Here is a 72089-nt window from a genome sequence, read left to right as displayed (position 1 = left end):
ACAAATTCCCCAAGTCAATGAGAATCATGGTAGTGGGACCACTCTTATTTCTACTCCTTGGATCTTGGACTCAGGTATTCTATGCATTGAATGTATCATTTCCAAGCTGGTCCCTCAACTACACTCTTCCATCATCCTATCAGGCCAGCTAGGTGGTGTGTCATGAGACATGCCCAGTGGATCCCATTGTCTTGTGCCCAGCGCTGCACTTCTTTTGCTGTAGAGGATCCCTTGGTCTTATGCAGTGTTGTGTAGGATCCTGTGCTAGTAGTGAAACTCTGCACACCCTCAGCTAATGGTGCTAGTTGAGGGCCTCAAGCAAAAAAGGCAAATCTATACTTAGAATATATGTTGACTATAGGTAGAAGTGGTCCAATACTATCATCAACTCCTCCAAAATTGTTCTCCTTGAAATATGGTACCATATAGAGCAGAGGTCCCCAACCTTCTTGGCACCAGGGACCAGTTTCGTGGAAGACGAAATAAATAAATAAGTTCTATGGACTGGGGTTGGGGGATGGTTCAGGTGGTAATGCTGAGTGATGGGGAGCGATGGGGAGAAGTTTTGCTCACTCGCCCACCACTCACCTCCTGCTGTGCGGCCTGGTTCCTAACAGGCCATGGACCAGTAAGTGTCCGTGGCCCGGGAGTTGGGGACCCCTGATATAGAGGACTCAATATTATTCTCCAATGATGACTGTTTGGACATTTGGCAGCAGGTGTAGCTAGATCAGCTTCAGTGAGGGAGAGCTTGTGCTTTTGGTCCTGTGCAGAATCTCCATTCCTCCCATTCTTGCATGTACTGTGCAAGAATGGAGGCTGCCAGTGACAGGAAAGGTGATGTCAACTAACTGAGTCATTTTTTCTATTTTGTTGTTTAAGGCCTCTTCTCTGGCAGCTGCTGTCTTGTGAGAGACATTATGTGATACAAAGATCTTCATACTTCATGACCACTCACATTAATCTATCCATATTCCTTTTTCCTAAACTTCCCTGCCCCTCACCTGCCAATCTTTCTCCATCAGGGTCCAGAATAACCAGTCAAATTAGTTACAAGGCTGTATACATTCTAACCTGAACTACTTATTTTTTTATACAAAGTGGGCGACCTGGTGAACAGGATAACTGAGTTTACGCCCAGTTCTCATTAAGAGAATTTCCTATCACCACTGCTTTTGAGTACTACCTATTAGTGAGGCAGTAGAACAGTTGTCATTTATTTTTGGCCTGCATAAACCGTCTGAGTTAACCCATCCATGAATCCACCTGATGGGAAGTTCTGATGTGTCCCAGATCACTGCATCTCAAAGATCTTCACTGACTGGCCAATCTCCTAATTTTCATTGGGTTAATTTCTAACCTGGAATGCGTGTGTCTTATCAAGATCTCCAATATACTTGCCACTTCTTGACCATTCTGTCTAATTAACATGACATCATCAATAAGTTTTACCAATGTGATTTTCTGCAGAATATCTATATGGTGAAGGTTTTTGGATGATCCTCTGACAGGGGGTAAGAGTTAACCCCGAGGACAAAATAACACATATACACTGTTGTCTGTCTCAAGTGAATATGAACTGTTCCTGATCTTCCATTCTGATACAATTAGAAAAGAATGCACTTCACCAGATCAGTGGCCATATTCAATGTACCTGGGGCTTTATTAATCTGCTTTAGCAAAGATACCATATCAGGCATAGCAGCTACAAGTAAGGCTACTACTTGGTTGAGTTTTTAATTGTCCATCATCATCCTCCAGGATCCATGCTTTGCCCAGTTTCTAGACCTGAGCTTCCAGCATTCACTTGCAAAAGGTCAAAAGAAAGCATTTCAATAACTATTAGATGCCCTCTCACCTGCCTCACCAAACTTGGTGCTCATTATGATAATTGTTCCCAACTTGCTTATGTTATTATTTTGGTTTCTATCACTGACACTGTTATCAGGAAGCACAGTGCCAAGATCACTACCAATGAACATTTTAACAATTGCACCAGGACTACAAGTCAAGTATCACTGGTGCTCTCTTTATCATCCTTGATGGGGTTTTCAGTGCTGACTGGTGATCTAGCACCAAGATTCTATTTGTGAGCCTGAGTAGATGATAGATAGATAGATAGATGATAGATAGATAGATAGGTAGATGATGGATAGATAGTGTCACCTCTCCCTCTCCCTCTCCTCTCCCTCTCTCTCTTTCTCCAGAATCTGACTACTTTCACCACCTCCTATTACTCTTCTCCAAGCCACCACTATATCCTGTCATGGTCCATAGTGCCCTCATTATCTGGACCCCAGCTCCCTCTCCACACTCCCCTCTGGACAGGCTTCTCCCGGCTCACTCCTCTCTAGCACAAATGTCACCTTAACAGACAAGTCATATCTTCCCATCTTATCCTAAAGACCCTTCCCAGTATTCTCTATCTCCTTACATTGTTACATTTTCTTTCATAGCACTGTCACTATCTGACACTATACTAGACACGAATTTATTTGCTCTATGTTTATCTTCCACACTAGATTGTACTCTGTGTAAGGGCAGAATTTGTTTTATTCCATTCTTTATCCTCAGTGTCTAAAACTGTACCTGATATACAGTAGGCATCAATACATATTTGTCGGACTTCCCTGGTGGCGCAGTGGTTAAGAATCTGCCTGCCAATGCAGGGCACATGGGTTTGAGCCCTGGTCTGGGAAGATCCCACGTGTCGCAGAGCAACTAAGCCCGTGCGCCAAAACTACTGACCCTGTGCTCTGGAGCCCACGAGTCACAACTACTGAGTCCACATACCACAACTACTGAAGCCCACGTGCCTAGAGCCCGTGCTTCACAACAAGAGAAACCACCGCAATGAGAAGCCCGCGCACCACAACGAAGAGTAGCCCCTGCTTGCCGCAACTAGAGAAAGCCCTCGCACAGCAGCAAAGACGCAATGCAGCTAAAAATAAATAAATAAATAAATTTATTAAAAAAATACATATTTGTCAAATGAATGAATGAATGATTGACTTCTTAGTGTTATCAGATATTGCACTGATGACCTCTGTTGGACACATTTGTGGGTTCTGAGTAAACCAATGACAGAAGCCACAGACCTCTATTAAATTCAGAATTGTCTTCTCTGAATTAAGTTTGGCTTGGATTTTAAGACGAAAGGCAACATTCTGTTTTCTAAGTGCCCCAATTTCCTTTTGCATTGACATCCATTTTGGAGCACCTATTGTACTGTGAACTCTGCTCTTACAGAGTCTATTGTTTGCCTTGCAACCAACATAGAATCCCTTGGAATTAAAACAAAAGGGATTAAAAGAGATATCGTATCAACTCTTTTTCCAAGGTTTCTTTTCAACTCTTGGCATCTAGATTCTCACGTATCCCCATGACCAATCTGATCTGGAGACTGTTAGGCATCTTGTTCTCGCCATAATCTCTCTGCTACCCAGCTGGGTGTTAGAGGAAATGAAGAAGGGCAGCATCACTAAAATTAACTTATTCTTTGTAAACCTTTGGATAGAATTATTTAGTGTGTGATGCATGAGGATCTTAGCATTTTTGTTGCTTTGAAATGTTTGTTATCCAAATTCAAATAATATTTACATAATTTATTTAGACATAAATCTCTGAATTGGCAAATCTACAAAGAAGTTACATCTACCTGTGTTTCAACATTTATTTAAAGTCTTTTCCTTGTGTCTCTATGCAATAACTAGAAGATTCCCTAGGAGATTAATGGATAGGAAAGAAAACATTAATGTTTCATAGGTCAACTTTAGAAATATTTAAGTTTTAAAATTTTGATCAAGTCTGGGTGAACACCTCATTGTTTTCATTTTTTTCCTATTTTTGTATATTTGATTAACAATGTTATTCTACCAGAATATAAACTCCCGGAGGGCAAGAATTATTTTCTATTTTTTTCACCCTGTATCTAAAATATCTAGAATAGTTCCTGGCATATATTAGGTACTTGATATACAAATTTCCTGAAAGAATTAAAATCTGTTATTTTTCCTGCTTGTCTGACATGTCTTTATACCAATGTTTAGTTATACCAAACGTAACCTACATAAAATTTTTATTGCTTTTCATCCTTGGAGAAATAACCTAACACTTTTTAAAGTATACTTTTGATTTTAGAAGTTTTCATAAAGGGTCTTGCTTTCTCTAATTACGTTTTGGGTTTTTAAGACATGTGAAGTTTTCATTCTCTGAAAATGTAAGGAAATTACAATTTCACATCTTCAGAATGCCTGGTATTAGATCTAAATCTTTCCAACAATTCATTTTCTCCACAATATATACTGAGTTATATTTTATGTCAAGCACTGTCCTCATTTGACATTAGCAGGTGTCCTCATTGATTTTATACTCTGGTGGGAAAGACAGACATTGAACTAATGAATTCAACTGAGTTGAAAGTTGCAAGAGTGGTAACTGTGTGCCATGGGAGCAAACATTCACAGGGGTGACCTCCCTGAAAACATAATACTTAATTTGAAATGTAAAGGCTAAGTTGAAGTTATCTAGCCTGAGGGTGGTAGAACAAAAGTGTTCCTGGTACAGGAAGTAGCAAGTACGTAGGTCCTGAGGGGATAGAAAACTTGGTAAATTTCCATTTTTGAAGGTAAACTCTATGGTTGGAGCACTGAGAGCAAGGAGCAAAGTGGTATATGATGAGGCCGGAGAGGTTGCCAAGACCCAGACTGTGTGGATAAGTCTTGATAAGTCTTGTTTTAAACATGGTGACATGATCAGAACTGGTTGGAAAAATTGCTCTAGCTGCAATGTGGAAAATGGGGTTAGAATGACCTTGGAATGAAATTTAGGAGACATTTGAAATATTTCAGGTGAGAGACAATGGTGACTTGGACTAAGGTGACATTAAGCATTAAGTTGTCACCAGCTACTCCAACCTCAGCTTACATTCTTTCCAGTGGGTCAGCTGATATTTCTGTCTCAAAATGAATTGTAAAACCTACATTTTGAGAGAGGGAAGGGGAGTCCTGAGCCAGAATCCAAGCAGCACTTCATGGAAGTTGGGTGGGGACTAAACTTCTAAGTCAATGAGAACACTGGGTGGATTGGGTGCATTTGAAAGAGGGATCAACATAAGTAAGGGCAATAAATGAGAGGTGGAAAGATTTAAAAAACAATTCATTTCTAGGTAGCAGTTCTCTGCTAACAAGGCACTCTCCAAGATTACTTTGACATGGCTGCCTTCCTAAGAACCTGGGGAGAGGAAAGTGTATACCATTTCTGTACTCGCGGTCATAGGGGATTGCCCATAACCAATGAGAATGATAAAAACGTAACAAAAATCTTTACAATGCCAGTGACTGGATGTAGATCTATTAGTCTCTACAGCCAGGCCTCACGAACTGGTATACCACCCTCAATGTATTAGACTAGGTGATACGTTAATATCTGATCCTTATAGAGGAAGGTGAGTGATCGATTGTTAAATTTCATTTTCTTTGTGTGTGTGTGGGAAACAGGCAAGTGTGAGAAGACTTTTTCCACAGTTACAGACGACTCCAGGGGCAGAGCCAGGAATAGACACCTGTTTTTCATACATATTTCAATTTCCAGCCCTGCCGAGCCCTGCCAAGTGGAAACGGAGCTGGTGTGTGCTGGCGATCTGTCCGTGCTCACAAAGTGAGCATGAACCACACTTTCTGCAGCAAGGCACTGTCATCCGCGTCTGACAAGGTTGCCTGTGTGGGTAGAAGGGCTGCTAGACTGTGGCTGAAGTGAAAGAAGACATAGGGTTTCTCACTATCCTTCTGGGTATGCTTAGGGAGAGAAGTGCTTTGTCAAAACAAGAGATGAAAGTAAGACTTCTTATACCTTCTCATGTCTGTCTTGGAGACACTCCGTAGCTGAAGGTTTCATTTAGCTTTCATAAGGTTACAATGCTTAATCTCAGTAGGGTTATCAGTTCTGTCATGTATTATAAACCCTCCAATCAAGGCAGTGGGAAACAGTGTTTCTATTTAATACCCGGAGAAATGGTGGAAGTCAGCGATTGATACCAACACAATGATGGGAAAAAGTGTCCAGAGGTGCTACTCACATAATCTCATTTTACAACATCTTGAAAATTCAATAGAAAGGACTTCACTAACAATACCATTACACACCACTGATTATTGTTCTCAAATGTTCCTAAAGCTCTAAAAGCATAACCTAACAATAAAAATGCGCTATAAATACATCCCAACAATGTACTTAACTCTATTTTTTCTTTTAAAAACAAAAGCACACAGTGTTAGTCACAAGTCATATAATTTCACTTAAGTAATTTCTTAACTAAAATTACATTATCGTTTCTTAAACGTTATATAAATATAAATAACTGAGCTATTCCTTGACCCTGGAAAGTATTTCCAAATAATTAGGAAAGGTGGGGAATATTGCACCTTGGGTTAACTACCTACTTAATATGTGATCTTTTTTGCAAGATACATCTTGTTTATCATGAGCTCTATGTTATTTGAAAAGGCATTTGGGGGAAAAAAAAATTCCTTGCAAAAAAACCCGTAAGAATATAAGTTTTCAAATTTCCTGCTATAAATGTGTCAGTGATTCTTGGTTTTATCTTTTGCCGTTAAGACTTTTTGAATAAGTATATTTTTCAAATGGGTTAAAATTGTAGGAAGTTACTGCTATATCCTGTCTAAAAAACAAACAAACAGCTGAGAGCCATACATGCAAAGTACACTCCAGTTCTTAAAAAAAAGATTTCAAACTAGTTTAGAAAAATATATTTTGTGCTTCCCGTTTGTGTTCACACCATGGAACGAGGAGAGAGTACATACCAGTCTACATTATTGAGAGAAAAACGTCAATATTATTTCCCTAAGAATATTATATTATTTCATTCTGTAATGGAAAGAACTAAGAAATAAATATTTTTTTACAAATAAATATTTTTGACTTAATAACTTATTAAAATATATAACAATGTTAATTTTTTAGTTTAACAAATTTCAATTTAAATTATTTTAATACTATTGACAATACCGAACACTAAAAACTATTCTTAAGATGATTTTCAAAACCATTGGAGAAGTCTGTGTCCTCTAAAAAAATTCATATTTATATCAACACTCATTTTCAAAGTGTCTTATGGAACTTCTTAAAACTAGTTGACTTAAAAATGTAATGCAAATTAAAATTTAATGGTAATTTTAAAATGAAATCTACATATATTATTTTTAATAATGTCCTGAAATATTTTATATTATTACATTGTATTAATTTCTGCTGTCGAAGAATCTGGTGTATTATTAAAATATGTATCTAGAATATCTTTTCCATAGTTTGACTATCAAGACAAATTTCCAAAACCTGTTTTCTACTAAGGATCTGCAATATTACCACCTTAAAATTCTTTTGAAAATGATTACTTTAGGCTATATTCTTAGATGGTAATTTTATGTATTCAGTCAGATTTGTTTACAGTTTTTATAAACAACATTTACTGGAGAATGCAAGAAGCACCAGAAGAGAAAGTTTTCACTCCCTCAAACATAGTAAAATGATCAAACGTTTGGAATAGAAGGAAATTGTAAAAACGTGTCTTAAGTGAGCAGTTTTGCCCTAAGGAACCAAGCCGTTGTGTTTGATGATTCTTCCGTAAACCTGAGTTTATTTTTTAAAATTGATCCTTTTAATGTAAGAAAGTTGATGGAGAAAGAATTCCACTTATGAGTTTTTCCACTAGACACTATAAAACACCATCATAGCACCTTGCATTTTTGCCCTCTGCAGTTGAACCCCACAGTCTAATGTTGCCAGATCTTATTTTGAAAAATGGTTTTGTGTTTATAGGATGCAAATCATTTGGATGAAAATTCAGGTCAAATAGAAAAACCTGCTTGGTCCTAGGTGCTCCATTTGAGTTGAGCAGTGAGAAGGCCAAAACTTCAATGGAACATAAAGAAAAAAGAGGGGAAAAGGGAAAAGGTAAGAGTAAAAAGAGAAAGCAAAGAAAGCTAGGTTTGATTTGGAAAGACAGATTCCACTACAGACTTTAGTACCGTTCCAGCCAAATGATGTTGCCTTCCCCCCAATTACAAGGATGGCTGGTCTGCAAGGTACCCTGTATGTGATCGCCCTGTTGCAAGTATCTGACAGTTAGTTGAGCAATTTTAAAATTTTTCCTTTAGATAGTAAGTGTTTATGCCTTTTTCTTTGCTGAAGAAATTAAGACTGCCACATATCAATAAAGAATACTCTTCTGAACTAAGTGTTTGGATATTTTTTAAAAGGATACTAGAATAAAACTTTTATTAACTTGAAAAATATGGGCAGGAAAACTTTTTAGAGAGCTCAGTCATCCTTGCTGGCTCATAATTTGATAAAAGCTGGAGACTTTTCTGTTTCCAGATACAATTCTCATAATGCAAAATTATTCTTTACTGTTTTCCATTATATTTGCAGATTCTGTGCCTACCTAAACTCTCATTTTACATTGGTTTATATTAAAACTCTAATGAACGATATATTCACTTTGCTGAACAACAAAGTCAATCCGGAAAGTAAAAGCACTTACGGAGAACTCTTTTTACATAAATAGGGGGCTCGTGTGGAATTCAGTCTTATATGTGCTTTATCTTTCTAAGGACAACAGTTCAAAACCAGTGTTAAAATTGGCAGGAGAGTTACAAACTAAGAAATTCTAAATATTTTATGGATGTGCACGGAAATAATGTTTTAAAACTGGAGTCAGAAGCAGCTGCTGGAGGAAAAATGTTTTTTTTGAGTCACAGTCAACAACAGTCATATTATGTCAGGTTAGCTCACACCATTGTGTGCATTTACAATGCAACGTTTGTATGCTTCCATTGGTTTGGGAAAGAAAATTTAGAAGACTTAAAACACACAAACAGCAAATATAAAGAATCCTTTCTAGTTCTCGCAGACAGTATGACTCAGTAGTAAGAAACACCGTTCTGCTTGCAGAATCTACACTAAAACATGATTCTATACTTTTAAAAGTAAATCCAAACCCTGAGTCTTAAGCCAGAGAGTCCCCCATTCATAAAATAAGTACAAAAAATAAGACAAGTTATAGTTTTCCGTTTTTTCCCTTTGTTTATTTCACAAATGCCCCTTACTACTTACATAGATTTAGGATAAAGTTCACTGGAGATCCTTAACAAATGAATAACCACTCATTATTCAGGTAGGTCATTCACAATTCTAAAATTGAACAATGGCATAGAAGCAAATTATTTATTTTTCGTAATCTCTGGGTTAGACGTGTGAATGTAGTAATTGAAAAAGGAAAGTAATCAAAACTGTCTGAAGATAAATATTCAGGTAAAATAGGATATTCTTCAAGATCTCATCTAGAAAAGAGATAACTGATAATTATTAAGTGGGACCATTCCTCTTCAATTCATTTAAATTGGTTTTTACTTCAGCACCCTTTTCATGGTAAGAACTGTTGTTCTAGCTCCCTGGACTGACATAAAGATAATACTTATTAATATATTTGTTGGATTTGGGTATTAGATGACTCTAAACTACCTTAAAGTCTCAAATAAAATAATGAACCATATTATTCATGCTTTAAGAAATAACTCAGTAATATCACAACCAATACAGTCTGGAAATTAACTTTTATATTAATATTTTAAAGTTATTTATACTAAATATTTTCCTCGAGTGATGGTGATGTTGACCCAGTAATTAATTGGGAAAAAAACCATATTGTTCATCTTTAACATTCAGGAGAGAACTAGCTTCTTATTTCATATAACTCAATGAAAATTTCCAAATTTGTAAGTCAGTCTCTCTTCCTACCAGAGTGTATGTTTGACCTTATTAAGCCACGAGGCTTTAAACAGTATATTTTGAGTGTTTTTAAAGATACTGAACAGACTAAAATAATTTATATTGTTGAATGCTAAATGAAATGATTATCTTTTAAGTATTAATTATCCCTAACCAAGGTTTAGATTTCTTAATTCACATCATTAGTTAACACTCAAATATTGGCTTTATTTTATCCTGGATCTATGGTCAAGCAGTGTCGGAGTCTGAAGTGACTCTTTAAATGCACACCTGAAGCTGCAACTTTCTTTCTTTTCCTTTTAATTATTAAAGGTGTTGTTTCCTGCTTTTACTTGTTATTAGTTCTGATACCCAAAAGGAATCTCTGTGCAGTGGGTTCAGATCAAAGCCAAACATTTCATCTGGTCTGTGACTTCCCTTAATCAGCTGTCCCGTAAGATTACAATTGAAAACAACGCCAGCCCCCATTGCCCCCTGCAAGTTGTAGTTCACATTAAAGCCGTAATATACCATATAACTTGGCAGTAGAAACATGGTGAGTTGGGAGGATATGGAATTTGATGCTGACTTCACCGAGGCTCTGCATTTCCATTTTGACCATCTTGTTATTGACTTGGCATCCATCAGCCTCTTTGGATAATAGAACACGAAACAAATGCGCTACCTTTACATCTCTCTCTCTCTCTCTCTCTGTCTTTTTTTTTTTTAAAACCATGTCCAGGCTGTCTGAAGTCCTGGAGATTTTCCCTCAGGTCTTTCTTTGGCGGTTTATTAAGAAAGTGTTTCTCGTATGTTTACTCTATGAGAAAACTCACTTCCATTTGCACATAGCTCCGGAAGAGCAAGGAGGTTTCATCTCCTTAAGTAGCTTTCATGTCTCTGCAGCAGTTCTGTGGTGAGGTCTCAGGCAGGCTCAGGGAGAAAGTATGCCATGATCAAAGTGGAGATGTCAACCCTTGGTTGCAAAAGTGAAAAGTCTGCCATCCATATACATGTGCAAAGATCACAAATGACCAGCCATGCATTGCCAAAAATCAGAAAAAGATTTTGAGTTATTTATATGCTAACTTCAACTTGCCTTTGGCTTGGTCTGAGAAAAAGAAATATGTAAAAATAGACAATGTAAAAATACATGTATAAATTTTAAAAATGAATGTTGATTTTTCTATTAGCACTTTTTAAAAAATTCATTGACGCCTGGTGATGACTTTAGCTTGGACTCAGTTCTGCAGTGAGCATGTTCTGTGTTTGGGGGACCCTAGAGACAGAAGAGTGAGGGTGAGGTGGCATCCCCCCAAAAAAATGGTTACTCAGTCAAACATTTGGCTTCAAAAAGAATCATCTAGGGCTTCCCTTGTGGCGCAGTGGTTGAGAATCTGCCTGCCAATGCAGGGCACACGGGTTCGAGCCCTGGTCTGGGAAGATCCCACATGCAGCGGAGCAACTGGGCCCCTGAGCCACAACTACTGAGCCTGCGCGTCTGGAGCCTGTGCTCCGCAACAAGAGAGGCCGCGACAGTGAGAGGCCCGTGCACCGCGATGAAGAGTGGCCCCCGCTTGCCGCAACTAGAGAAAGCCCTCGCACAGAAACGAAGACCCAACACAGCCAAAAATAAATAAATAAATAAATAAATTAATTAATTAAAAAGACTTTCCTCTTTAAAAAAAAAAAAAGAATCATCTAGTGGTCTAACACAAATGTGAAAGCATTTCAAGGAAACATCAAAATATTCTAAAATTATGATTAGGTACTTTATTCTGTGAGATTGAAGACTTTTTAATTTTAATTTTCATTCTGGTTAGGGTTCAAATGGGGTAACCATCAGTTGTCTCAGTCTGAGAAGTAGACTTACCTACTTTTCTCTCCTAAGGTAAGAAATAATTCAAATACTCTGATTATATTTAATGCTTAGAAAGCTTTCCATTCCAGATCTGATTGGTCTTAAACTGTTGTATTGCTTTTTCCTTGGAGGCATAGCTAATGAATAGTTATTACAGGTTTTTTAAATTATTATTTCTATTTTCTAGTTGTGTTCACGAAGCAAAGAAGAGAAAGGCCCTCCTTTCCCATTAAGGAAGATGTAAATATTGAAGTATGTTTTTATTAAGTCTCTCACAGGTATACAGTCACTATTTCTCATAAATAGCATATGCACAGATACAACAGCCCACAAATGTGTCTGATGATTGGGCCATCAATTTCACTCTTATCAACTAAAGTAGTTTGACTTTATTATTTACATGATTCTTAAAATATGCAGGCCACTGACCACACAAATAAACATGTGCTTTTGGATCAGTAGAAAGCCTGGTGTTTATGAACAAGGTTCTTTGTATTTTTAACAATACCTGGCACATTTAAGCAAAACTCTTTACTGAAACATGGAGCCTGGGTGATTGTGTGCTTCGTGATCTATGCTGGGCAGGGGCCCCAACCTCTGCTCTTTAGGCAGACAGAAGTACAAAAATCTGTTATTGCAGTTTGACATTTTCTTTTCATGGTTAGGTCAGTTGGTAAATCTCCACTTTGCAGTTCTTAGAAGCCCAGATTTCCTGTTGCAAAGCAATGTGGTTCTGATTACAGCCTTATTGAAGTCCAGACATAGTACCTATGTTCTGCTAGCAGTTCTACTTCTCATTTTCCATGTTAACACCAGCAACTTATTGACCTTACCTTCCTCTTCTTTGCCTGCAACGGTTGGGGAGACTGAGAATCCAAGGGGTCGTGGTGAAGGAGGTGAACACAGAGTAAGTATTATCCACATTATCGGTTCTGGTAAAAATGCTTTTAAGTTGGAGAAGAGAATCATGATGAATCGAACTCAAAGAGAAAGTGATTGTCTAGTGCAGAGCTGTAGTGAATCGCTTTTGTGCTTTAATTCTGTCACCACCAAGTTCATTTGGTGAGACAATTGTCATTATCTTTCAAAGGAACATTGCCAAAGACTTCTAGATGTACCATAAAAAGCCCCAGTCCTACCCAATATTAACATGGTGAATCTGGTCCATGGCACCATCTCTGCTCACCTGAATTACACAGCTTCTTATATAAATTAATATAAGCTTCTTCATAAGCTTATATAGACCTGAAGGCTCACTGATAACGCTTCCTAACTTGTCTCCTTCCTTTCATTCTTACTCTCTTACAATCCATTCCTCACAGAGGAGACTGAATTTTCTTTAAAAAATGAATGTAAATAAGATCTTTTCTTTCTCCTGCTACAATCCTTCCTCCAATGACTTTTCATTGCACGCTGATCAACATCCAAACTCCTTTTTGTGACATCAAAAACCTGCCAGAATCTAGGCTGTACCATTTCCCTGACCTCAGTTCCTATCACTTCTCTTTGCACACTGTATTTCATGCACAATGACTTTCTTCCTGGCTCTGCCTTGAAGACTATCTACTGGATGTTCCTTCTTTTTGAAAGACACTTTTTCTCCCTCATCACAGTTCTGACTTCTCAGCCATCGTTTAGGTCTCAGCTGACTCATCATGTCACCAATGCTAACAGTTCTTTCCAGGGCCACCTTATCTAAAGAATCCTCTGAGGGTTTCTCCTCCAACTACTTTATTTTATTTCCTTCACAGCACTCATTACTCTCTAGTATTATCTAGTTACTTCACTGGCTTAATTGTTTATTTTTTGTCTCCCTATACAGGAATGTGTGCTTCCTGAGGAAGAGGACTTTATCTTATTTTTGGTGGGCCATTGCCTGGCCTGGTAGAGCCACGCAATATATTTTTTGTTGGATGGATGGATGAATGACCAAATCATTGAATTTATTTAAGCCCACTGGCCAGAAAAAGCCCAGGACTGGTCTACTACTACTACTGGTCTACTGATCTACTACAACTAACTCAGGGCCCATTCACTTTCATCCCCTAGTTTCTATAGTTACCTTAATTCTTGCCAGAGCCCTACATTCATTTAGTTTCTATTAGTGCCTAAAGAGAGAACCCAGCACAAGCTAGGTACCTCATGAATGTTAGTGGAATTGGAATCTGACATTTTATTTTAATTAAGTTGAGCAACCTCATACTTGCCATATAACGTATTAGCTCTACTAAAAAAGCCAAGTTTCCAAAAAATTAGCGATCACACTCCCCCTGTTTTAATGTCAGCAAGGTACCGTGCCATGATTTCCGAAATGTAGAGGCTAAGCAAGGTGAGAGATAAAGAGAATAGCTGGAGTTTTTATGGGAACATTTTTCAAAGAGGTTTTACATATTACTGTATCTGCTCACATAGAATTCCTTTAAGGAAATATTCTTACATCCCCTTTGCCAGACAAGATTACTGTCAGGTGACTCACCCAAGCCTGGTGAGCTGGTAGGAAAGGAAGTACCGAGTTTCTAATCTCCTGCCCCACTCAGAGCCCTTCCCTTCATCTCCTATATCTCTGCCTTCCTGCCCATTTGCTGTTTGAATGTCTTTGCTCTGTTTGGTTCCCTTTAGATTTTTTTAAAGTTCAAACTTATTTTCTTGTTTTCAGCATATTGTTTAAAAGCATGCATGAACAAAAGACCTGGGAGTGGGAAGAGAGTGGCCTTCAGGGAATAGGAAAGAAAGGGGATGGGGAGAGACTGTTAAGAATCAAGAGATCCTCTGAAGTTCAAGAAACCTCTTTACCAAAGAGGACAAAGGTCAGGGTATGGTGAAGTAATTCCTTTTCAAAGGTAGCCAGAAGAGAGACTGGAAATGACTAGTGCGTTTACTCATCACTGATGGCAATGTTCTCTGCATTGTGCGGCCCAGACTTTAACGTCCTGCTTCAAAGCCATTCTGTGAGCCATACAGTTGAGGATATTAAAAAGCGCTGGCTGTTAAACACAATTTGATTGGCAGCTAAAGACATTTTCAGATGTGATGGAGGAAACAGAGGCACTTATTTTCTGATTTCACATCTCCATGACACATTCTTTAAATTTTTCTAAGGAGGATAAAATCCATTTTTAAGAGGGCTGGAGTTGTAACTGACCCACGAGTGTGGCAACAACACCTGTTCTGATTTTGTAGACGGGGAACCATAGAGTACAACAAGTGGGCAATTACCTCAGGGTGATTCAGGCCATTGGTAGAGGGCGGGGAAGGGGGCTCCCGACTGGCCCACTGGGCTGCTTTGCCTTGCACCCGCCCTTACAGCCCAACTCTAAATTTCCACGAGCATAGGCAGGAAGACAATTACAAAACTTTGAAACGCTGTTCATAGGCGGCATCTCATAGACCTTTTTTGGGGGCATCTGGAAGGGTTCAGGGATAGGAGGAAAATGGGCCTCAAATGGCTGAGGAAATGCTATGAGGAAAAAAGTGTGCAGCTGGGGAAAAAAAGGCCTCTTCCATGTTAAACAAAAGAAAAATGCAAAGCTATGGGAGCCGAAAAAGTGTGGAGGTTACCCCAGTTCTTCCACTGTACCATTCAGCCAGTCACAGGCGAGATACTGAACCTGTTCACCATCCCAAATTGAGGCTAATACTTACCTTGCAGCTTGTCTTGAGGTCTAAACTGGTACTAGATTCACAGGAGATAGTCAGTAGTTGATAGGTTCAGAAATCATAAGATAATTTGAACTGTGTTAAAAATGAAGGATTGTTAGTAGTTTATAAGAGGAAAACCTCGGATTCCTTTTCCAAATCTGCAGCAATTGAAAGTTACCCTTATATAGGAGATCTTCAGCCACACAGAAGCCGAACTCAGTAAAAGCCCTTTCAAAAGATATTTCATTATTTTACTTGTAGGTCGAACTCAGTAAAAGCCCTTTCAAAAGATATTTCATTATTTTACTTGTAGGTTGAACATGGGCCTGAAAATCAATGAGAATATGACCATTTAGAACATCTGGAAAAAAATGAAATCGGTTGGATATCAGGTCACTGGATTGTTCCTGGGTAAAAGGGGTGAGGAAGATTTTTTTTTTTCCTCTTAAAAAGCAATGTTATTTACCTTATGAAGTAAATCAACCACTTGAATGTTTGTTTTTAATTTTCATCTAGTTATATTAGCAGCATATAGACACAAGCTGCATATAACCTGGTAACTTGTTGCTATGTAGTTTTCTTTCATATAACTGTACTAAAAATATAGATAACCACAGATCAGATTTATTAATCTGTGCTTTCATAGAAAACTTCCTAGATGAAGATTAAACTTCAAACTTCTTATAAATTCACCAACTTATAAGTTTTTCTAAGCATGTTTTCAAGGGTAGAAGAGCTTTTTGTGTGTTTATGAATTTTATAAGTAACTTGTATAATTGATTAAAAACAAACATATGAACACAAATGCAGACTATACAAGAAGTTCTGTAGAAGAAAGACAAAAATCGTCTGAGTCCATTACCTACAGATAATTGTTATTTGGTATATGTCATCCAGACGTTTTTCTATGTAGTTAGTCACAGTTTCTTCCTATGTGAAATCATACTGTGCTCTTTTCAATCTCATTTTAACTTAAAATATACCAACGGCTTTCAATACCAATAAATGTATATTTGTAGTATTTTTAATGATTTGCATAATGGTCCATTTGTATGGCTATGTCTTAATTTATTTAACCAATTCTCCTTTTGAGACAATTTAAGTTTTTATTTTCCTAATTATTTTTACTATTAAAACCTATGCTTGTATTTGCCTGATTGTTTCTACAGGATTAATTCCTAACAGTGAAATTGCTAGGTGAAAGAAAAGTCACACTTTTAACTTTTTGATACATATTTCCAAACTGCCCTCAGGAAAATTGTTCCACCAAATGCCTCAGTGCTTATGAGTGGCTGTTCTCTCGTGTTAACATTGGACATTATAATTCTTTTAAACCTGTGCTTATATAGTAATATAAAAGTACCCCATTTTAATTTGCATTCCTCTGTTTACTGTTAAGCATGAATAATTTTTCCCTATGTTTATTGACTAGCTGAGAGTCTACATTTGTGAATTGCTTGTTCCTGACCTTTGTCTAGTCTTCTACTGGCCATTAATCTTTTTCTGAGACTGATTCTTAACAACGTCTCGTATATTGGAGCTATTGCTGGTCATTTTGCAGATTTATAATTTTTTAATTTAGAATTCATGGCATCCAAAATTCCAAGTAAAAAGTGACAAAGTTTGTATGGGCAGCAAAGTTCAGGGCACATATAGAAAAAGGGACGGGCCTTGGGGAAAGATCCGAGGTCTCCCTTGATATTATTTAAAATAGTAGCTAAATTACAACATGAGGGAATAGGATTATGCATAAAAATATATTTCCTCATAGTTAACATTTTAAAGTGTTGGCTATGTTCTAGAACAGGATGCTGGGATCTTCTTCTGAGGGACTTTGTAAATGAGTTGCATTACCTTTCTGTCAGGCTTGAATAATCCAAAGGGGTGGGCCAGATGACTGCTCAAGAGGTCCCTTTGCCCAGAATAATTATTTTCTTTTATTTGCACACTTGAACTTGAGGTTTTTAAAAGCCTTAGCTCAAAATTCTTTTCAGTAAATTTCAGCTAATGCTATCTATATTGCCCTTCCTAAAGGGCTTTAAAACATTAAGAAATTCTAAACTATATTTCTAAACTTAAGGACAAATAGAAATAGGTCTGTCTTTCAATTCTTCCTCATAGCAGAACACATACATATAGAGTGTGACTATGAGCCATCTTCCTAAGCTTTAATTTCTTACTGCTCTCTTGTGGCCATTCAAATGAACTGTCCAGATACTTTTTTTTTCTTTTTTTTTTTTTTTTAACAGATCTTATTAATAGGAAAATTTTTTTCAAGCAGAGTCATCAAATTTTGTTTGTGTAGTAAATTTAGTGTCTCTGACATTTGAACATCAAGGCCACAAAATAATTCTTTATTTTTTTAATGAAGTACTTACTGCAGTGGGGTTGAAGAAGAGGAAAGGCTTGTTTCTCATTGATTTTTTAGTAAAACCAACCACTCTGTTATTCATCTATGAAGTCATCAAAAGGCTGAAGTTTGAAATAGTTCTGACCATTTTGAAGGTAAAATAATGCAATTCCCAGCTTGTTCTTTTATTGGGGTTTTGGGAATATCAGTAGGGTCTAAGTCTAGTCATCATAATATAAAAGTTTCTTTTTATGGAAAAAAAAATTCAAAGACTGGCTATGTATTATAGCATAAATAAGATAAAGCTAAGAAATAAAATCATTCTGTTACATTTTGGCCATGTAATACTGCCCATGAGTAGACAGGACCCAGGAATTGCAGTCTCAGCAGTCTTAAGAAGTCAGAATAAATTGAAATGCTTTACTCTCCCAAGTCTGATTGTCAGTCATGCAAATTATGATGCTAACAAACTTCTAATTCATTTGACTTCAATTCCTACGACCACATCTATTCAAACATGGCAGGTTTTAAGTACAGTTAGTAGCTACTCTGCCATAATTAGCATATATATATATTTTATTCATGGGGCTAATTCTTCTGTAAAATGAGGTCCATGCACTCCAGGCATTAAGCTATAGAGATAGAACTGAGCTCAGATTGTCCAGGGTTAAGTTACTGTAAATCTGTATTGGAGCAACATTTCTATGAAGTCCTGGGGATACAATAGTAATCACCATCCCCCAAGGCATAGCCTCATAGAGTTTACAGTCTAATCTATGAGACAGACATAAACCGTGAGGAAATGAAACTGTGAAGGAACGTGGAACTACAACCACATTCTAGGAAGAAAAGAATAAATAAAGATATTTATTTATTAATAAATAAATAAATAAAGATAAATACTAGGATAAATACTAGGAAGAAAAGAAATGTGAGTAATCTATCTGACCAGGAAGGTTAGATGAGGCTTTCCTGATGATGTAATGATACAGCCAAGATGTCAAGATGAATAGGAACTGAGGAGTCATAGAGGAGAGAGAAAGCAGAAGGACCAGGGTGTGCAAAGGCCCTGCAGTGAGAGGGAGCAAGGAACTTTTAATGAAATGAAAGAAGGGTCAGTGACTTGGTAGTAGGGAAGCAAGAGGAAGTGTGAGAAGATTTAAAGCTGTTGAGATATGGTTTTGTGGCTCAATCAAGGAGTTAGTCTTTATTATAAAAGTATAAGAAAGACATCAAGATGCTCTAAGCAGATAATGACAGTATCTCCTTGTGTTTGAAAAGACCATTCTGCTTGATGTGTGGGGTCAGAGTGATGAGAAGATGACACTTTGAGAGCTATTGCACTATTCCAGGTGAAATATAATTGTAGCATTGATGGGGTGTGAGGAATATCTGAATAAAAGTACATGGGAGGTATAATCTTCAAGGCTTAGTGATGGTTTGGATGCTAGAGGTGAGGGTGACAGAAGTATTCTGGATGATTCCTTGGTTTCTAGCATCAATAACACAGTGACTGCTGGTTGTATTTACTAAGAGAAATGCCAGAAGGTGACAAGTTTGGGGGAGAAAGATTGTTTTTAAGTTGTATGTGAGATACACAAGTAGAGATATTAAAAAGGAAGGTGGCTATGTCCACCAAGAATTCAGGGGAAGGTCTGTCATGAAAATATATATTTGCATGAACCTGGTATTCTAATGTGTGACTTTTATGAATTGCTGAGGGATAGAAAAATGATACAAATAATCTACCTTGTAAATAAAACAGGAAGAACTTAAACAAAGAAAAAAGAGAGAGAAAGAGTGTCTGCAAAGAAGAGTGAGAAAAATTATTGGAGCAGATAGGGTAGATTCATGAGAACATGGTGCCACAGAGATCAGTGGAAGACTGTGATTACAGAAGAAAAAAATGGTTGCTGTGCTGAGCAGCTTAGATAATAATAAATAGTAACAGCCAACACCTGGAGCATTTATTACTATGTGTCAGATATTTTTTCAGGGTTTTACCTATATTAATTCCTTGAATTCTTCCACCTGTACTATGATACAGTTACTGTCATCACCCCATTTTGTGGGTGAAGAAAGTGAAACATGGAGAGGTTAAGTACCTTTTTTGAGATCACAAAACCAGTAAACAGAGGAGTTAGGATTCAAAACAAGGCAGTCTGACTGCAGAGTTCTGTGTTTTGTTTACCACTACGTAGTTCTGCCTCTTGACAAGTCAAAGATAGAGAAAAAAATGTGTTTGACTTCAGTGACATGAAGGTCTATCATGACCTTACCACAGACTGTTTGAATGGAAGGACAGGGCCAGGCTAACAACCACACTGAGGTGAATTGCAGAGCTGAGAGGGGAGGGGGAGGGAAGAAGTGGATGCTGCATTTAGACACAGCTAGAAGAGCAGCTGTCCAGAATCATGGCTCTGAGAAATGTAGTTTCGTGTGTGTGTGTGTGTGTGTGTGTGTGTGTGTATATGTATTTCATTTCTTTATTTTTTAATTTGTTCTTATTTTTTATTTTATTTCATATTTAAAAAATAGTCTTTTGGAGTATAGTTGATTAACAATGCTGTGTTAGTTTCAGCTGTACAGCAAAGTGAATATATGTATATATATATATATATATATATATATATATGGGTATACATATATACATAAAAAGAATATACATATATATGTATATATATGTATATCCATTCTTTTTCCACATAGTTTATTACAGAATACTGAGTAGAGTTCCCTGTGCTATACGGTAGATCCTTGTTAGTTATCTATTTTATATACAGTAGTGTGTATATGCTAATCCCAATCTCCTAATTTATCACTTCCCCCCACGTTTCCCCTTTGGTAACTGTAAGTTTGATTTCGAGATCGAGAAATCTAGTTTGAAGCAGTCCCAAGATAGAGACATGCAAATAGGACTTTTTGAGGCCAGGTAACTATGGAAGATTCCAAAGATTCATATCACCTCTAGCTGGATATGAGGGAGGAGTTCTGAAATGCATCAGGCTCTTAGTTCTGTTTTAAAGTCAGACAATAATCATTGGGTTACCTCTGATATTAAATTCCTGAGGTTAAAAACTATTTTATTCATCTGATTATCACTCCTATTCTCAAACTCAAACCCTTATTCCAGTGCTTTACATTTAGCAGGGAGCAATGGGGTTCTGGGGAAAGTCACTCTGGGGTTAGAGGACTTGAGTGCTTACCCTGCTCTCTATGGGCAGTGACTTTAGACAAATCCAAATCTCCTGGTTCTTCAGCTGTAAAAGGGGAAAAAACAGCCCCTTCCCAGTATTGCCGGTAGGGTTAAGAATCAAAATACTTTGTTAGCTACACAATTCTATACAAACATTGGGTGCTAATATAGTAAACTTATTGGAAGAGAGAAAGAAGGAGAGAAGGAGTGAATGACCCTGGTCTGAGAGTTTCATTAGGTGAAAAGAAATATAAATCTATTAAAAATGTGGGCACATAGTAGATGTTCAATAACTATTTCTTGGTGGATTAATTGATTTCTTTTTCCATTTGAGAAGGGCTAGAAACAACAGCATGCATCCAGTGGGGTCAGACAAAGATCACCCTGACCTTGGCCTGAGCACCATTCACATGAGCACATTGGCCAACAGAGGGGGAGTTTCACGTCAGCGGTAGTGATAGAACAGGCATTTCACATAAATATTTGTTGGTTGATTGATTGAACTGGGCACATCATCAACACTGCAGTGCAAAACATTTCGACAAGTGATCTTGGGAGATTTGCAAGGAACAGGCTTGCCAGCACTTGGGCAGGCAGACACTTCCTGAATAGTCACACTGCAATGCCCCTGATGAATTGCCCACCAGTGCCAATTAGATATAGTTGCAGTTAAACCTTCAGCGTGGTAGAAAATGATCTTTAGGACAGCTTCGGATTCACTGGAGAGTAGCCAGTTCTACAGTGCTATAGTTTCACCCGTAATTTGAGCAAGGAGAGGTGGCGGCAGATGAAGGACAGCTGATTGATGTCTGCATGGACTATAGATTCTTCCTCCAGAGCAAGTCTGAGAATGTTTAAATTTTTAGAAAGACAGAGACTCCTAGCTCTTTCAGATGTTACACAATGTCCTCTGAAATTTTTTCTTCAGGTTTTTAAAAATATCACTTTTTTAAGGTACTGACTTTTCAAATGAATAAAAAAAAAAACACACACAAGAGCAACAAAAACAATGAACAAAGCAAATGAACAAAAGAGAAGAATAATGAAATTAAGAACGAGTACCTGTCTATATTTGGGTCTGCAGGACCTGAGAGAGTTAATGTGAAACATGAAAAACTAACAGGAATTTTCTTCATCGCACCTCTGGAGGAGATTCCATGGACCCTTCATCTTAGAACATACCCAGCTTTCCCTGACCATATTCCAGATGTCTCCAAGTGCAAAACTACAGGGGTGCCTAGTAGGAGCAGGCACTAGAACAGGTCAAGGTGAAACGTAGATTTTCTATGCAGTTGCTGATAGGAGTAGCCCAGAGGAAGGCTGTCTCTTTTTACTTTCTCTTAGATGTGCATATGCTGTGTGGGCAGGGGCCCTTGAGATAGTTGCTTTTTGGAGCCTGGTGTCTTACTCCATGCAAATTCCAATTTACAATGAGACTATTTGGACATAAATTGTCCACTAAATTAATTTAAGCCTGGAGCAGGGAGACCTTCAAGTAGGCATAGGAGTAAGACGTGGAGATTACCTTCCTTCCCACAAACACATCAGGAATACATCTACATGTGAAAAACTCCTACAGAACACCTACTGAACGCTGGCAGAAGACCACGGACTTCCAAAAAGACAAGAAACTCCCCACATACCTGGGTAGGGCAAAAGAAAAAACAGAGACAAAAGAATAGGGATGGGACCTATGTTTCTGGGAGGGAGCCGTGAAGGAGGAAAAGTTTCCACACACTAGGAAGCCCCTTCACTGGCAGGGACAGGGGGTGGGCAGGGGGGGAAGCTTCGGAGCCGCAGAGGAGAGCATAGCAACAGGGGTGCAGAAGGCAAAGTGGAGAGATTCCTGCACAAAGGATCAGTGCCAACCAGCACTCACCAGACTGAGAGGCTCGTCTGCTCATCTACCGGGGTGGGTGGGTGCTGGGAGCTGAGGCTTGGGCTTCGGAGTTCAGATCCAAGGGAGAGGACTGGGGTTGGCTGCATGAAGACAGCCTGAAGGGGGCTAGTGCGCTACAGCTAGCCAGGAGGGAGTCCGGGAAAAACTCTGGACCCTCCAGAGAGGCAAGAGACCATTGTCTCAGGGTGCGTGGGGAGAGGGGCTTCCTCTTCCGTGTACCCACAGATGACAGAGCACCGTCTAAATGAGCTCCAGAGATGGATGCAAGCTATGGCTATTATCTCCGACACAGAGGTGTGCATGGACCACTACCACTGCCACTGCTGCCACCAAGGATCCTGTGTGCAAGTGCAGGTCACTACCCATACCCTCCCGGGAGCCTGTGCAGCTTGCCACTGCCAGGATCCCGTGATCCAGGGCCAACTTTCCCAGGAGAACACACAGCGCTCCTCAGGCTGTTGCAGCGTCACGCCGACCTCTGCTGCTGCAGGCACGTCCTGCTTTCCAATTGTGACTACCGTACCCATACCCCTCCCTCTGCCCAGCCTGAGTGAGCAAGAGAGCCCTAATCAGCCACTGCTTTAACCCCCTCCTGTCTGGGCAGAGAACAGACGCCTGAGTGCAGCCTACACACAGAGGCGGGCCAAAACCAAAGCTGAACACCAGGAGCTGTGTGAACAAAGAAGAGAAAGGGAAATTTCTCCATGCAGCCTCAGGAGCAGAGGACTAAATCCCCACAACTGGCTTGGTAAACCCTGCATCTGTGGAATACCTGAATAGACAACAAGTGTTCCCAAAATTGAGGCGGTGGACTTTGGGGGCAACTGTGGACTTAGGGTTTGCTTTCTGCATTTGATTTCATTTTGGTTTTATGTTTATCTTAGTTTAGTTTCTAGTGATTGCTTTCATTCGTGGGTTTGTTTATTATTTGGTTGCTCTCTTCCCTTTTTTTTTTCTCTTTTTGTGAGGGTGTGTGTGTATGTTTCTTTGTGTGATTTTGTCTGTTTAGTTTTGCTTTTACCATTTGTCTTGGGGTTCTGTCTGTTCATTTTTTTCTTTTGTTTTTTTTTTTCTTCCTTTTCTTCCGAGGCTTGCAGCTGGCAGGATCTTGGTGCTCTGGCTGGGTGTCGGGCCTGAGCCTCTGAGATGGGAGAGCCGAGTTCAGGACATTGGATCACCAGAGACCTTCTGGCCCCATGTAATATTAATCAGCGAGAGCTCTCCCAGAGATCTCTGTCTCAACACTAAGACCCAGCTCCACCCAATGGCCAGCAAGCTCCAGTGCTGGATGCCCCATTCTAAACAACTAGCAAGATAGGAACACAAACCCACCCATTAGCAGAGAGGCTGGCTAAAGTCATACTAAGTTCACAGACACTCCAAAACCCACCACTGGATGTAGCCCTGCCCACCAGAGGGACAAGATCCAGCTCCACCCACCAGGACACAGGCACCAATCCCCCCTCACTAGGAAGCATACACAAGCCACTGAACCAACCTCATCCACTAGGGGCAGACACCAGAAATAAGAGGAACTACGAACCTGCAGCCTGTGAAAGGGAGACCCCAAACACAGTAAGTCAAGCAAAATGAGAAGACAGAGAAATATGCAGGAGATGAAGGAGCAAGGTAAAAACTCACCAGACCAAACAAATGAAGAGGCAATAGGCAGTCTACCTGAAGAAGACTTCAGAATAATGATAGTAAAGATGATCCAAAATCTCAGAAATAGAATGGAGAAAGTACAAGAAATGTTTAACAAGGACCTAGAAGAACTAAACAGCAAAGAAACATTGATGAACAACACAATAAACGAAATTAAAAATACTCTAGAAAGAATCACTAGCAGAATAACTAGTGGCAGAAGAACAGATAAATGATCTGGAAGATAGAATAGTGGAAATAAATGATGCAGAGCAGAATAAAGAAAAGAGGATGAAAAGAATTGAGGACAGGCTCAGAGACCTCTGGGACAACATTAAACACACCAACATTCGAATTATAGGTGTCTCAGAAGAAGAAGAGAAAAAGAAAGGGTCTGAGAAAATATTTGAAGAGATTATAGTCAAAAACTTCCCTAACATGGGAAAGGAAATAGTCAATCAAGTCTAGGAAGAACAGAGAGTCCCATACAGGACAAACCCAGGGAGAAACACACCAAAACACATATTAATCAAACTATCAAAAATTAAATACAAAAAAAAAATATGAAAAACAGCAAATAACATGCAAGGGAATCCCCATAAGGTTAACAGCTGATCTTTCAGCAGAAACTCTGCAGGACATATTTAAAGTGATGAAAGTGAAAAACTTAAAACCAAGATTACTTTACGCAGCAGGGATCTCATTCAGATTCAATGGAGAAATTAAAACCTTTACAGAGAGGCAAAAGTTAAGAGAATTCAGTACCACCAAACCAGCTTTACAACAAACGCTAAAGGAACTTCTCTAGGAAGGAAACAGAAGAGAAGGAAAAGACCTACAAAAGCAAAACCAAAACAATTAAGAAAATGGTAATAGGAACATACATATCAGTAATTACCTTAAATGTAAGTGGATTAAATGCTCCAACCAAACGACACAGACTGGCTGAATGGAAACAAAAACAAGACCTGTATATATGCTGTCTACAAGAGACCCACTTCAGACCTAGGGACACATACTGACTGAAAGTGAGGGGATGGAAAAAGATTTTCCATGCAAATGGAAATCAAAAGAAAGCTGGAGTAGCAATTCTCATATCAGACAAAATAGACTTTAAAATAAAAACTATTACAAGAGACAAAGAAGGACACTACATAATGTTCAAGGGATCAATCCAAGAAGAAGATATAACAATTCTAAATATTTATGCATCCAATATAGGAGCACCTCCATACATAAGGCAAATGCTAACAGCCATAAAAGGGGAAATCGACAGTAACACAATCATAGTAGGGGACTTTAACACCCCACTTTCACCAATGGACAGATCATCCAAAATGAAAATAAATAAGGAAACACAAGCTTTAAATGACACATTAGACCAGATGGACTTAATTGATATTTATAGGACATTCCATTCAAAAACAACAGAATACACTTTCTTCTCAAGTGCACATGGAACATTCTCCAGGATAGATCATACCTTGGGTCACAAATCAAGCCTCGGTAAATTTAAGAAAATTGAAATTGTATCAAGTATCTTTTCCGACCACAATGCTGTGAGAGTAGATGTCAATTAAAGGAAAAAACTGTAAAAAATACAAACACATGGAGGCTAAACAATATGCTACTAAATAACCAAGAGATCACTGAAGAAATCAAAGAGGAAATCAAAAAATACCTAGAAATAAATAACAATGAAAACACGATGGCCCAAAACCTATGGGATGCAGCAAAAGCAGTTCTAAGAGGGAAGTTTATAGCAATACAACCCTACCTCAAGAAACAAGAAAAATCTCAGATAAACAACCTAACCTTACACCTAAAGCAGTTAGAGAAAGAAGAACAAAACCCCCCCAAAGTTAGCAGAAGGAAAGAAATCATAAAGATCAGCTCAGAAATAAATGAAAAAGAAATGAAGGAAACAGTAGCAAAGATCAAGAAAACGAAAAGCTGGTTCTTTGAGAAGATAAACAATATTGATAAACCATTAGCCAGACTCATCAAGAAAAAAAGGGAGAAGACTCACATCAACAGAATTAGAAATGAAAGAGGAGAAGTAACAACTGACACTGCAGAAATACAAAGGATCATGAGAGACTACTACAAGCAACTATATGCCAATAAAATGGACAACCTGGAAGAAATGGACAGATTCTTAGAAAGGTACAAGCTTCTAAGACGGAACCAGGAAGAAATAGAAAATATGAACAGACCAATCACAAGCACTGAAATTGAAACTATGATTAAAAATCTTCCAACAATAGCTGATTCACTTTGTTATAAAGCAGAAACTAACAAACACACCATAGTAAAGCAATTATACTCCAATAAAGATGTTAAAAACAAAAATCTTCCAACAAAGAAAAGCCCAGGACCAGATTGCTTCACAGGTGAATTCTATCAAATATTTAGAGAAGAGCTAACACCTATCCTCCTCAAACTCTTCCAAAACATAGCAGAGGGAAGAACACTCCCCAACTCATTCTATGAGGCCACCATCACCCTGATACCAAAACCAGACAAAGATGTCACAAAAAAAGAAAGAATCCAACAACACATTAAAAGGATCATACACCATGATCAAGTGGAGTTTATCCCAGGAATGCAAGGATTCTTCAATATATGCAAATCAATCAATGTGATACACCATATTAACAAATTGAAAGATAAAAACCAGATGATAATCTCAATAGATGCAGAAAAAGCTTTTGACAAAATTCAACACCCATTTATGATAAAAAAACTCTCCAGAAAGTGGGCATAGAAGGAACCTACCTCAACACAATAAAGGCCATATATGGCAAAGCCACTGCCAACATCATTCTCAATGGTGAAAAACTGAAAGCATTTCCTCTAGATCAGGAACATGACAAGGGTGCCCAATCTCACCACTATTATTCAACAAAGTATTGGAAGTTTTAGCCATGTCAATCAGAGAAGAAAAAGAAATAAAAGGAACCCAAATTGGAAAAGAAGAAGTAAAACAGTCACTGTTTGCAGATGACATGATACTATACATAGAAAATCCTAAAGATGCCACCAGAAAACTATTAGAGCTAATCAATGAATTTGGTAAAGTAGCAGAATACAAAATTAATGCAAAGAAATCTCTTGCATTCCTATACACTAACAATGAAAAATCTGAAAGAGAAATGAAGGAAACATTCCCATTTACCATTGCAACAAAAAGAAAAAAATACCTAGGAATAAAGCTACCTAAGGAGACAAAAGACCTGTAGGCAGAAAGCTATAAGACACTGATGAAAGAAATCAAAGATGATACAAATAGATGGAGAGATATACCATGTTCTTGGATTGGAAGAATCAATATTGTGAAAATGACTATACTACCCAAAGCAATATACAGATTCAATGCAATCCCTATCAAACTACCAAGGGCATTTTTCACAGATCTAAAACAAAAAATATTACAATTGGTATCGAAACACAAAAGACCCTGAATAGCCAAAGCAATCTTGAGAAAGAAAGAAACGGAGCTGGAGGAATCAGGCTCCCAGACTTCAGACTATACTACAAAGCTACAGTACTCAAGACAGTATGGTACTGGCACAAAAACAGAAGATCAATGAAACAGGATAGAAAGCCCAGAGTAAACCCACGCACATATGGTCACCTTATCTTTGATAAAGGAGGCAAGGATATGCAATGGAGAAAAGACAGCCTCTTCAGTAAGTGGTGCTGGGGAAACTGGAGAGCTACATGTAAAAGAATGAAATTAGAAGAATTCCTAATACCATACACAAAAACAAAGTCAAAATGGATTAAAGACCTAAATGTAAGGCCAGACACTATAAAATTCTTAGAGGATAACATAGGCAGAACACTCTATGACATAAATCACAGCAAGATCCTTTTTGACCCACCTCCTAGAGAAATGGAAATAAAAACATAAATAAACAAATGGGACATAAGGAAAGTTAAAACCTTTTGCACAGCAAAGGAAACCATGCACAAGACGAAAGGACAACCCTCAGAATGGGAGAAAATATTTGCAAACGAAGCAACTGATAAAGGATTAATCTCCAAAATATACAAGCAGCTCATGAAGCTCAATATCAAAAAAACAACCCAATCCAAAAATGGGCAGAAGACCTTAATAGACATTTCTCCAAGGAAATATACAGATTGCCAACAAACGCATGAAAGAATGCTCAACATCACTAATCATTAGAGAAATGCAAATCAAAACTACAATGAGGTATCACCTCACACTAGTCAGAATGGCCATCACCAAAAAATCTACAAACAATAAATGCTGGAGAGGGTGGGAGAAAAGGGAACCCTCTTGCACTGTTGGTGGGAATGTAAATTGATACAGCCATTATGGAGAACAGTATGGAGGTTCCTTAAAAATCTAAAAATAGAGCTACCGTATGACCCAGCAATCCCACTCCTGGGCATATACCCTGAGAAAATCATAATTCAAAAAGAGACATGTACCACAATGTTCATTGCGGGTCTATTTACAATAGCCAGGACATGGAAGCAACCTAAGTGTCCATCGACAGAAGAATGGATAAAAAAGATGTGGCACATATACACAATGGAATATTACTCAGCCATAAAATCAACGAAATAAAGTTATTTGTAGTGAGGTGGATGGACCTGAAGTCTGTCATACAGAGTGAAGTAAGTCAGAAAGAGAAAAACAAATACCATATGCTAACACATATATATGGAATCTAAAAGAAAAAAAGGTTCTGATGAACCTAGGGGCAGCACAGGAATAAACACGCAGATGTAGAGAATGGGCTTGAGGATGCAGGGAGGGGGAAGGGTAAGCTGGGACGAAGTGAGAGAGTAGCATTGACATATAGACACTACTAAATGTAAAACAGATAGCTAGTGGGAAGCAGCTGTATAGCACAGGGAGATCAGCCTGTGCTTTGTGACCATCCAGAGGGGTGGGATAGGGAGGGGATATGGGGATATATGTATTGATATAGCTGATTCACTTTGTTATACAGCAGAAACTAATGCAACATTGTAAAGCAATTATGCTCCAATAAGATGTGAAAAAAAAAGAAAAAGAAAAAAATAATTAAGCCTGGAGGTCTGAAATTAAAAGCTGGATGCTGCAATATAGCAGCAGTTGAATGTAGGACTAAATGTTATATTTGAAATATAACAGTGTGATTAGCTTTAGCAATAACATTTAAAAAGACTAGTATGTTATTTGTGTATGGGCAGTCAGGCCCCTAAATACCCTTGCAAAATAATTCATGATTATACCTGGTTACCTGCATGATGACAGCATCCACATTCCTTCTTGTAGGTAACAGACACTTACCGGGACTTTATACATCTGTTGGAACCCACTGGTGAAATTGCTGCTTCTCCCTAGTTGGGGGAGTTAAATGCAGATGCTTTGGACACACAGGCTTTCAGAAGATGACTCCATCCTCCTCTTTTAGCGGCAACACCCTGCCTTGCTCAGTCCTAAGACTTTTCCTTAGCCTACAGAGTTTTCCTTTTGCCCTCTTCTAATGTGGCAGTGTTAATTGTAGCTTGCTCTAGTTTGACTCATACCTGACAGTTCCGTATTTTCTGTATAAAATTTGCATTAACTTATATGAAAGAGAAAACTGCACTTCCATTTTTAAAACCAGACAACTAGGTGATTTATCACATGCATATCCAGCTATCATGGTCATTTTCGGCATAGTTGGTAACATTTCTTTCCCACTCCAGAAAATATCAGAATGAAAAATGGTAAGAATGATGTTATAACAGAGATGACAGTGAATCCGCTTTAATGTAAAAAGAAGACAAATAATAAGCCTTAGTATTTTGGTATTAGTAATCACCAGTGACACATTTCACAGTTGGTTGCCACCATAGCTGAGTACTGTTTCCTAGGACAAGTGCCCCAAAGAGAGGTTTGACTCAGAATGAAGAGTCAGACCAGCTAATGGGTTAATGTCTCTGTGCCTACCACCTCCTCATAACTCTTACCTCGTAAGCCTCAAAGACCTGGACTGAGGGGCTAAGGCAAGAGCTCTGTGCATGTAGACTGTATGAGAAGCCTCAGGCAAGGGAAGGAGACCAAAGTCAGGCAGACTCTGACATTTCCATGACTGTCCTGAGAGCATTCATTCTAGCTCATTACTCTCTAAGTGTTATTAGATTATTTTTCTAAATAAAAGTGTACTTCAGTAAACAACATTAATCTCTTCATTATAATTATAATTGTGTCAAGAACTCTTAATTTCCACGAAATACTTTTGTAGTACTTTTATTCTCATTTCAAACTATTCATGTATCCAAGTATTAAATGAATATTTAATAAATATTTATTGAGCATTTACTACGTTCTAAACTCTATGCAATCTCTGCAGATGCAAGAATAAACAGAATAATTTCTGTCATCACAGAGTTTACATTCTTAATGGGGAAATACATAATCAAAAGCAATTATAACACAGTTTTATGTGTTATAGAGGGTAAGCACGTGGTACTGTTGGGGCAAATAATAAAAGGCACCTAATCCCATCTGCAAGTAAGAGTCCCCTGACTTCCTGGAAGACATGATAACTCAGCTGTTGTCTGAGGGATGACTAGGAGTTAGTCAGGCTAAAGGATCAGTGTTAAGGAAGTGAGTTCCAGTCAAATGGAATGCCATGTGCAAAGGCCTCAAGACAAGGGAGAGATGGTGCATGCAAGGAACCGCAAGACGTTATCTATGTCTGGAGTCAAAAGTTCAGGATGAGAAGGGGCAAGATTAAGTAGAAATCAGAAAATATAATACCTCTAAGCCATGTTAAGAATTTGGACTTTATTGTAAGGGCAGTAGGAAGCCATTGAAAAGTTACATATGTGGTAAGATTACATTTATATTTTAGGAAGATCACTTGGATATTACTGTAGAGGATACAGGAATCCCTTGCTACCCACATTATCATTAGTGCCGCTTATATTGTCTCAATTCAGGGGTAAGGAGACTCAGATAAATTTTTATATAAATCTCCCGCTCTCCAAACCTTTGCTAATCACTATGCCAAATAAATTGAGAACGTAATGTCCTTCTCTGTCTGAATTCCTGTTGTGCAAACTGAGGAATCAAATAGATTCAGAAAATGAAGAACATTTGTAAATTGAAGTGGGGTAATAATGGAGGGTAGAGCCTAATCAAGGTAGTAAATTGGCAGTGGCCTGATAATTAGAGAGGTATTTAGAATAGAGCATCAATAGGCCACTGTGATAGATTCTATATAGAGGGGAGTTCAAGCATGATGAAGGCAGAGAATGAAGAATGATGTGAAATTATCTGTTTGGGAGAAGTCTATGGTGTTTCTACTGCTGTGATAGGAAACAAAGGAAAAGGACTCATTTTTGGTGAAGGGAGTATGGAGATCACGGGATATAAAAAAATATAGATTCTATTTGGGACACACTGAATTTAAGGTGTCAGTGGGAGACAAGTGAAACGGTCCAGTAAGCAGTTAGATGTTTGAGTCTAAAAGTAAGGAAAGGGATCGGGGCTGAAGATACAGAATTTCTAGCTATTGGCTTATTGGTGTAGCAGAGACTACTAGGTGTCCACTAAAATCCATCTGCCTCTTCTCTCTAAGGATGTGCCCAACCAAAGTCCACATTTTCCAGCTCTCACTGTGGAGTCATGTGGTCATTTGTCCACATTCTCACCAGTGCAATATGAATAGACGTGATGTATGTAACTCCCATGTCGTTGGTTTAAAGAGGAGTCCTTACCCCTGAACTTCCTCTTTTCTTTTTGCCTCCCTCAGGTCCCTGAACTTAACAGAAAGCCAGCTTCAAACAGCAGACAATGATGATGCAGATGATTCAGGGATGCAGAGCAAAAAGGCAAAAGAAGCTGGGTTGCTGAGTGACAGCGTGGAGCAAGGCTGGACCATGTGCAACTTGGCTCTTAGGCGAGAAAGAGATAAACCTCATTATTTAGACCACTCTTCTTTTCATTGTAGCTTAGTCTCCACCCTAAAGAACAGAAATGGTAATCCTATAGGAGTATATTAGATACACCAGGGAAAAGTATGTAGAGTGAGAAAAGAAAAACCCTATGATAGGATCTTGCAAAACAACATTGAAAAAGTAGGCGGACAAGAATCCTGAAAAAGGAGGTGAAAGGTGTAACCTGAAATATAGGAGGAAATCAAGGGGTGTGTCTCTTCATGTAAGCTTAGGGAAGATTGTTTCAGGAAGAAGAGAGTGGTCACTAGTGTCAAATGATGCTAATAGATCAACAAAATAAGAACCAGGGGAAGGGTCAAGGAGGCCATTGGTGACCTCCATAAGAACAGGTTGGGAGTGGTGGTGTGAAGAGATCCAGAGAGGTAAGAAAATGGAATTTACACAGACAGCATTTTAAAGAAATTTGGTGTGGCAGAAAGGAGAGAGATGGAGACAGAATTATGGCTGGGAATAGGATCAGCAACTAATAGCTAACGTTTTCTGAGTGCTTATGAGGGGCCAGGTCATATTTCAAACACTTTAAGTATGTTTTCCCATTCAATCCTTACAACAGCCTTATTAAGTTGGTTCTACTATGTACATTTTATGGAAAACCAAGGCACAAAGATTTCAGATAAGTTTTGGGGGCATCCTTAATCAGCTTGTGCTATAGCAGCTGGTCAGACAGCTTAGGGAAGTTATGTATGCTTGTTCTTTCTATATGAATAACATTTAGCATGGAATATGCTATATGGAAGCATACTGGAAGCTTCCTTCTTTAACTACTTTTGCTGAATATAAGCTGAAAGTTAAAGTGAGCCCCAACACAATGTTTAACACCAAGGCAAAGCAAATCAGTTGCTCCACCCCAAGCAAGGCCCAGAACCTTTTCTATTTGCCTCAGTCTCTGAGCCCTGATTAGTTAGGGAAGGATGCTTCCAGATGTTCTGCACTGATAATAATCACCATCATCCGTTAGTCACAACATGAATTATAGATTTGATTTGTGGGTCCACTTGGAAATGCTTGCCCTGGATGCCAACATTATTAACCTTGCTGTTTATTTGAAATAAGTACCTGGGGATCTAGAAATACAGCCAGGAAAACATAGAAGAAAGGATTTCTGGGGAGGGGTGAGGGCCCCATTGCTGTGGTGGTGACTGTGAATTTATTGTGGTATTTATCTGCACAGTTCCCTGATTTCCTCCAAGTTGTATTCAGCCACTGAGATGAATATGATGAGAGGGAGGTGGTTAGAACCCTCTCGTCTTGGACTTCTGCCAGTAGGTGATGGAAGAATAATGAGCAAAGTGGTAAGGATATTAAAAACAGAGATGTCGAAATGATGAACTGTGAGACTTAAGCTGTGTAGAAAAGGAAGATATGGTAGAGTTGATCAAGAGACTGAAGCAAGGTCAATGATTTTGCAAATAGGTCCATGAGAGCAGGCATCTTTGACTTCCTGGTTCACTCCAAGATATCCAGTGTCTAGAACAATATAAGGTACCAAGTGGGCTCTCAGTACTATTTGTTAAGTGGCATAAAATTGAGATGAAAGACTAAAGTATTGGAAATAATTAAGCAACAGTCAAAGAATAAGAGTTTCGGGTCAAATCCCTATAGAGTATGAATTTGCAATTTAAGAGCTAGACCAGTTTCAGGTAAAGATTAAGGTCCCAGATTTACAACATGGTGGTGGGTGCCTGAAGGGCACTGTGCAGGAAAGTAAGTCACTGGAGATGAGGTCAACATTCTGAGAGCTAAGGGTTTGTTTGAGTTGAACACGCATTTTTCCAGGCGCTCAGAATTATAACAGAACCTGTGGAAGGGAGGAGAATTATAAACCCAGGTGCCAAGGCAATCAGTAAGTGAAAGGGTATGATTGGATCTGAAGACAACACACTGAAGGACAGAGGATGGTATAAAAGTCAAAGACAAAAATTCCAGCTAGCATCACTCAATAATAATAATGCTTAATGCGTTCCATTCACCTGGCTAAAGTAGCTGACAATGGATACTTTATAGACCGATTTACCTGTTTTCATGGTCTAAAATGAAATATTGATTGCCTGTCTGGAAAATTATTCCATTCTGTGCCATATGACATGAATCTTCCTTCTTTTTTTCCATATGCCAAAATTGGATGAATCTATAAAGGCAAATTTATTTGACAGTAATGATCAATGAATCAAAAAAATTCAAGCCAGTTTCTGAAAATGTATATTGTCTAGTCTTTGTTTGAGTTTCTGATATTTGTCTAATAATGTGTTTGCAAATTCTTATTACTATTCTTTCTAGATAATAATTTTCTATTTATTTTTTATTTTCTTTGCAATGGTATGCATAATTTGGAGCTGTATATGTCAGATATCTTTAGTAGGCCGAAGTCTTTCACTTTTTTATTGTTGTATGTTGTTTACTTGTTGACGGAATTTGAAATTAACATTCTCCAAATTTGTCAATACAAATATTTCCTTTTTAAATGACCAGTTTTTATTGTGATGATATTGTGTATAGTGCTACTTATTTTGTTGAATGTCTTGCAACTGAAATTTATCTCAGCTTTTTTATGATGTCCAGAAACAAATAAAGGTCATAGGTTCCTTTGTTTGTACAGCTGGAAGAGAAAATGGAAAACTGAGGCAATCATATCAATAATTTAAGTATATAAATGACTTGGCTATTTCTTTCAAAAGTGTTTCTTCATCTGTGTTACCTGGATATTTGTTTAATTCTCCTCACTCCTCTTTCCATAGTGAGACAGTGTCTGAATCAGAAACCAAAGAAGTTTCTAACGCTTTGGTTAAAGAATGGGTGAAAATGTTCTGATGTCTGTGCTGTAATGTGTAGAACCTGTCACAGCCAAAAAAATATTAGCAAAGAATCCTTTACCTTGACTCTCATTAGCTAAAATTTAAGGAACAGAATCCCACCAGTGAGTAGACCATTTCAGAAAGAGTGTTTTCATGCTGAACTCTTGATTCCTTTGTCTTTGTAAAGCTGAAAGTCACCAGACACTGATAGCTTGTTCCACTATTCTCTAGTATTCTTTTCTTTTCATTACTTCAACTATGCTAGTCAAATGAGTTTCCATGGCCCCGTCCTCAAAAGTTGTACAGGGCATGATGGCTTGTTTTGCTTGGCAAAATTCTCTAGAACGTGATTCATTGTCTGCAGGTGATTCATGGTTAGGAAATTAATTCTGAACCTGCCAGTGATTGAGGTTGATTAAAGTCCAGAAGTCCCTGCCGTCTATTCACTAGCACTCTTTGTCAACTGGAATATTTCTATAATAAAAAAAGAGCCGAAAGTAGATGTGCTTGATGCGTGGAATTTACATGCATGTTTGCATCTTTTGAAAGAGCTACTCAAGACTACACAATTTTAACACTTGGCATGAAAATCACTCTAAAAGTGTCTGACTGAATGAATCACATTTTACAAATAAATATCTGTCAAATGGTGCAATTACTTCAGATCCAGTCATTAAGCAATAAAATAAAGCAGTAAATAGGATACATCTGCTGCAAAGTGCTATAGAAATGTGAGTTTCCTTCTCAAGTTACTTGTCTTTTAATATTTTGGCCTAATTGGTGGAATGATTCACTAGAAACATCAACCATTCAACCTAATCATGGTACCAAAAAAGGAGGGGAAAAAGGCTTCCTATACCAGTCAATAGGACAAGAAAGAAAAAAAAAAAAGCCCCTTACCCAAGAAAAGAAAGCATAAAGCAGGGATGGGGCATAAAGCATTGCTTTTATGTGCCACTAAAAGGGATGCTTTGAGATGAAGGATCATGCATCCTTTGAAAAGCAATAACAGCATCTCAAGGTGTTATCTAGTTTCCTACCATTAAAAAGCACCTAGTTGTGCCCATGCACATAAAAGTAAATTTAAGGAGATAACTACCTTTGTAAACCAACTGAAATTCTTTAAGTGTTTGGTTTTTCTTAAATAAAGTAAATAAACATGGATGATATTATCTTCACAATTCTCTATCACTTTGTCAGTTGTTACAGAGTTTATATTGATAGGGAGGCCAGGCAACACGTTAGGTAATTATGATCTCTTGACATATGGATAGACATCATAAAATATTCAGTTTTCTTTCTCCAGTTGTCCTCCTTTCTATATGAGGAATTATAAAAAGGACCATAAGAAATAGGAAACCTGTGAACATTCAGTTTGGTAAAATATTTAAAATAAGCTTTTGTTGGGATTTGATTATGAAAAGTACATTTTTTTTTGTTGTTGAAACTTTAGAAAAAATAAGCAGAAGGAATTAAAAATCACATAATCCTTTCATTCAGGTAACTAATGTGGGTGCCTAGGTGTCTTGTGATTTTTCTACGTTTTTCACTGTATATTCTTAAGCCTGGACCAAAAGAGGCTTCCTTTGTTTCTGTTTTCTCCCTTGTGCCTCTGTCACTATGATAAAAACAGTATGCTCAGACTATCACACTGTTCTGAGGCGGATGAGAAACATGTGGAGCAGAGCTGTTCCAGTCAATCCACATGCCAATAGTGATGCACAAATGCATGAGTGATAATAAGCAATTGTGGTTTGGGTGATTTGTTATGCAGCAATAGCTAACAGATGCAATGTGCATATAAATATCTGTGTATGAGTATATACATATATGTGAATATATGTATATATACATATATATTTAATAAAATCAAATGCATAATGTCCTTTAGCCTGTTTTTTCAGATAATGTATGTTAATTGAATTAATATAGAATAACTACACTATCTCAAGTATAAATAAATAATTATTTCCATTTCTGCCTTACTGCTAGAGTGTGAGGTCTTTGAAAGCAGACACCACTGGATGTCAGTGCCCAGCCAGGATCTGTCTAACAGTAAGAACTAAACAAGTATATACAGACTAAGTTAAAATCTTCAGACACTGTTTTAATGGTTGCATTTTTTTCCATTGTATATATGCATGCATTGTGATATTTCTAACCAGTCCCTTATTTTTATTTTTGTTGAAATTCTTTTCTGTGCACATTTATAATTATTTCCTTAGGAAAAAATCTTAGAAGTAGAATTTGGGGGCCAAAGTATATGGAAAGGATAGCTATTTAAATAAAATTCTTTTTTTCAGCATCTTTGCAATCACAATTTGGCAAAGGGTTTTGTTCTGTTTCTTTTTCTTCTATCTTACTTGATTCATAATGTGGCCTTTCTAGATTAAGGTGAGAAAAAAAGTGGTCTCAGATTGTTCCTCATGCAAGGGAAGGTTAAAAGTGGGTATATTTTCCCCCTTTAAAAAGATAACCTGTAACCTCACCCTATTCTATCATTTTCTCTTTGCTGCCTTTTAGGCTTTCTTTCATGTCCGGTCAATAAAAGTCTATTGAGGTTCTATGTGTGGGGTTCATCTCTCATCAATCTCTTCTCTAAAGGCACTGCCCCTCCTCCTCCATTTCACACCCAAGGGAATATATACATGGAGTAGCAGGGTGCAGCGACTACTAAAAGTAGGTTGAAAATTCCAAAGATAGGACTTATCAAAGAGAGGAGAGTGGCAATCTTACCTGCTTTGGGCACACTGCTTTTGTCTAGCTTGAGGAGACTTCATTGCCTTTCTGTTTGGCCAGGTTTTAGAGCAAAGACCTGGACGTTGACCAGAGGGGCAGAGACCTTATTAGCAACCATAAGTGAGGGTGGGCACGCTACTGCAGAGAAACTTACACCCACACCATTATACTGAGCGGTAGCCTTTCAAACGAGCCCTAATTACGTCTGAACCTCTTCCTTCCTCATCTCTAGGGGTCATTCTACAAGCAGACTTCATGGTGAACAAAGACACTTGCTTTCTCATGGTACCTGTTCAAAGTATAATAGACTTGTCAATCCATGTTAATGTTATTCCCACATTCTGCTAAGCACTATATTTATTACAAAACATAAAAGATGATAGGCTGACAGTTTTGTTTTTGTTTTTAGTACAGACACTAGATTTTACTATGTCCAGTCTATTTTAATTGATGTGTATTTCTATAGCTAAAGAAACTTCCATTCGTTTTTTCTAAACTACACTAATTTCTATTTTAATGCTGTTATTATGTTCACTTCAGGGCTGTAGCTAAGGAAATATGATCAGAGAATTTAATTCTACCTTGAAACAGGTATATGGTTAGTAAATGTCAGAAAAAGAAGAGGAGGTAGGTTTCTTTTAGTTTCAAATAACTGTAATTTTGGTCCACTCCTGATAGCAGATTTGTCTTGGACTAATTTGGATATACCCCCTTTTAACTGAGTTGAAACATTTTCTCCAGGGTCAGAATTTGATTCCGTGCTTAAAATAAAAGCTGAAAGGATTTTGAACTCTGCCCCACGCCCCATAAACACCCACGAAGGCCATGGCTTGTCACTCTTGTATGAAGTTGTGCTTGTAAGCAGCCTATTTCAAACCAAAATTACAGTTGGAAGTACCATATTTCAGTAAAGATTTTCCCATTTATCCACAAACTCCAATTTAATAAAAAAGAAAAAAGCCACTGGATTTTGAAACAAATTAGAAGGGGAAAATGAAAAGTAATACTCTATTTATGTTGGAAAGATTGGAGACATGATTCAGAGCCTACCCTGGTCCCCTCCTCCACAAAAAAGACCAGATTTATACATATATTCAAAATGATATGAATAATTGGACAATTATTCAGATATTTTGCCTGAAATATTCAGACATACTACATAAAAGTGTTTTGGTACTTTTGGGTTTGAATTATTGAGGTAATTGGACCAATCCACTATTTCACTTTGCCTCTGTAAGTATAGCAGTACCTTAACTACAGTCTAATTTCCAGGGTTTCTATTCCTCCACAGACACTTTAAAAATACTGGATTTCAAATTAGGAGACCTGAGCTTGATTCTCTTTCACTCTTCTTAGCCATGTGATATTGGACAAGCCACTCTCCTTCGGGGGTGTCTGTTTCTTGATCTAGAACAAGACTGTGATGTGTACCCTACACATTTCATGAAGTTGAGAAAGGTTAAATAACATGACAGGAGGAGCTACCATTTACTGGTCATACACTATTTCATTTAATTTTCACAATAATTGCAACTGTGTGGAAGAATCGATGTTCAGAGAAATTGAGAACGTTGCTAAAGACAAATAGCTAGAATTGCCCAGAGCCCAGACTCAAACCCCTGACTTGGATTCTAATGTACATGTTATATGGCCTCTCTAATGAGACAAACTCCTGCACATGCATAAAGGATTATTTTTCATATGATTCTAGTAAGTTCAGTGAACCAGGCAACCTACAATGAGTTGAACACACTGCCATGTTGGGTGGGTATTTAAAATTTATGGATTTTTCACCTTTGTTTTCAGCAAGGATTCTAGGACACTTGAACAAATGACTTTTCACGGTGTCACTGTTGGGGCTGTAGCCATATGTTCATGAAGGACATGTGAAACCTGTTAGCTTTGGCACCATCAGCAATAATAACTTTGCCGTTTCCCCCAGCTTGGGAATCAATCCCTGGGGTTGGATTTGCTAACAGCAGCATGAGGTCCCTTATCTAATCAGAGCTAGACCTAGCCATATTTCAGTGCATTTGACAAGGAATGATGTTAATGGTCTTAGTTGAAAATAAGATATGCATTTGACATTTGAATATCACACAGCAATATGATTGTCAACTAAATTGCCAATAATAGGTTTAGTAAAAGCCTAGTTTAAAATAGGGTAATGGTTTTACTCTAGAGCTTTTTTCCCCTGCTCACCATGTTACTTACCCACACACATGTATATATGTGTTGACACACTTATATACTCACTTATCTGTGAAATAATAACGATACGCCTGTGAAAACAAGCAGGTTGTGTCAGTTTTAAATATGGAGAAGTCACTATTTTTCCACACTCAAGATTTTCCCACATACTGTTGAATAAATAAGAAATCTTCCTGTTTGGATTCCAGTGGTGAGAATTTCCCCATATGTTCACCATCTCTTTACCCTTTAGATATTTTTGAAGGTAACAAAATAGTACATTCCATCCTCAGTAAATTTCCACCAAACTTTCTTATCAGAGGTGAGGAGTTTAAGTTAATTAACCAGAATCCTACACAAAATGTATGCCGAGTAGGCTAATTACCATTTGCATTGCTTAAAATGAAGGAGTATTTGCAATGAATAAAGGGCATATTTGACCTTTCTACAAATAATAGATAAGGTATAATATATAGCATAACTCCATGAAACGTAGAAATGCTACATATAGGCTAATTTTGCATTCAACTATTGCTAGAAAAACTGCAAACGGTGGTCAGTCTTTGACAGATCTAAAAATACAACCATGTGGATCAAATTTTCATCTCTGTAGATTTTCTTTCATTTGTAAAAATCTTGCTGTTTCTGCAGAGAAACTGATTAGACCGTCCACTTTAGTGCTGAGCAATGTATTTCTGAAAATGAGCTTCAGCCTACAACAATGCAGTCTATTTGCTGTGTGATTTTTTTAATCTGTCCAACACCAGCTTTTAGGCCTTACATTTCAGATTTGACAATTTGCCTTCGGCATAAACTCTCTCTTAGTGGCAGCTCCTTGAATTTTCACATAAATAGTTTTCCAGTTGAGAACCGTATCTGTATAGCCATATCATTGGAATATACACTTTTAAGCCTCCTCTAATGATTAATGTACATTTCCATGTATTGTTCTCACCGAGTTTTGCCTTCGACCTCAGGATAGGAGAATAATATTATCCATGTTCACTTCAACTTATAAACGAATGCTTCAGAGCAATTGAGCTAGAAGAGGAAAAGGTCCTTGGAATATTTTACAAAAATGTCATTCTATCAAGGACTCCATTTTTCTCTAGGACTTCAATCACATCTGAAAGGGCTTTGTTTTCTAGGCCACCTGATTGGTTTAGCAACTTAATGCTCTGTTATTGCTAAGACACCATTGGCAAAAGGCTTTGATTATTTGTTTTGTCCCATATCATTAAACAATGAAATGCCCCAAATAAATACATTTTCTAGATAACTGAACCTTATTCCATTAAGTACCCAACGTTTTATGTTTAAAATTTGTTCATAGTTTGGTAGAATTTTCCCTAAAATTTTTAATTCACCTGAGAGCCAGATTTAATAGATGCTAATTGTGGTGTCTCCCCAGCTTATAATTTGCTTGCCTATAGGACCAATGGCCCTAATATTGAGGTTGGTCCCTCAGGGACCTTTTTGATTTATGTGAACTCTTTCTCATGGACAAAGCTGATTGACTCATTGTTAGATACCTGACCTAAACGAAGTAATAGGGTCTCTATCCATGATTTTCAAATAAAACTAAGCTATATTCCCTGGAATTTACATGATGAGAGCTCCAAGAGATAATGCTAAGGTACTCCTGGTGGCCGTCATCCACAGCATGGAGGAATCCAGTCTGCAGTGGAAGAAGATGACAACGGGAGAGGCCAAGGTGAATAGAAAGACAAAAGATGAAAGAGGGGCTCCTGGGGAAGACTGATTGCTTTGTTCACTTATCTCTGAAGCTTAGTTGTACCTTCCTGAAGTTAGAAAAGTAGTCTTCTCATAAGTTTCCCTTATTATGTAAGCTGGTTCCCTTTGAATTTCTGGCACTTGAAACCAAACGATCCTGATAACATCATCACGTTTGTATTGTCTACAGCTGATTCAGGCAAACTTCTGAACTCCATCACAAAACAGATTAGGTGATTTTTATGCAAACCTCAGTCAATGTAATTTTATGAAGCAATGGAACATTTCACAGAAAATTTTTTTCTTAAAAATGGCAATGGCACTGATCTTCCTAGACATAGCATACTGAACGCACCCTTATATTTTCTTGATAATGTGGAGCATGTATATGAAAATAAATTAATTGTTGCACTCATAATTCAGTAACACATTCAAGAGCTTTTTGAAATAGGAGAGGCTGTTGGTACCCACACTAAATGGCCCCAGACAGCTGTGGTTTGTAAGATATTGGGTCTGATTTATAAGAAATCTCTCATTCCTTCACTGACTTCTTGTTGGCTCTCATCTCCTGCCACTAGAAAGAAGTGGTTTGAGAAATAACATGACCATTAGAAGTAGAGAAATATGGGTTGGTCAGAATGTGTACTCTTTTGCTTACTAGCTGTTTGACCTTGGGTAGGTTATTTCAATGCCTGACCTTATCTCTCTTATTACAAAGTTGGCTTAATAGTAGATTTTTTTCTGCTATTAAGAAAGAATAAATTAAATAATACATGTAAAAAGCATATTAGGAGTTCAATAAAAGTTACATCATTTCTGGTAACTACGTCCCCCCAATTTACTACTCCTAAATTGTCCTGGGCTAGGAAAACAAATCTGAAGATATGAAATCTGAAGTTTTGATGGTGATTAGAGGTGACTCATTTAAAAAACCACTTTAAAGGTCATTTATTTAAAAGCTCACTTAATTAAAAACCACTTGACCATATTAAGTGTTCTATACAAAGTCCCCATCATATGCTTAGACAAATGCTTCCCCACCCTCCCCTGAAGGATGCTTGTTTGTTCATTCCACCCTTGGGCGGCTATGGTTATTAGAAAGTTCTAGTTACACTGAGCTCATTGCACCCTGGAATTGGTTCCACCCATCATTGCCATGTAGGTGGAAGTGTGCATGTTTCTGATTAATGACTGCTCAGATATTTGAAGGATACTGTCTTGTCCCCAAAACTTGTTTCATCCATGTTAAAAATGGCTACCCATATTACTTCATCTTCTTTAATCACCTTCTCAATATTACCCAATTTATCATTTTGAACTATTGTGTAGAGGTGTTATCTGAGTCATTTGGATTAGAATCAGATTTCTCTCAGAGCAGCCCCAGATTTCAAACAGAGAGATGTTTGTATACTGAATTAGATTATCATTAGTGAACCTAAACTACAGCCTAGTGTCCTTCCCAAGAATCAGTTAGGAAAACTCGTTCACTAACAATCAAAGCTAAATCCGATCTCTTTACTTTACCATAGGTATATATCTATGCACAATTATAAAATTCTTTCTCTTACCCATTTTTGAAAGTAGATATTTGCATTTTTCTGTGATTTTCCAAGATTACCACGTGGTTCTGTCATCTCAGTTGTAAGTGATTTTAGTACATTGAGCTGGCCTTATTTAGAACATGTAGAATACTAGGTATTCTTATAATCATGATTGTCATTTTGATCTAACTCTAATCAATTCAGTTCTTGTTCTATATATTTCAGTCTGGAAAAATTTTACCTTCAGAGAATTACTTTCTCCACGTCATTTACAAAAATTGCTTCAAGTAGAGATCCAATATTTTCTTGATGGCTTTTCTCTGTATATCACTGAAAACTGAAAAACTCTATTTGATACCTTTTCTCTCTCTGTGTGTGTGTGTGTGTGTGTGTGTGTGTGTGTGTGTGTGTGTGTGTGTGTGTTAAGGGGTTAAGGGTCAAGTTATTTAGAACTTTAACCCAAATGAACAGTATGAGAGTTTAAGCCAGCTGAAAAAGTTTAAGGGAAACATAAGAGAGAAACCTCAAGTTTAATAATTTGCAAGAAGGGTCTCAGAACTCACTGAAAGTGATTATCTTCATGCTTACAATTTATTACATGGAAAAGATACAGATTTAAAACCAACCAAGGGAAGAAGGGCATAAGTCAGAGTCCAGGAAAAGTATCAAATGTGGAGCTCCCATTGTCTTCTTCTTGTGGAGTCATAGATGTGTTACTTTCCTGACATTGATGTCTGACAGTTCACATGGAATGATAACACATGGAGTATTGCCAACCAGGGAAGCTCATTAGATGCCAGAGCTGCTGGTGTCTTGTTCTTGGACTTTCCAGACTCAAGAACTGTGAGAAATAAATGTTTATCCAGTGTATAACCATCTAGTGTATACCATCTGTTATATCAGCTCAAGCTGACTAACACATTTATCATTTTTCTCCACAAAATATGACACATAATAAGTGTTCTATAAACATTTTTGGAGTAAGTAAATTAATGTATTACAAAACTTCTTTATTTTACTAGGCTCTTACTACTTTCTTATGTTTAACTTTCCTCGAGTGCTCCTATCATTTTTCATGTGTCCTCAGAAACTCTGAACTTATTTTACGTAAAACCAGATTTCTATCTTCTCTTGTGAAATCAGAGCCCAAGCAGAGTCCTCAATAACAACAGTTGTTGAAGCTCATGAGTGTCCATTCCCTTCAGACTGAACAACACCTCCAAGTTCGTCACATTGTATTTTCTGCTATCTATTCCCTTTGTGGTAGCCATCTCTTCCTGATAAGAATGGATAAGTGACCCCCTTATATGAAAATAATTCTGACCTATTTTGAGGTTTCAAAGATAGTCTCAGTGGGGTAATTACCAATAATAGTCCATTTAGAATAATAAAATGACAAAAGAAAATACATTGTAAAAAAGACATAAAATTACACCTAAGAATAAACTCAATTAAATTGAGAGTATCTATACATATAAAATTTTATTGCGAAACATATAATTAGGTTTGATTATATAGAGATGTATGTCATGTTCCTGAATGCAAGTATTATAAAGCTGTAAAAGTTTCCCCAAATAAATGTACAAATTTAAAGCAATTACAATAAAATGGATTCTAAAGCCTCTGTGGAAGAATAAATAAGTGAAAATAAGCAAACAAAAAAGGCAATGAAAGAATAAATAATGAGGAGAGCTTTCAAAATTATATATCATGTTATCAAAAGTATAATAATGACTCTGGTGTGATACTAGTGTAAGGATAGATGAATTAATGGAAGGGAATAGAAAACTAATAAAGTGACCCAAGACACATTCATCACTTTACTCAACCAAATTGTTGCTATTTCGAGAATATCTTGTGACGAAAATTTGAAATTCATGCCATATTTGAACCCAAACGTTACTTTGCATATGTAAGTCAAGTAAGAGTGATGAATAAATAGCCCTAGATAACGAGAAAAAAAAAATGTGTTTTCTAATATAATAAAGAATCCATTTTCATTAGTGAGAAAGAATGGCTTAATTAATGGGAAGAAGGATGGCATAATTTGTTGAATTAATTAGAAATTTTTACCTCATAATATTTTTAAAAACTGCAGATGGATTAAAATGTTAAAGAGGATGTAGTTTTAAATTCATAAAATAATAATGTATAGATGATAAATCTGATTCTTGGTAGATACCCAAAGTAAATAATCAAAACTATAAATGTTAATATATTCAAGTACATAAAAATTAAAACCTGTTTGCATAAAATATCATAAATAAAGTAATGGCAAACTAGTAAAAATTTTAAAATGAAGTAAAAATAGAGAACTGTTCCTATTTATGAAGATATTTATAAATTAATAAGGTACATTAAAAAGAGGAAAATTGGGCTTCCCTGGTGGCGCAGTGGTTGAGAGTCTGCCTGCCAATGCAGGGGACACGGGTTCGAGCCCTGGTCTGGGAAGATCCCACATGCCGCAGAGCAGCTGGGCCCGTGAGCCACAATTACTGAGCCTGCGCGTCTGGAGCCTGTGCTCCGCAACAAGAGAGGCTGTGATAGTGAAAGGCCCACGCATCGCGATGAAGAGTGGCCCCCACTCGCCACAACTGGGGAAAACCGTCGCACAGAAATGAAGACCCAACACAGCCAAAAATAAATAAATAAATTAAAAAAAAAAAAAAGAGGAAAATTGATAAAAGAAAATGACTGGCTACCCACCATACAAGTTATGAACAATACAAGAAAGTGTCTACATCACAAAAAAAAATCAAAGAAATGATTTTTCCCATGTAACACTGGCAAAGGTGAAAAAAATGATCATATTCAGTTTTGGCAAGGGTGGTGGGAAATGAGGACAATTATAAATTAATTTTAGGAATGTAAGATAACAGCTTTTTAGAGAGCAATATGAGTATGATATAACAAAAGCCTTAAAAATATTCACACATTTGAGCCAGCAAGTTCACTTGTAGGAATGTACTCTAAGAAAACAATTTGGTATATTAAAAAAGATTTATGCTCATTTTGTTATTTGTAACATTGTTTACGCTGCCATAAAAATATTCAGCAATAGAAGTATGGTTAAATAGATTATGATCAGTGAATGAATTCAATATAACCATGAGAAATTGAATTGAAAGAGTATAACCAAAGTTTTATAAATATATGTAATTACACATTTATAAAAATAGAAGAGTTACTAGAAGAAAATACACAAAATATTAACAGCAATATGTAGAATTTATTTTTCTACTTTACCATATTTTTCAAATTTTAAATTTCCTTTTTATTTTACATTTTTAATTATAAAATGATACATAAATACATTCTTACACAAAAAAACAGAAACAAAGTATAACAATGAAATGAAATTACCCTATAGCCTCAGTTATTCCATTTGTTTCTCCAGAAGAAACTATTATTCCTGTGTGAGTATGTCTGCGGACTTTTTTTTTTTTTTTTTTTTAACATCTTTATTGAAGTACAAGTGCCTTACAATGGTGTGTTAGCTTCTGCGGACTTTTAAAATATTAGATATGTATTATTTTTGTGATCGGAGGTAAAGGCTATTTTCATGAGTGCTGATACAGACAGAAGAGCGTAATCTTTCTCTTATACCCATAGGTCTAAATATTAAAGGCAATAACTATGACAAACCATATAATAATATAGGGAAGCCATATAATGGACTGATACCATCTAATGATATTAGAGAAGACGTCTTGCGTTATACTCAGATAAATCACTAGCCTTGGTGATTAGAAAAACCTTCTAGCAAAGGTAGAGAATACAAACATTTCCAACAATGACAATACATTTTATCAGGAAGAAAATGTATTCCCAATCTTTGAGCTTTTGCCTTAAACACAACAAACTTTTTACATAAATTAGTGTTCAGCTTTTCCCCAGTTTTATTGAGATATAATTGACATACAGCACTGTATAAATTTAAGGTGTACAGCATAATGGTTTGATTTACATACATCATGAAGTGATTATCACAATAAGTTTAGTGATCAGCTCATATTGACAGAAAACTAAACAGGAAAAATTTTTTCCTTGTGATGAGAGAACTCTTAGGGTTTCCTCTCTGAACAACTTTCATATGTAACACACAGCAGTGTTCATTATATTTATCATGTGGTACATTACATCCCTAGTGCTTATTTACCTTATAACTGGAAGTTTGTACCTTTTGACAACCTCCATCCAGTTCGCTTCCAACCAGCTTCCGCCTCTGCTAACCATAAATCTGATCTCTTTTTCTGTGAGTTCATGTGTTTGTTTTTGAAGTATAATTGACCTACAGCACTGTGTTAGTTTCTGTTACACAACATAGTGATCAGATATTTCTATACATTTCAAAATGATCACCACAAAAGTCTAGTTACAATACGTTATCATACAAATATAGTTATTGACTATATTCCCCACACTGTACATTTCATACCCATGACTCATTTATTTTGGAACTGCAAGTTTGTACCTCTTAATCTCCCTCCTCCCAGCCCCCTCCCCTCTGGCAACCACCTGTTTGTTCTCTGTATCTATAACTCTGTTTCTGTTTTGTTATGTTGGTTCATTGGTTTTGTTTTTTAGGTCCACATATAAGTGAAATCATACAGTATTTGTCTTTCTCTGTCTGACTTATTTCACTCAGAATAATACCCTCTAGGTCCATTCATGTTGTAGCAAATGGCAAGATTTCATTCTTTTTTATGGCTCAGTAATTTTCCAATGTGTGTGTGTGTGTGTGTGTGTGTGTATACCACATACATTTATTTTCCTTGAGATTCTTTATACTTCTTATATTGGTAGGCAGATTATTTAGATCACATTTTTAAAAATAGCATTATTTCTTCAAATATTTTTTCTATTCCTTTCTCTCACCTCTCTTGAAATCTAATTAAACATGTATTAGACTGCTTGTTTTTGTCTTATAGGTCACTGATCTTTTCTTCTGTGCTGCATTTTGGGTAATTTCATTTAACATGCCTTAATAGTTTCTACTACTTCAATAATTTTTTTCAAGAGTCTATTACTGTATTTCTTCTGCAGTGACTAATATAATGCCAATTTCACCTAAATTATTTTCCATTTAATTTTTATTTTTCTTCTTTAGAAGTGGTCTTTTTCATATCTTTAATTTTTCTTTTCATCACGCTCATGTTTTTGTCTACCTCCATGTACATATGGAACATATATGTATAACTATTTCAATGTGCTTTTCTGGTAATTCCCTTATCTCTGTCATTTCTAGGACTGTTTTTTTTTTTTTTTTGATTGATTTTCTCCTGGTTAGAAATGATATTTTCCTGCTCATTTGCATGTCTGGTAATTTTTTTTTTTAATGGATGCTGGACATTGTAAATTCTCTATTGTTCTTAGTTGGACCATATTGTATTCCTTTAAATAAGGTTGAATTTTGTTTTGGTGTGCAGCTAGGTTACTTAAAATCGATTAGATCATGTTGAGACTTGCTTTTCAACTTTTCTAGAATGGAAGAAGAGGCTCCTTTGGTCTAGGGCTAATTCAGTCCACCACCAGTGCATAACCCTATCGAGGATTCTACCCTATTATTGTAATCTAATGTCTTCCCACTCTGGCTAGTGGGAACTCAGGCTACTCTCAGATTGATGTGAGCATCAGGAATTGTTCTACCTACTGCTTTCTGGTGGCTTTTTCTCTGAACTTGGATCATTTTCTCTCAACTGGCACTGATTAGTACTCAGCCAGAAACAGAGGGTTTCCTCTGCAGATCTTTGGAGCTTTGTCTCTGTGCAGGGAGTAGTCTTTCACTGAAATACCCTCCTTTCTGGCCTCCCTGAACTGTTTTCTCAACTCAGAAAGGCTGTAAGGCACTTTTGTATTTTTCTTCCCTGATTCGCAGCCCAGAAAGAGCCTCCAGGCATTAGGCTTGAATGACTGTATGCTTCACCTTATTTGTTTCTCTTCTCTCAGAGATTATAGCTCTCTGGTTGTGCTGCCTGAAAATTGTTGAAACTTTCTATATCTATCTATCTATCTATCTATCTATCTATCTATCTATCTATCTATATCTCTATATATGTATATGCGGTTGACCCTTGAACAACATGGGCTTCAACTGCGGGAGTCCACTTATACATGGATTTTTTTCAATAAATACTACAGTACTGCACAGCCCGTGGATGGTTGAATCTGCAGATACATATGAAATCACAGATACAGAGGGCTGACTGTAAAGTTACACGTGGATTTTCAACTGGGCAGGGAGTTGAGACCACTAACCCCCAGGTTGTTCAAAGGTCAACTGTGTATATTCTCCCCACACCAGGTTTTCCAGTTGTATAACATGAGAGGGTAAATCTGGGTCTGTTGCTTCATATAAGACTTATAAGACTAAGTCAATGTACATTTATTTTTATGATGGAAAATTAAGCTTTTGAAAACAGGTATTCATCTACTAAATGAATTAAGCTAGGCAAGTTACTTAACTGATCAAAGCCTTAATTTTTTTGCACATAAAGTATTAATGCTTCCCTACTTGATGATTGGATTGTAATTAGGATCCAATGTGAGAGAAGAAATCCTTTGTAAAGTGCAAAGCTGATGCAAATAACAAAGTTGAGAATCGTGGTTGGGATGGGGTGATGGAAATGTTGATGATTGTTTCATTTGCATAACTATTCAAAGACTAAGACTATGTTTTACTGACAAAAAATCCTGTGGATAATAATAATAACACATACTCTGGGTCTTGTAGTGAGCAAACAGCATCCTTATCCAAACTGGTTTTGAACAAAGAGAGAGTGTATTTACTCTTTAACTAAGAAGGCCAAGTAGTGGGTCAGGCCCAGCCAAATCCAGCATTTCAGTGTTGTCAGTTTTCTCCCTCTCTCTTGCCTCTCCTCTGCTTCCTTCTCAGACTTTCTCCAGGTGGCAGCAAGATGGTTGTTGGCAACTCCATCTCATATTCCAACAGCTTGGCAAAATGAGTAGGCAGAATGAATCTTTCAACAATTGTTCTGGCAGAAAATTTCTGAGTCTTATTTGGGTGATTTTCCCTTTTTCTGAACCAATCACTGTGACCAGGAGAAAGTGATATTCTAAGTGACCAGGTCTCTGAAATCAGAGACATTTCATTAGATACTTAGGATTCAAAACTCAACAGAATGTGATCTTTGATCTTTCAAATTTAGTATTTGCAGGGTACAATGAGTCACAAAGGAGGGTATGGTCAGTTCTACTCAATTAGTGAACAGGGAGAAGGCCACAATATGTTTTCTATGTTTTGGTACTTTCTTTAGCATCCTTGTTTGCTGTTGTAATACCCTGTGCCACTTTGCTATGTGGATAAATAGGAAAACAGTCAACAGGAAACAAGCAAGCAAGCTTTGACCAAAGAATCTACATAGCAACAGAAAAATGCTAAATCACGACACTACGTAAATTACATGAATACAAGGGAAAAACAATATTAGCATTGACCCACCTCTGTCTTCTTGCCTCTTCATAGATAATAGACTTACGTAATTTTTTAATACTATCCAACATTGTTGTTATTTTTGTTTGTGCCCTATCTCCCATACTAGACAGTTAACTACATGAAGGCATAAAAATACTTTTTTACCTTTGCATTCTCACAAGTCCCAGGACAACACTTTATCCATATTAGGATCTCAATGAGTTATTTGTTGAATGAATGAATGAATAGCTAATTATTTATGGTGTGTGAGGTATTAGTCTAATTCCTTTACATATATTTATTCATGATATCCTCCCAGCAATCCTATGAGATAGATTCTACTTATTCCTTATTTTACAATTGAGGAAATTAATGCACAGAAACATTTTCACTTGTCCAAGGGTTTGTAAGTAAAAACTAGGTTTCAAACCCAGGCAACCTGATTCCAGACTGCTCTATCTGCTGCCTTAAAAAAAAAAAAAAAAAAAAAAAAAAAGTTATTGAAATACTTTACTAAAGAATAGAAGACAAAAAAGAAAAATGAATGTTATACATGTTAATAGTTAACAGCCATTGGCCATCTATGACGGAAACAGAAAGCATATACTTAGCTTAGAAACTGTCAAAGCACAAGGGTGTTATCCATTAATTGGATGAGTCGAATGATGATGCAAGGAAAATCTTCAGCGGTGAGCTAAGGTGATCACCTGAGTGGTTGTTAGTACTGTATGGAGGCTGAGAAATGATTCTCTCTTTCTTCTTAGGTAGCCATGTAGAAATAAACAAAATTAAGTAACAGGTTGCTTCAACTCTTGGTGATGCAAAGGAACCACATTCTGAACGCAGTAGATAACAAATTACTTGATTCATACAATAAAGCTTAATAAACCTCATCTATTGTAGAGGAAATCCAAGGTTTTAACAATAGCAGCAGTAGCTGGTAAGTACAGGACCACCACTAGAGCAACCTACGACTCTTGCTTGCAACTACCTCTGGAGTTATTATTGTTTGTCCCTTTGATCTGTGATTATTGCTTTTATCTTAACTCCTGTGTTTGAATAAGTTGGGTGAAATCTAGTCAATAATCTTGGAAGACTTCAGGAAAAATTGTAATTTGAGTAGTTTCTCTGTGCTACCCCTTTACTCTCTTTTTCTTTGAGTATTGTCTTAGTTTACTCTTGTCTGTAAGTCAAACTTAAGCTGAAATAATAATAAAACTATTTTACTTGTGTTAAAGGAAGTTTAGAGGTAGGGCAATCATCTCTTTGCTCTGATGCCATTGTGTCAGCTTCTCAGGCTGATTCTCCTCTTGGTCACAGAATGGCTGCCAGGAGCAAATGCCATCCTTATTCATGGAAAATGGGTGAAAGAGTCTGGCTACCTGTGACAATATCTTGAGAAATGGAAAGAACATATTACGTGGAAATAATTTACTACGGGCCACAAAGTCTTTGATTCAATAATGACTACAATCACAGTATAAATTCATGAACCATAAATTGCAAAGCTACCTAATTAAAACCTTTAATGAAAAAGCTGCTGACACAAGATTTTAGAAAATCTGAAGCACTGGATTAAGTATGAGCTTTTTTGGGGGGGAAAAGAGACAGTATTAGAGAAAAAAATTACATGCCTGTTGGCATAAAATTTAAGTTATATCTATAGTTAATCCTTTTATAGTCATCATAAAAGAATCTCAGCCTATTTTGAGTGAAAAAGTGAAGAGTTTTCTTATGATACTAAAGGTTTACTTTAATAGTTATCTTCCAACAACGAGTGACTTGAATCATTGAGACATTAATTAGAATGTCATTCAATTTGTTGTAGAGAATTGTGTTTGTTCTCTCAGCATCATAAACACTTTGTTCTTCGAGGTTAATTTTGCTTACCAATCTTGTGACGCATAAGTGATGGTCACACTGTTCCTAATGACAAATCAGAAGGTAAGAGTTGAACATTTTCTTATTGAGTCAGGAACATGTTTTGAAAGCATTTCTCTTCATGTGAGGGAATGCACGACTAACAATTAAAATAAGTGACTAATAGATTCATTTAAAAACACAATGCAAAATCTTATTTTTCTGTACCTAGAAGTCTTCAGCATGTCGCTTCTCACGTATCATTAGTTACTCACAAACGCAGACTCCACACAATTTTATTAGTACAAGGTAAAAAATTGTTATGTTTTATCAAGCTGCTGTACTCTGGTTTGTGAAATCTTGGATAAATGAGATGGCTTTCACCTTTCAGAGTTGTGTTACATGCTACTGATCCTGTAAGAGCTACATTCAGGGACCTTATCATCTATTTCAGAACACAATATCCACCCATGAGCAATAGATAACGATGTAAAACTGTGAGTAGTTAATCCCAAATTCTGTGCTGGAGATTTAAGTGCTACAGGGTACAGTCCAATAAACCAGTAGGCTCAGTGCAATCTAGGGTCTCCATGTCTCTGAAACTCCAGTCCAGGATTTTCGATAAAGACCCTAAATACAAATAACTAGTCATGTGTATTTGGCACTTAGATTCACAAACAAACAAAAGAACTTTGAAAATTGCATGTTTAACTGGAGTTAATATAAAATAGCAAAGATTAGATTAAAATCTAAACAGTCAGAGAGATTCTGTCAACTCATTCTAAAGACCCTCATTGTGTAGCAAGATTGTGAATTTTATAAAATAAATATTATAAAATATAAATATAAAATAAAATATTTGATGTTCTAGATTCCTGATAATTTTGATACTATATCAATTTATGTCTGTGATGTCATTTTTTTTTTTTAAGAAAAATAGGAAATTTTCATACTTCCATCAGGGAAAAATCCTTTAGCTTAGAGAGTCCAACACTTCAGACTGTCAATCAACGGTGTCAGAAGCTATGGGAAATCAATAATAAATAAAACCTATAGTCCTTGCTCTCAGAAGTTTATAACCTAATGAGGGAGAAAATAATGAGGCATTTAAACTCACAGAAAAGTAGTGAAAAAGTAAATCACGTCTTCTGGTGAAAATGTTTACTAATTCCAAAATGGTTTTAAAAATCTAAAGTAATTCTTCAATGACTTGTTTTACTTGCCTAATTTTAGACATGGACTACACCAGGATATTCTTGAGCCTGGGGAGTATTTTATTTGATAGTTATTTTCTAATATTTATTTCCTCTCTTGAGTCTAAGAATCCCACACCTAGGAGTTAGGGTAATCTTAGAAAGCTTTCTATTGAGATTTCAGAGGAAATTCTTTTGAATACTTTACATATACTTGGCTCTCAAGATCCTGTTCACTTAACCCTGTTTCTATTCTAAGTGAAGGTCAAATTATAGTTTGAACTTTTCATTAGGGTTTGCCCTGTCTTTGACATTTTCTTTTAAATGTGAAATGGTCTTAAAAGACCTACAAAGAATATCTATCTATCTTACACCATGCCACGGTCCCCCTAGACGTTTGAGTTGGCTTACAAATCAGGAAAGGAGAAAAAGGAAAATAAGAGGAGCAAGCAAGCATGAATAGGGTAAGTGCTTCGAAAAGGGTGAAAAAGTCTGTGTTTTTGTTTCTGTTTTACTTTGTTTTTCCAATGAGAGAAAGAGAAGAAAAATCATTTGCTCTTCTGCCCAGATCACATTAAGTCGTGAGCTTGCGGTGGAGGAGGTGAAAATAAAATAGAGAACTCCTGGGTCTCCATCTTGTGCTCTAACCGCTAGACTGCCACTTCCTGCTTAGTTTTCAGAAATACATTTTATCGATCCTAAACTTGTTTGATATATAAAATGAGTTTAATAAACTTGAGTCGTATAAAAATAAAATATGATTTATCAGTCAAAAGAATTTCCTGGGTAAGGGCCATTGCCTTACCTTAGGAACATACCCCAAACCACATGGTTTCTCTAACGGTGCCTTTTAAAAATTCCTGACCTCCCACCACTTCTGCTGTCACAGATTTTCCCTGTTTTAGCAGTACTCTCGTATCCCATCAAACTGCTTTCAGTGGCATTATTTATTTGGGTAAAAACAACAGGAGTATCAATGAGGGACTCATCAATTACAACTCAGACAGAAAAATGACTAGAATTATCTGGTTCTGGAGTTACTTTCCTTTTCACTTCATAAAATACCCCCAACATTCACCACATGTCAACTTCCTGACTGCATTTCAACCTGACCATTGTGTTTGTCAGTTTGAATAACTTTTACAGCCTTGTCTCTGTTTGTCTGAAGCTGCTGGTGGTGCCTTGGGTTTCACCCCCTGGTCTTCGAGCTTCAGCATGAGAAGCAGGGCTTCACCGCAAGTTCCTCCCACTCTCCCTGACTGCCATGTAGCCCTGTGCCCTCAAGGCAGAGCCCTGGGAGAGGAATGGCCCTGAGGGAGAGGAGCTGGGGCCCAAGGGCTAAGTGGTAGGTTTGGGATGAGCTGGAAACGTGCTTCTAAACTGGTCTGAGCACCTTAATCGGGGGAACCCGACCAAAGCAAACAACAGCACTGGTCTGAAAGTGACCTCAGGAATCTGAGCAGTTACTTAGTGTCTCTGACCCTCAATTCTCTCCTCTCATTTAAAACAACAATAATAACACAGAAAAGATGATGTTCACCCCATGTACCTCACTGATATAGTATGGTGATCAAATTTCATCATGGATGGCAAAATCTTTTTAAACTCTTAAGCACTTCACAAATTATCACGTTTCATTAACATAGATTCCCTGAACACTGTTAAGCAGTTTGTCCCAGCACCGTGGCTGTGGAGTTAGCTGCCTTGAGTCCAGTTACATGGCCCCCTTCCTCCCCGACCCTACCTTACACCAGCCCCTGCAAAGGTAGCTGGTACCTGATATCTATGGATAACCAAGATATGAAGGCTGTTGTCTACTGCTCCACACCACATGTCCTGATTAAAACAAAAACTCACTTGTTAACATTTCCCTCTTTCTTTATTCTTTAATCTGTGAATGTTTTTGTGATAGGTTGGATGCTGGTGGTGTAGAAAGAGCTATCCCAAGGTATTTCTCTTGCAGGAAAAGATTTAAGACATCTGTGGATGACGCGCTAAGGTAGTCACTGGCAATCTCTCTTCCATTTCCGGGTTGGCTCATTGTTTACCTAATTGCCAGTAATAATATTTCATTGTGTAAAGCATGTTGGCACCAGGGGCCGAGGTTCCAGTTTATTGATGGCTCAGAGTTTATGAATGGATGCCCTCAGCAGGTTGCTGCCCTGATGAATGGCAATTACTGTGACTCTCACAGAGGCAATTGTAGCCAGAGCATTTACTCCTTTCAAATAATTGCCCCTGAGAAGCTGAACAGGTAATTGTAACATCTGAAAACCATGCTTTTGGCTTAGAACCAGAGTATTAATCTCCATAACAGAGGTGTTTTGGAATGACCCAAAGGAGATGTTAAAGAATGGTCTCCAGAGTGTTTGATTTTAAGATGAACTGGAGAAACCTTAGCAAGAACCCCACCCCCTGACCCATGAAAATTAAAATGTTGTAAAGACACCCAAGTAACAGTTAGGGGTGCCCATCTTTTCGAAGCTGTAATACCCTATGGTGATTGGTTGATTTTAGACTTTATACCTAAATTACTCCTCCTTAAAATGCTTTAAGCACTCTGCTTCAGCCGGGCTAATCTTCCCATTAACCCCCCAAAGGTTATGTGTTCATTCTAGTCACTGAATATTTATTCAGACCATTCTTTAATACCATTCAATACATGTATGCAATGAAAAACTGACAAAAAGAGCAAAATTATTTGAAGTACAATTTAATTTTGCTCTATGTTTTAGGTGAATTTAGTTAATTACTAACAGCCCTTCAATACAGAAAGTGCTAAAATCTTGGAGCCATGCATGTGTATTCTACAGAAGCAAAAGAAGTTAGACCTTCTACTCTATTTATTTTGGTGCCATGAGAGAAATGGTAAATAGGCACATGGTATAGCTTCTTTGCTTAAACGTAACTTTGAGGAAAATATTGCACGAAATTGGAAAGAAATATAACGAGAATAATCCATGATGGCTTTTGGGGGAGAAAAAGTAAAGAGTAACAAAAAGGACTATAAGTACAGAGGCACACCTCCAACTTTGAGGTCTTTTGTGTGGAAGGGAGAGTCAGGAATATTTGAGGGATGACACCGAGGAAAGGAAGGAAATTATAAAAAAGAAGAAAGAACCTTTCAAAATATATAAAGATGTAGAAAGATCATAAACTAGTTTTGAATTCTGGAATACTTGATGTTTAAACACTTCTCAGATTGTTGTCCAGTGTGTTGAAGAGAGAACAGCCAGGTGTGCTCTCCTTAAAGGCGATATGAGTGTCACCATTCATAGTGCCAGGGGGTCAAAAAGTGTGTAACTATCATCATATTCCAGACTGATTAGTAATGCCAAGAGGAATGATTAGAAGACTTCAGACTGAATTACCCGTCAGTTCAGAAACACTCGACGGTTCGAATAAAAAATATAAAAAAGTGATTATGAAAGTAAATGTGGGATAAAATTAGGAACATGGGTACAATTAAATAGGAAGTAATTCTATAAACACAAATGCACACATGCACAGTTAGAAGGACCTAAAGATACTCAAATAAAGTTATAGTTATCCATGCAACCCTAGACATAAACTACGGAACTTGATTTACCTTAAGGCTTCAAGACTCAAGTGTTTTCTTCTTATATATAATCATGACCTTGTTCTGCTAATTAGATGATTGGAACTGAGATTTTTAAGGCTCATAGAACTAGACATGAATTTTAGTTAGCATGTGTTCCAGACGCCTGCCTTAAGGCAGATAAATATCTGAACCAAGGATAACAAATAGGTTTTAACTTAGAAGTTGATTCCAATCCATTTGTAGTTGACTGGCTAGAGCAACGCGTTGAGGTGGATTCTGAGTGCAAGTCCAAGGAAGGAGTACTGAGTCTGATGGGCAAAGTAGGGCCTAATTTGCTCAGGCTCAGGAATAAGAACTCAGACACATATAAGGGTAGAGGCTGGCCTGAATGCCATGCATTAGTTCTTCTTAGTCTAAACCATTTAGGTATGAAGAAGATAGCATACAATACAGATACTCAGTCAATAGGTATTCTGGGGTATAATCATATGGTGTAGATGTATTTAACTGGCATTTTCTTTGACCCAAATTGTCTTCTGTATCCTGAGGAAATCTAAAAGGTTTCATGCCACAAGCTCCTTGCCCTTCATTCTTTTAAGATTTAGGAGTTTTAGAAAAAATGAGGTGTGCAGAAGCAAGAGACATGTTCTTTTTTTTTTTTAATTCATTTTATTCAAGTATAGTTGATTTACAATGTTGTGTTAATTTCTGCTGTATAGCAAAGTGACTCAGTTATATATACACATTCTTTTTATATTCTTTTCCATTATGGTTTGTCACGGGATATTGAATACAGTTCCCTGTGCTATACAGTAGGACCTTGTTGTTTATCCATTCCACATATAATAGTTTACGTCTGCTAACCCCAAACTCCCAATCCACTGCTCCTTTACCCTCCCTCCCCCTTGGCAACCACAAGTCTGTTCTCTAAGAGAGACATGTTCTTTAAGTGAATGATGTGTCATGTCATTGGCTATTCTTTACCCCCATGCTCTTGTTATTCAGATGGCTGCATAGTCTAAGGCCTCTGCCTGGTTCATTATTTTTTCCTTATCTAATTCAACAAGTGCTCAGTTAAGCCATGCAACTATAAATGGTAATAGTCAATTATCTTAACTGCAAACTATTTATACCTAATACCAAACTATTTATACCTAATACCAAACTATTTATACCTAATGAACCAACAAGAATTATTCATATTAAAGATGTGTCGATTTCATTTTGTGGTATGCTTTATATGATCACAACAATGAATTCTGTTGGTTCTAACTCCTTTTTCACAGAGGCTCACCTCTTTGGCGTGGTCTTCTGCCACCATTTAAAGCAATTAGAGGACATTGAACTCTCCCACAGATTCTCTTGACCTTGAACTATTCTCGCTCTCTTCCAATGGCCTCTTCACTCCTTCTGTGTGTCTTTTCTTTGCTCCTTCCCTTCCACCTCCATCCTAATGTATTTGTTTATAAATTCAGCAAACATTCATTGATAATTACCTTTAACCAGCTGACTAATATGTGCCAGACACTGCAGTAGGCACTTTTGTGTACTTTTTCTTGCTTCTTCAGAGCAGTCAAAAGAGCTTAACATTACTATCCCCATTGTATGGTTGAGTAAATTGAGGATCAGAGATGTCAAGTAACTTGTTCAACATCTCACAGCTAGGAACCCAGATTGGGATTAGAGTTTAGCAGTCCTCTTTCCGGTGATCCTCTTTCACTTGCACATCACTGCTTAATATTGTGACGTCTAACATGACACACAAAACATTGTCCAAACTTTTATGGAACTTAAAAATTAGAAATATACCAAACTCATTATCTACCTACTTTATGCCCTATATCTACCAAATCATGTGGTTTCATTCTGTCCCCTAACACCACCACCAATAGCCTGGTCCTGCCCTTGTGACCTCACAGTTGGGACCAAATCCTTTTCACTAACACCCTAGACTGGGTTGTATTCTTTCTTGTATGTAATCTGCATGCAGATCTTTTTTTCTGCTCAAAGACCTGGAGTGCTACTTCACCTGGTTTATCGAGTATCACTTAAGTGGGTATAAAGGCAAATATGTAATTTACAGTTTATTCCACATATGTTGATTAGTTTCTATCATAGCCATTCATTCAATAAGTTATCCTAACTGTGTAGCCCTTATTAGGCTCTGTTTAAAGAAGAATCACTTTGGGTCAAGATGCTTTTGGAAAAAAGTGAGAACCTAAGGCCCAGATGCCAAGATCTATGATACAAAGTAAAAAATAGTCCTGCAGTAAGAAAGGTGCAGACTAAGAGTTCATGAAAGAAAACAGCTGGGTCAGTTAGGAATCATGATGGAAGAGGCAGCATCTGAAGTAGACCTTGAAGGAATACTTTTTGGGCATGTGGAAATGAGAGGAGGGGCTGAGAGCACGTTGTAAAGACATGGCCTGTGGAAATGTGTGCAGTGCAGGGGTGCCGTGGAGACCAGTGTTCCTGGCGTTGCTGGAGCGAGGAGCACCGTCTGCCCTGGGACATGATGGGGGGCGGTCAGTGCTGCTCCTTGGCTTTGGAACACTCTTTACCTCCTGAATTCTGCTTGTTCAGTTTCTGGGGTTCCCTCAGAATGAAATTTTTTTCTCATTTTTTTTAAACCACACCTGAGGCCTTTTCCACACTCTCAGAAGTTTGATTCTATTTGGTCTGGTCAAGTTTGCTATCATTTCTGTGTGCTGATTGTCTTCCCAATTGGATTACAGTCTCTTCATGGCCAAGGATGCAGTTTTTTATTCCAATCTCACATAAACAGAGGCTTGAGCTGAGCACAAAGCAGGCATTCAATAAACACCAGATGATTTATTGGGTTACGAATGAATGAAACTGTCCACAGAAAGTGTGGTTTAAAACTGTTAAATGAATATTTCAGATTTATCCCAAATTGTTAGCTATGGAAAAAAACTAACCATCAATTTAAGAAAGACACAACCAAAAAATTATTGGTACACCCTATTTCTGTTAAAGATATTTCTTCAATCAAAAACACTCATGTTGGATAAGTATTGTGGTATGTATCTAGCTTTGAAGATCTATTGTAGGAAAATAGGAAAGAAAAAAAAACACCTTAGTCATTTCAGTTTTAAAGCAACTTTCTCAAACTTCCGTTGAAATGATTCATACCTCATTACCTACTAAGATTGGGTCATATGCTTTTTGACCAGAATTATTTTCACAAATATGAAGAAATGTATTTCATGTTTCCCCATTGAAATTCAACCTCACTTATCAATGCAGAATTATCACCAGATTAAAATTCAGAATCTAAAACTGCTGGGTAATTTATACAAAATCTGTCATTGATATCTGCCTATGGAATCACTTTGGCAGAATTAAACTCAGCTAGTTAAAAGAATAACTTATGGGAGAACTGTCAGAAAAGATGAGAACCCAAATTACATACATGCACCATGAACATATAGTGTGTAAGCTGACGCTGGAACTGGTAAGTTTCATGAGTCTATTATCTAAGAAAATTAAATGAAGAACATTGCATTCTTTCTCTGACTTATACTTGGGCTGACATTGATTGTTGCTGCCTCTTGACTAAGAATGTGTGCCATTCCCCCAGAGAATGATTACCTCTTCCTTCCCATCCTAGCAATCTGCTAAATCTCTTCTCATGTGAGAGAAACTTTCACAAGCTACATATTTCGTTTTTGGTATTTCCTATTGTTATTTATAGTTTCACGCATATTTTCTGTCTTCCCATTTCAACTGTGACTTCTACAGCAAAAGCTGTCATTTTTCTTTGTCTTTCCATTCACTCCGTCCCAGTGTTTTGAACAAGGTTTATGAGTTTTTGAAGAAAACAAGTAGAGGATGAGATATAGCAACTCAACTCATCTTTTAAAATGTATCTCTAATGAAAGTGACACTGCTTTTTTTTTTTTAGCTACCAGCTTAGTCAAATATCTCAAACCATCACCTATCTAGAAATGTGACCCAGGATAAGATTAAAGTATGGTATAATGGCACAAATTCGAGATTGTACTAGGAGTGCCTGCTACAGAACATACACTGTTTAGCTGATCGTACACATCCAACTGTTGGATGTGGGTCTGGATCAAAAGTGTTCAGTGAGTTATGATTTTTCTGTCATTGAATAATATTGCCTTTGGTTGAATGTCGGGTTTCAACTCCTGAGAACTTTACGTGTATGCTCTCAATTTTTGGTGGAGTGCTGTTCCCAAAGCATCACCACATGGATCAAATTTGAGTTCTTCCCAAGACACTTACCTTTAGCCAAAGCAATCTCGCTGAACCATTGATTGAGGTTCCTGGCACTATTCTTGTACACTTTCCCTTTGACTTTGCAATTTTGCAGCAACTGCCTTTGCCCTCAAACACTTTGTTCTAGAAGATGCATATTAGTGCGAATATATTTTTTTCTCACACAATCTGGTTGCAAAATTTAGTCAAAATTAATTAAATATACAAAAGAATTGCAGGTAATCAAAGGTGCTTTAAAATATGCTTCAACATTATGTAGATTTGCAGTTATTCACATTACCACAATAAATATCTCCTAACACACAATAAAATAAAATGTTTCAAGATGATAATAAGCATATGTACGTACAATTCAACTTTCACATCACAAATTTAGTGCCAGATAAATCATGTCTTTGTGAGAAATACTTTTTAGACATTCTAATAAAAGTATATTTTACATATAAAAATTATGAACATGGCTCTATGTGGTAATGGGGGGAGAATTCATTAAGGAAACGACACAAGTGCTGGATGTTAAAGAATAAGTAGGATTTTTCCAGGGGGAGAGGAACAGTTTAGGCATAGAGATCTGCATGAGCAAAATGAACATTCAGAGAGAAAATTCAAAAGTCAAAGGATTCTATTAATTACATCGTATAAATATGGACAAAGAGCTGAGAAAAAGTAACGATGAATAAAAGGTGGTCCCCACTGTTGTCATCTAGCAGAAAAAACAATTTAAATAACTCATTTATTAAAAATATAAACGGGATGAGTGAGCAGTCATCTAGCAAAGGTAAATATTATTGCAGGGCTGCAGAGAAGGGAGGGCGATTGATATAAAAAGTCTTCTCAGATAAAATGGAGTTTGAACTAGCCCCTGAAAGATGAGGAAGAATGTGAGAGGTGGATCCAGGAGGAAAGGGCATTTCTGGGAGAGGAGTGAGTATGAGAGTGAATAGAAGCGGGCAAAGAAAGTTTGTAGACCTGTGCAGATGTCGTTGTGACAGGAAAGTGGGGCTCTTTGGTTGCTAGGTGGGGTAGGAGGGCGTAATAACAGTAAAAGCTGAGACGGTCATTTGGAGTTGAGTGACAGAATTGTTTGAATCATGGGTCGAGGACTTTCAACAGCGAGGGGTGTCATGATTTGATGTGTGTCCTGAGTTCACTGGAGAAGCCACACTTAGAGGTTTTGGGGAGTGATCCATAAAGAATGGTCAGTTGGGACTGTGTTTAATGTAAGAAGACCAGGCTGAAGATGGAACTTGGGAAAGTCTTTCTTTCATACACAGAGAGGGAAGAAATAGAGAAACTGGAAAAGATTCAGAAAGAGACTGCAGGGAGATGGGAAGAATACCTTTTGCATCAAATGTTCATTTTTCTCTGAAAACATATTCAGACACATCACCAGTGAATTTGTGGCACCTTGGCCTGTTGGACCTCAGCAAAGACCTGGCATGTATACCAAGCAGCTCTTTGAAGGGTTGGGATAATGTAGTACTCTCAACTCCCTGCTTTTATTCTCTCCTTCACCATGTCGGCGAACCTCTGTGTTGTCACTGTCTAAAACATCTCCATATGTGATTTTGTAACTAAAACCACAAGGGCTAATTCTGTACTACAGCTCTTAAAGGATTTCCTAATACCCTGCAGTTGTCAAAATGAGGGGCAGAAAATGACTAGAATGGTATTCTGAATAGTCCTAAGAGAGATTATTTTAGACCCATACAGAGTATTAATCTAAAACCTATTCTTTAGGATAGTTTAATATCAAGCTAATAATTAGGTTAGCACACTATCATGCAAAGTCTTTTCTAGACATGTGCCTATTTATTAGCATAAAATTGCTCATAATATCTTTTTATGTTTCTTTTTAATTGTAAATTGTAGGCTTTACCATTTTAATTTCTGATATTGGTAATTAATGCCTCCCTCTCTCTCTCTCTCTCCCTCTCTCCCTCTCAGTGTTGCTTTATTGTTAATCCTAATAGTATTTAAAAAATAATTAAAATTTGCTTTTATTGAATTTCTCCATTGCATGTTTGTTTTCTATTTCATTAATTCCTGCTGTCACATTATGATTTCTTTTCTACTTTAGAGAGTTAATTTTTCAACATTTCTTTTTTCTAATATACACATTTGAGGGTATATATTTCTTTCTAAGCATAACTTTAGCTGATGTATTTCACAAGTATTGATAGTTATATGTTTATTAACATTCAGTTAGTTTTTTTTCTAATTTTCATTATGATTTCTTTGACCACAGTTTATGTAGAAGTGTGTTACTAATTTTCAAATATTTGGGGACTTGAAAATGTTTTTAATGATTGATTTGTAGCTTCATACTACTGTGATCAGATAACATATTTTAAATAATTTCAGTCTTTCAAATTGGCTAATATTGGTTTTATGGTTCAGCATATGTCCAATTTTGGTCAATGCTTCAAGGGCATTTGTAAAGAATATACATTCTGCTGATGTTAAGTGTGTAGTTTTATAGATGTCATTTAAGTTAAATTTGTTAATCATGTCAATTTTTCTGTATCCTTATTGATGTTTGTTTATTTGTTTTTATCAGTTTCTGAGTGAAGTATATGAAAGTGATTGATTGTATATTTTTTAATATTTCCTTCTGGTTCTATCAATTTTGCTTTAACTAAGTAGAGAGAAATTTAGAATTTGGAACATTAAGAAATTCTTATTTTAGATCTAGTAATGATTCCTATTTTAAAGTCTACTTGGTTTGATATTAGTATAGCTATACCAGATTTCCTTGGTTTATGGTTTGTAAGATATAATTTTCTCATCATTTAACTTTTAAACATTTTTATATTTAAAGACTAAATATCATATGATTTTGTTGTTGCTTTTCTTAGAAATACAATTTGGTAATATTTGTATTTTATTAGAGCATTTACTCCACTGAACTTTAAAGTTATTTCTTATATATTAGGTTTTAAATCTACCATCTAAGTATTGTTTTCTATTTGTTTCAACATTTCTACATTCCTTTTCCATTTTTTCTTGCCTTAATTTCTCTTTTATTAGCTTGTTAATTATGGATTTTCTATTCTTTTCTGTTCTTTTGTTGGTTACCTTAGATATTAAAAATTATTCTTGATTTTTATAATTTAATATTAATTAGTTTTCACATTTCCTAAACAATGCAAGGACCTTAGAATACTTTTACTTTATTTATCACCCTCATGCCTTTTATGTATTCTTAGTGTTGCCACAGATTTTAATTCTACATATGTTTTCAATTCGATAAGGCATTATCTTTATTGTTTTAATCAGTCAATATTTATTTAGATTTATCCTCATATTTACTCTTTCCGTGGCGCATTCATTATTCCTTCCCACATTTCCATGCTTTCCTCTGGGATCATTTTCCTTCTGCCAAAGGATCTCCCTCTAATATTTCCATCGGTGTGTATCTGTTGATGATACATTATCTTAGGTTTCGGTTGTCATAAAATGCCATTATTTTGCATCTTTGACAATGTTTTTACAAGTTATAGAATTCTCAGTTGTCAGTTATTATTTTTAGCACTTTTAAAAGGTCATTACTTTGGTTTCTGACCTTCATCATTGGTTGTCAGTCTTATTGCTAGTTTGTAGGAAATAGGTCTATTTTCTTTAGACTATTAAGATATTCTCTTACAGGGAGATCAGCTCGGTGCTTTGTGACCACCTAGAGGGTTGGGATAGGGAGGGAGGGAGGGAGACGCAAAAGGGAGGGGATATGGGGATACATGTATACATACAGCTGATTCACTTTGTTATAAAGCAGAAACTAACATACTATTTACAATTATACTCCAATAAAGATGTTAAAAAAAAAAAAGATATTCTCTTTATTTTGGTTTGAAGTTTCACGGTGAATGGCCTAAGTGGTGTTTTCTCTGTATTATTCCATCTGGAGTTCACAATACTTTTAACTCTGTCTAATGACATTTTTGTTCAGATTTAGAAAATTCTCTTTTCTTTCTTTCTAGAACTTCCCCAGCCCCCCCACCCCTGGCCCCATATTTTATATGTTATTTTTTGGTTTTGGGGTTTTTTTTTCCATCCTTTTTTCTCTCCATGCTTCAGTCTAGATTTTTTTTTTTTTTTTCTGATCTGTCTTCCAGTTCAATAATCCCCTCCTCAGCTATGTTTAGGTTGATAGTAACCTCATCTATTGTGTTTCTAATTACAAATATTGTATTTTTCATCTCTATAATTTATATTTTATTTTTTTATTTCAATTCTATGCTGAAATCCTCTTATTATTTATCTTCTTAAATATATTAATTATGGTTATTTTATGAGTCTGTGCCTGATAACTACTGGATCTGGATTTCTCTGGAGTTTTTTCCTCTTTCCTGTCTTTTGTTTGTTTTAGGTTGTTAATTTTGTAGGCAGTCAAGGTAGGGACAGATAATTTTAAACTATCAAATGAACTTTAGTTTTTGCTAAGTTCAGTCTAGCTCCAATTTACCCCTACACCAAAAGTGTGGCCCTTTGGGGTGTCCCAGCTGAAAGCCTGGGGTCTTTTGGAGAACTCCTTGTTGGTGAGGCCTAAACTTCAATTTTTGCTACCCAGCTCTTTCAGAAGATCTGTTCACCCTCTCAGCCTCTTAGCTTCTGCTTGTGCATCAGTATATAGTGGGGAAAAAATTGTACAGGACATTGGGCTCCGCTTTCTACCCCTCTATATTTCTTTTATCTTGGAAATTTTGACTTTTGTTATCCTCACTGCCTTAAAAGCTCCCAATTCCTATGGATAAAAATTGTCTATCTATCTATTCAGAGAGAAAGAGAGATAAAGAGATGTAATTATGTGTATACGTGTGTCTGTGTGTTGTCCATTTTTTCTTGTTTTTGGTGGGAGAGTTCATCTGCAATAAGCTAGTTCACCATTACCAGAAGATGAAAATGCTTGATATTAACTCTTAAACACTCACTGTTTGTTTGTTGAAAAAAATTCTCTAAAAATATTTTGCAAAAAATCCTGATGTGTAATCCTGAACTTGAAAATGTGTTCATAGAATTAGTTGCTAAAAACAGAAATCAGGAAAGAAAAGCAAAGGGGTGAGGGAGAAGACAGAGAGTTTTGCCAGAGAAATTGGAGGCAGAGAAAGAGAAAAAGGAAAAAAAAGAGGCGATACCAAGGCAGAGGTGGAAAAACAGATCATTATGGATCTCGTGATAGGTTTCATCCTGTGGCTGCATTTCTGTTTTTCTGACTTTTTAATGTCATGTATCTTTCTCGTGTCTGTCCCTTCTTGTCGCCTCAATTAACTGGTCTGGGAAGTTCATGGCCAACCCAGTCACTGGATGTAACCCACTGTCCTTTATTCAGACTCTTTGTTGGACTGTAGATCTAAGGCATACACTGCCAGCACTTCTTGTATGTACTCCAGCTGGGAATGGGACTGACTGAGCTCTCCTTTTTTTCCCTCCTCCACCTCTGACCCTCTTTCAGGCCTTTCTTGGTGTTCCTGGCCATCTGCCTGACATCCAGAGTTGCCTGCATTCTGACAAGACAGAGTGGCTCACCTAGCTTCGGAATAACATCAGAGGTGCCAACAGAAAGTAGACCAGATACACCATCCAAAATACCCCTCCATCATTATTCCAAACCCTGGACTAAGCCAAGAGTTGTTCCAAAAATACATCACTATATTTTGGCCTGAGTGTCACTTCCCCACTTGGCATGCTAGGGCTAGAGAAATTGGAACAGAGATTTCTTGTTAGCCTCTCTCATATTTTCTCCTTTGGGATATACATCTTTTACTTGTTCTATCTCTAATATGACACAGTTGCCCCAGGGTTTACAATTATATATAGCATATCAGAAAGAAGTGAAAGCTTTACATTTTGTCTCCCATCTTCGCCAAAAGAATTTCAGCCAAATTGTCCTCTTCACATAAACAAATACTTTTGAGTGGATAAATGATCAACTAAGTGGATATCTGTTGTATATTTGTACGTTCGTATTGTGGTTCACAGAATTCCCCAACTACATGTGTTTTCTCTTTTTCTTGGCTGAATGCAATTATACCCATCTTTTGGGTTCCCCTCAAATCTTGAAGCCTCCATTCACCAACCTAGTCCTCTTGATGTCTTTTGTAGATTTAATAATTAAAGCAGTTACTTTTTTTTTTTTCCACTCGCGATTAATGAAGGACTTACTTTATGGGTACCAAAACGATCTGATGTAAAGATACTTTGCCTCCAGAAATGGATGGAAAGCTCCTTTGAAACAGGAAAAAGTCCTCTCCACAATACCTATGCTGACCCCACATTTATAGTTTACAAAGGATTGTCATCTATTTAATATTTCCTTCCTTAATCCTCAAAGACCAGAGTAGAGCCAGGTAGTGACCTTATTTCAATTTTTGAAATGATGAAACTGAAATACAGAGAGAATAAGTGATTTCTTCAAGGTTGTATCCTTGCTAAATGAAGAATCCAGGATTGAATTAAACATTGTTATTCCAAATCTGTAACCCTTCTACTGTAGCATACTGGTTTCCACTTTTAAAAATTCCTTTCAGCCTCCAACAAAGTCTTTCATAAGTTATAAAGGCTCAACAAAGAATGAATAGATAAATGAATAGATATATACTTTTTTCAACTCACTATGTATATATCTATTTAGACATAATATTTGTTTCAAGTAAAAGAAGAATTCTACTAAGAGGATCAAATACATGTATAAAGATATGAGCATTAAATGCAAAAGATGGATTATTTCTAAGTTACGGATCAGGCTGTTCCCAGACTTGGGTAAATGGGCTCATTTACAAACAAGCCACCTTCTGATCTTGTGCCTTAATTTACTCTTATCTTATACCTTCCACTAATAGGCCCTGCCTTGTGCACGGGCATATGTGTAGACATCCAGAAAATATGTGGATAACACAGTCAAACTGATAGAATCATCATCTTTCCTGACCCAGCTCTCTTGGAGATGCTGTGAGGCATTTTGAGTAAGTTCATATTGCAGGAAAAAAAAAAAAAGTTGTTTTTGCAGGCTGAGACCAGATCTTCCAGGAACTGGAGAAACCAGTTCCTGGAAGGTTTTGAAAATGTTAGACTATCTGTACATTGCCTTTCTGACATGTCAGTAGAGATTGCAATGTATTATCACCACCACTAATCTACTTTTCTGACTGAGAAAAAAAGTGTACTTAAAAAAAAAGAGAAAAGAGAGAGAAATCGTAATGATAGGTTCTTGAACGTTATCAGCGTTACAATATATTAGCTTTTGTGCTAGAACAGCCTGTTTGGTGCCAGGAACGATTCGAAAGCTTTATAATACAAAACGGTGAGGTTTTTAACACAATGTAGTCTAGACAGAAATTGTGTGAGAATACAGTCAAATCATTACTGTGAAGTTAAAAAACAAAATAAAATAAAGGATGCAAGATTACTTTTATTTCTTGGTGCCGGATCCTGCCCCCCTAAACTAAGCTGCTTTTAACTGTTATTTCTTCTCTCCCAGAAGATTTTTTTTCAAGTAACTACCCTGGCCACAGGCAGTGATTAAAATACTAGGGTTGAGGCTGCCGTTTTACTTGTGCCCAAATCCAGATTGGCCATCAATTCTTCAGCTCAGCTCTGCATTACCAGTTCTTCAATATACCTGTGTTGGGGAATTCAGGGCCACAGTCCTGCCCAGACCAGAGCCATTGTTTCCTAAGTTGGCAGGCCAGAGTGCTGCTGCAGGTCAGGACGGTGTCCTAGCAACCAAGTGACTCACCTCTTAAATTATCTCATTATTCTCTTACCCTAAACTGGGAGAAAGCTCATAATTTCCTTCCAATATATTTTCCTGCCACAGTTTGGTTTCTCTTTTAATTATATGCAGGGAAAGAGGTTTTCATTGCGGTCGTGGCTTTCTTTTCTTACCATTCCGAGTCTCCTAAATTAGAATACATTCTTCATGAATATATACGTATATATACACACGCACACACACACACATATAAATTAAAACTTCATCTGTTGCTTCCTTTAATCTCCGTATTTTAAAAATATACCTTTTTTTCTGTTAGTTTAGGACCAGTTCCAACTTCCAGTCCCCAATTTAGATTACATGCTCTGAAACTAACTCCAAACATTTACTGAGTTTGAAGGTCACAGTGCTATTGATTGATTTCTAGTTATAATGTATGTTGTCCTAACATGAGTTGTGCTTTTTTTCTATAACTTTGGGCTAAATCCAAAAATGCAAGGATCAAAGCATCTGGACTTGTTGCTTTCATGTTTGGCATACAAAGGGGCTGGCAGTCACCAATGTGGTCTTGGCTGGGCCCTACTTGTTTTCATTCTCTGATGTGAAACAGTTGGGAATCGCAGACCCTCCAACAGCTAGAATGGACTCAATAAAAATTGGCTTAATAATCTGCCAAGCATTTGGAAGTGCCAGTCTCCACAGTTTTTCAGCAGTTATTGGCCATGACATGTTTCTTTCTTTTATTTTTTAAGGAAAGAATTTGCTGTGAAATTAGTTTTGAGATCAACATTTGTAACAGGTAAACTATTCATCTTAGTAAACTCACTTTATCATCTTTGATCTTATTTAATTCATTATTTTACATATTTCATTTTTCTTACATGATGGTTCCTCGTAGCCACTTTTTTGTTTCTCATGAAAATCAAATGTGAGCTATAACAAATAATGAAGAGGGCTTAAATATTTGATAATTTGATCCAAAGTTCACTAATTTTAAAAAGTTATCTAGTCATCTTAAAGTTTTCACTTACTTAGATGTAAAGCATTCCATATTAAATAACTGAAATTTGATTCCAGTAAAAAATATTGAACATATTTATAAAGCTCTATCATATATGTGATAATCATAATCACTTTGATTAAGGTGAAGAATTTTCCAAACAGATATCTTAAACTAAACTCCAGGGAAATGTTCTTTATATTGAATTTTATTGCTGCAAATACTATTTAAGAAGGTGGAATTGTTACCTAAGGCTTGTAAATATTTTCATTATTTAGAAATTCCATTGGCTCTCAATATAGTTTTTAAGTATATCACCATTTTTACCTTTCTCCACTACCTTGTTTTCCACCAAAAAATAGTTGTAACTAACATACATTTTCTATGGATTCTTAAGCTCTTCCAAGAGAAGGCTGTAACAGGGTAAATTTAATAGCATTGGGGATGGGGTAGGGAGCCAAGTTGGGAGAGCCTATTAATATTTTTGTAGTTAAAATAGAGCCCTAATTTGAATTTGAACTTCTACTCTAGCCTTTGTAATTGGAGAAAAGGAAGCAATAATTAGCTTAAACACTGGAAAGGAAGAAAATTACCACTATTTGCAAATGATACATTATTTACCTAGAAAATTCAAGGAAATCAATTAAAGAGCTTCACAAGCAAGAAATGCATTTGATAAGTTTGTTGGGGAAATGTTAAAATTCTGAAATCATGTATAAAACAATGGCAAGTTAAGAGATAAAATAGACACCGCCTTTTACAATAATAATAGCAACAAAAAGTGAAAAATAGAAGAATAAATTAACAGAAAATGCATAAGATCTGTAAGATGAAAATCATAAGATGCTACTGAGGAAATAAAATAAGATTAAAATAAATGAAAATGTGAAAATAAATAAATAATGTTTTTGGATATGAAGACACAACATCTCAGAGATTTTTCCTTAATTAATCTATATATTTAATGTTCAATTTATAAGAACCTTTTTCAGAAGCAGACATACTGTTTTTAAAGTTCATGTGGAAAACTAAACAAGCAAGAAGAGCAAGAACAATGTTGAAAAATGAAAATAATGAGGGACCAAGCCCAACGTAGAACCATCTTATAATGCTACAATAATTAAAACAGTGTGATGCTGGCACAGGACCAGACAGATTGATTAATGGAATAGATCAAAATGGCCATAAATAGACTCAGATATGGATAGGCATCTAGTATATGATAAAAGTGGCATTACAAATTAGTAAGGGGAAAGGGTTTATTCAATAACTATGTTGGAACAACTGAGTAAACATCTGGAAGAAACTGATATTGAATCCCTACCTCACATGCTACATCAAAATGAATTCCAAAAAGGATTGAATATTCAAATCCACAGGAGAATGTTTTTATAATGAGTGGAGAAGGCTTTTTTGATTGCATAAATTGAATTCAACTGCATGAATAAATTCAACTAAACGTAAAAGAATCTTCATGGATTAAAAAAACATAAAACAATAAATACAAATTAAAAGTTAGAAGTGTACAAATTATATAAGAATAAAGCAATCATTTTCCTAATATTTGAAAATTTCCTTTGAATAGTTAGGTAAAAATGAACACAAGGGAATTTGAACGAGGAATGTCAAAGTCCGTGGAAAAAGGAAAATAAATGGCCATATAACAAATAAAAAAGATTTTCATCCTTATTTATAATGACAGAAATTTAAATTAAAACT

This window comes from Balaenoptera physalus (assembly GCF_965194825.1).
Source record: "Balaenoptera physalus genome assembly, chromosome: 4".
Taxonomy (NCBI): Eukaryota; Metazoa; Chordata; class Mammalia; order Artiodactyla; family Balaenopteridae; genus Balaenoptera; species Balaenoptera physalus.
This window is presented reverse-complemented; position numbering follows the sequence as displayed.